The sequence below is a fragment of the Haemaphysalis longicornis genome, unplaced genomic scaffold (assembly GCF_048455015.1).
Source record: "Haemaphysalis longicornis isolate Haplotype H1 unplaced genomic scaffold, Haemaphysalis longicornis Haplotype H1 scaffold_6, whole genome shotgun sequence".
Lineage (NCBI taxonomy): Eukaryota > Metazoa > Arthropoda > Arachnida > Ixodida > Ixodidae > Haemaphysalis > Haemaphysalis longicornis.
Window position 1 is genome coordinate 96,192,201 of NW_027526407.1, and position 72,089 is coordinate 96,264,289.

The window sequence follows — 72,089 nt, forward strand, 5'->3', positions numbered from 1 at the left end:
TCGGGACAACGAACTCCCAACGCGGCGGAGGTGGTGGCGGGGTGTGAGGGCGGCTTTCATTCACGGAGCTCACTAGAGATGCCGCAGCGAATTTAGCCGGCGTCCTCCATCCGGAAGTGCCTGCTCGCCGGCGGCGGCGTCGGCGTTACGGCTTTGTCGTCTGCTTTAGCGACGGTTGTTTTGGGCCTGTTTAGGCGCAGCTTCGCGTCCAGTGCGCAATGCCTTCGCACGGCTAGATTAACTTATTCGACAGCACCTCCAGCGTAACCCGCACCCGAAGAAGGGGTCTAAAGGCAAATATACCTCAAAGATTGATTTGCAGGGCGGGAAAACCATATCTACAAACCACATACAAGACATCTGGCCGTTACAGAAACGCTACCTTTTGGGCACTGCTTGCCACGAATGGGACTCGGATTTCTAAATTAGGGAATACCGATTAGTTCGTATTTTAAGAGGTATTACAAAAGGCAAAAGTAGCAACTGGTTCTGATAAATAGCGATTTTAAAAGTGCCCTCAGCTTTCTCGCACTTCTCAAACTTACTAAACTGCCCAGTTTAAATCGGTATGAATGGGACTCCCTGAGCTCACTCGCCGAATCGTTTCAGTGTCTGCGCTTGTGTCGAGCGGTGGTGTAGCCCAAAGCTTGCACACCAGGATGGCTAGGTTCCGCTGTCTCACCCTTCGAAAAACACTCCTCTGCGTTTTTTTAGATGCAACGCATCTCATGCTCGCCCCTCTGTCCTTCCTGCGTCTGTCCGGCGTTGTCCGCACAGCTGCGCCTCGCCTCCTCTCCTCTCTCCGATAGCGAACACTCTCTCCCAAAAAGGTGCGGGTTGGCGCAGCGCGCTCTCACCCCGTTGCTAGGCGCCAGTGGGCGGCGCTGCGCGCGCTGCGCATGTGCAGTACTCTCTCTCTCCGCGCTCTCCTCTCCTTCGGGCGCTATGAATATAAAGTGGCATCCTGCGCTCCGACGGTCTCAGTCGGCGGTCGTCCGCGTTACGCTTGCACTCTCTCGCAGTACTCGACGATTGCTTTATGCAATCGTCAAGCCCCTAACTGTGGACTTTCTGGACCACAAGGCACTCATTCTCGTCCGCCATAAAAACCGCACCTGAGCATACGTGTACTGCATGTGCATTGCATGGTGGAAATGGAAACTTACACCCACCTCCCCTTCGCGTGAGAATCCGTGCTATAAGCGTAATCAATACGATGGAAAACGCCAATAGAACCCCCCTTGAGATGTGTTGCATCACACCAGGGTTCCCGCGAGGGGATGTGGGTGTAATTTTTTTCTCCTGTTTCACGGCAAGGTTCCAGCGGCAGCGTCCGCCTCTCTAGCTCGGCCGTGGCCGACGCGGCTGCGGCTTTTGGGACGCCGCCCCCGCGAATTCCATCCAGGTAACGGCTGGGATAATCTCTGGTTTCACCGTTTGTAGAGTAGTAGTAGTAGTAAACGTTTATTGGAGCATAAAGGAAAGGGAAAAGGGTGGTGGCGAAGCGTCCCTAGTCCAGGATGCCTCTTATTTTACAATCACGTCATCCTCCACCAGATCGCACCCACTATCTACCCCCGTCATTGCCAACACTGCGACACCCCACTCACCACATTCAACCTCGTATACTCCTGTTTGTGGAGCCACGTGTGCACATTCAAGTGGCGTCGCATGGGCAATTGTTGTGGGTGTCGTTAAAGCTTTGCTTTCTAACCACATTCACAGCGTGGATAGGAGCCACTTTTTTGGTAAGATGACCCGCCATCACCCCGCTACAAAGGGAATACCGCAGCAATCATCAATCACCAGCATCAGCATCCTTATCAATCGCGGCATGATTGGGTTGAGTTGCATAGGTCATGCTGGTGCACTTCGCGGGCACAGGACTGCCCTAAAGCCCGCGTCCGGCCTCGGCAACGCGCCGGGCTAGGACGGAATAGCACTCATTTTTTTCGTACCCGGGCCGGGCTCGGGCTTGACCAAAACGTTTTTCAGCCCGGGCCGGTCTGAGCGGACCCAGGCAGTGCCTTAGGTGCGGCAGTCGCGTGCCACAAATTCTAAATTGTTGCTAATAAATAGTTTGCTCATTGATCTTTAAGGTTCGATGGACGGAAAAATCGAAAGAAAACAAAAGTGAACGTATCCTCAGCGCGGCGGGCTACATCATGCAAGACGGGCCTGTCTGGAGAACTAAACAGCTCTCCATGGCCAACTTTGTCCCCACAAAACATACAGGAAGGAGAGTTTTTGCGTGAAACGAATTGAATGGAATGAAAGGTGCAATATCTGTTCAAGAAATGCATAAATAAATAACTCTTCATTTCTCAAAATCATTTAAAGGATCATCGGTGTATCTGAAGTTGCCTTGAACGAGGAGCTATTTCTCCCAGGTTCTCTAAAATACAAAGCTTGGTCCAAGTAAATAGAAATCTATATCCAATATACTCGCTGTATTCTGACGTTTTCAGTTTAACCACCAAATTTTGGGGCTCATATGTAAAGCTTATGTAAAACATTCTTATGTAAAACATATGTAAAGCTTATGTAAAACATTCTCACGGGCTCATGCTTATTTTATTATATTCGTTAGAGCTCTAGGCAGAGCCTGCCTCATATTGCAGAATTTTGCCGCGCTCAGGCGTTTTTCGAAATATCTTGTCGGGCTTGATTTGGCCGTGTCTCACTGCCGGGCCGGGTCGGGCCCGGCCTACACTTGCGGCCCGTGAAGAGCCCGTGAAGTGAAGTGAAGAAAGACGGTAGTCTTTCTTTGGCTACTTAAAGGGGGCCTGAGATGGATTTCAAAGTGTTTTTGTTTGTGTCAGAAAACTACTCTATAGTTCTGGTAGAAACAAGTCCAAAAATAGTAAGCATATTTGCTCACGCTAACAAAAGTTATTACCCCGACGAGACAGAACTATTCGATGGTTCGGCGGCTTGCGATGACGACATAGTCCGACCTCGTCCGAGGCGAAGCACTCATTTCATGGTTGGCCGCCGGAATGACCGCGATTTTTAACGGCGGCGGTTTGGTTTAGAGCGTCGTCGTTACCATGGTTACTTCAGCGAGTGGGTCTCACATGAGACGACGACGTCCTTTTTTTTTTAAGCTACCTTTTCAGTCCTTACGGACTTTGAGCAGGAGATACTGGTGATTGCGGAAGTCGACCTTGCATAGGCAAGAGGTTCCGTGAACGGTAACTTATTTTTACCGTCGCTACATAGCGATACAGAGGCTATAGAATTTCTACCGACTGTAGTAGCGAGCCCCCTGCGCCGGCGAAATGTACGCTCGCGTTTTGATTAGATTACCGGAAAGTTCCGAGTGAACGCCCTTTCCCGAAACATCGCCCACCCCCTTTTAGGGTGAAATATTCAATTTACTGAAAGACGCGCGCCCACCCCGTAAAATCCATGGCTTTAGCGCCGCGCGATGAGTGAACAAAACAAACCCGAATCATCTCTTCACGTGTAGATGCGGTCACTTATTCGTCCTTTCCGCGCTTGACCCGAAATTTCGCCCATCTCGTATTTTTCACTTGATATCACTGTACTTAAATTTGGGTGGGCGTTCTTCCGGAACTTTACGGCACAGCAAATGCGCTGTGCTCGGCGCTTCATGCAAGCAATCTTAGTTGATGTAGTTTACTACATTCTTGCTAAATGATGATCAGGAGCACGATAAATGACGATTTTTTTTAGAATGAGCGAGCAAACTTTCCGCCCCTACTCCAGCTTCCCACGCTTCCAATGGTTCAGATGCCTTTATGAACTAGCACAGCTCTTTTATGCTTTCAAAATCGTCTTGGGCAAGGTAATATAGGCAACTGCGGAATCATTACACTATATCTTACTCATTTTATATCAAATATTTAGCGTTGGCGTGAATTCTTGTAATGCAATACTTGGTCCTAATTGTTCCCACTAGATGGCGGCGTCAACGTCATGTTTTCGATTTTTTAAGCTCTACAGTAGAAGTATACGGCTCTTTAAAAAAAAATGATTGTATTGTGAGAGTTCAATCTAAGACGTCCAAGATTCAAGCCATTTCAAGCGCAAGCGAACAGTTCTGGGCAACAAACGTTCGTGTCATTTGCTTTGAGACAAATACGCCAGATGTCGCTACTCGGCAGAGCCGGTAAGCCGGAATGCAGAAACCGCAGAGTGCAATCCTTTCGTTTTCAGCGGCAAACGGCTACTCTTGCTTCATTTAACATGGTAAACAGGAAAGCGCGCTAAGGACACTAGGCAACAGGTTCATTCAGAAGGCCGGTGCAGCAAACCACCCTTTCCTGCGATCATGACTTAATGGGAAGCAATGAAATGAAACTCTCTGGCAGTTGTTGTTACGGGATGAGCATGCTGTTGCCCTTGTCGCGACCGCCGCAGAGAATCAGCTGCGACAGCGTTTGGGCTTGAACTGATTTTATTCAGCCCGCGTGAGCGCACTTGAGCGTGCGCCTCGTGATCACGAGCAGTGCCCGGTGTCGTCCAAGCGCTGCGTGCTGAGCTCCGCCTTCGTCGTCGGCGCTGCGCTCCGTTCGTTACCACCTCGTAACTGAAACAACGTCTAGGCTACGCTCGAAACACAATGGCGCAAAGAATCATTTCGGGTACAGCGTCCAAGAAAGCAAATGCAAAGAAAACTGATGATACTCTAACACCAGACACGGAGCGCTGAGCGATCACGCTGGCTGCAAGCGTCGTTGCTCCTGCGCTCACTGTATCCTTCCTCCGAGAACGGAGGAGCGTCAAGCCCGGTTTGGCCCGGTGTGTAAGTGCTTTATACTCCGGTATAAAACAAATATGTGCGACTATGTAAAAGCACACACACACAAAAGATGTTTTTTGTAGCTTTCTGATGTTTTTACGCTCGTAAAAAATTGATTAAATCAAGAGCGCACAAACACGTCACGATTAGTTCATGAAATAGCCGTTGCGCTCCGATACCATCGACCCCCCAAAAACCCCCATCTCAGGGGCCCTTTAAACCCAGAAAGTTTGGTCTGTCTGTTAGTATTCCTGTCTGTCTGTCGGTGACTCGATTCAGCCACCCGGCCAAAGTAAAATTGACATTGCGCAATAGTCTTATATAATCAAAGCCAAGTGCAAACGTCTAAGCTCGGTTTATATGTTCATATTCGTCAACTTTGTTGAACAAGAACAAGACATTACGCAAATATAAGACAGGAAATTAGTACACAAGGGATATTTACAGTGTTCCTTTATTAAAAATTGACGGATGCTTGGTTTTTCGATAGCAAATGTTATTCTACATCTACTGCAGAAAACCGCCTCCTCATGGCAGTATATCAAAAATCACGCGGCAACAACAACGAAACCTTCCACTAGCTAGGTTCCACGTTCTGCTTGGAACGCACGTGGAGCACGGCCGCGCGGTTCTATAAACCTTGTAGTCAGCCATCTTCATTCACGCGCGTCTCCGCCGTACTGCAGCGCTGGCATCGAGGAACCCGGCCTGTAGTAGTGGAACGCGGTAAATTGACATCGCCTTGCGCAAACCTTTACTGAGTTTACCTTGGGATGAGAGAGATAGAGAGAATAGTCTTTAATGATACTGGTGAGGTTAGCCTGGCCAAGGCGCCTAGCTTGCTACACCAGAAGTATAAAAAAAAGAAGTAATCGATGAAGAGATGATGATAATGACTGTGATGAAGATGACGCGCTCATTAAGAGAGTCCTGTTTAAAGAGTCTGATCAAGTCCTGTGCTTCGCAGGAAAGGCAGTAGAGCTTTTGTCGCTCGAGATGCTCGTTTAAAGTTCGTCCAAGGGCCTAGCACGTAACTGAGAGTTAGGCCTCTAGACAGCGGAAGACCCAAGGACACTAAAAGGGACGTTCTGGCGGCTCTATAGCGCGTACACTCACATAGCACGTGGTTCAAGTCCTCGCGCACGTCACAAAGAGTGCGCAAGGGGGAAGCGGCCTGTTTCGTCTTGAATCGAAAGTAATTGGTGTAAGCGACATTTAGCCGCACACGGTTAAGAACCGCTTCGTCATGCTTGGAAAGTCCTTCAGGCATTCGAAAGGTCCCGTGCGGGTCTATGGAGTGAAGCGGCGCGTAATTATGAGGCGCAACAGCCCACATGGATCGCTGAAATCTCCAGGCAGCCTTGGACGCAAGGGCAGAAGCATCTTTTCTGGAGAACGGTATCGGTATCACTGGCCCGTGCAGATCATGCGCTATCGATGCCGCAGTGTCCGCCTTGACGTTTCCAGTTATACCGCAGTGGACAGGAATCAACTGAAGCTCTACATGATGGTGTGCATTTAGAGCTTGTAAGTGCAATGCATGGATGTCTAAAACAAGCTGTTCTTTCGGGTACGATTTTAAGCACTGAAGGGCCGCCCGAGAATCCGTGAAGACTGCCCACTGACGTGCTGGTTGCTCGATGATGTAGGCGAAAGCAGCCCGCAGAGCGGCAAGTTCGGTGACCATGGATGTCGTTCTGTGGCTAAGCGTTGCGCTGAGGCGGTACAGGAGGACGGGAACGAGATTCCTATAGCCGATGAGCTAGATGTCACAGACCCATCCATGTATAGATGGGTGTGGGTCCTGTATTTTTGGAAGAGCAGCTCCAAGGCGAAGAACTTTAAGGCAGGGGTGGCGATATCCTGTTCGCGGGTAATGCCGGGCACTCCAGTTGTAATTTTCAGACGCGGGTACATCCAAGGCGGTTGTAGCGACGGAGAAGGGTGCTGGAAATGCAGAAATGTTCAATGTTCAATGATTATTTTCAATGTTCAATGTTCAATGATTATTTTGGGATCCCAATAAGGAGGAAAAGATTTTATGTTCCTAATCTCACAACACTTCCTCTCTCATTCTTGATTTTCGTGTTACTTGGGCTATGCTGCACCTTTCGGCTTCCTAAAAGCAGAAAAAATGTCTGAATTTGTGTTAGTCATGTTCTTTTATTTAAGCAGAAAAAGCGCATACATAGTTCTATCGCATTTCTCACCATAGTAGCATTGTGGTGAAGTAGTAAATCACATCAGCATTTTGTAATCTAATGTCAGGGTAGGAAAGATGTCCTCAGTCTAACTGAACTGATCTTCGCCAGAAGTCTCGCTTTTCATCATTGTGTTTGTTACAAGAATACGTTGTAAAAAGGATTTTTGGTGTTTTTTTGCATTTCCAAAAGTTGAAAAAAAAGTGATATTCCTAGTCTAACAGCACTTCTGTCACTGAAAGTCTCCTTTTTGTTAACTGTGCCACAATATTATGAAATGTGATTTTTTACTCATAGATCCTCATATTTGATTGATATTGTTCATACGTTGCTTGAGACTGACTTGTTCATTCGTCGTAGCAAAGACCCTAAGTTAGGAATCAAAATAAACAATCTCATTCATACTTTCATTCTGCCCTCTGGTGTGCCTGAGTGGTGAATTTATACTACGCACTGTACACCAGTAGCTGTGTTGGAAGCTGCAAACAATATGATACAGGGTGTTGTTTTCATTTCAAGGCATAATTATTCCCACCCATGAAGCATATAAAGTCAACCGCAGTATTCCAAGATGTGATAATGTAACAGGAAACATATTTTTTGAAGGAGCATTGTCGATATTGTGTCAAGGGGGTGAATACTTTTACACCTTCGGAAATAGAGCGAAAAACGTGGACAGAGAGAGGGCAGACACGCGAGCTGAGTCATGTGTACTCAACTGTGTCCTGTGTACCCAACTGGCCCAAAGTCAAACCGGAGTACTTTTGCTTTGGCTTACTTTGAGAGAGATAGGTGTTTCAAACTCAAACCTTGTTAAATAGGCGAAACAATTTTACCATAAACGCGAAAGAGGAACCTATATTCTCGGTAAGAACCAAAAGATGTATGCACAACACAAATAGTCTGTAAGAAAGCTGACAATGCAAAAGAGAAGGTTACCATGCTTTCTGCGGAGGAAAACAGAACCTTCCATAACATAACAATTTTTGTTTAAAAAGCTTACACTAAAAACTGAAAACAGGGAATTGACAAATGTTCTGTCGTGAAAAACAGAGAATGCGTATAGAATAACAGAAACATGAAAACAGAAAACAACTTTACAGAAAATTTCTGTCAGGACAGCCGCCAGAAAGTTACAACTTTTTCTAGGAAACATTTTTAGAGTGCAATACAGGCACTGAAAGGACTAGCACCTTGAAGGAAAAACTCTGCGCCTCCTTGTCGTTTTCAATAACGCTGCTACTAAGCAAATATGCAAACACTACGTACAGCAGGCGTGTAGTATTTGAATCATTCCCAGTATGTCCGAATTGTCGAAATTGCTGCTTTTTCTACTCTCTTCCAACTGCATTTTTAATTCTATGCCATTCTTTTGGTTATATTCCGCGTACGTAAGCCCTTCTGTCATCGCCAGCTATGACGACAACGACTGTGGTCCGACCCTCGCCGAGTTACATAATTAGGCGCCAAGAAGGGGGCGTTCAACCTTGCTCTGAGTATTCAGACTGCAAGCCCTGGAAGCATGGGAATCCCCGTGAAGGTTCCGTACATTAGTTTAAGTCGGTGTAATGTGGCATTAGACGCAGTTGCCTTTTTATCCCGCGCAATCTTTCGGCCTTCAAAAGTGTCTGGGGCCCACGTTCATTTACACGTTCTGCTTCCTCGAGCTTTCTGCTAGCGCCCAGGAGAGGAATACTAGAATAGTCGAGGCGGAGACAAGACGGGCGAAGGACCGCTCTTGCTGCTTCTAAACCCGAAACAGGTCTGTCACATCCGGAAATCCGTAATATTAGCAGCTCCCAGATGCTAGTGAAACGGAAACACACACAGCCGATACCCTCGGGCGGCATCGCGACCGCCTTGGGTTAAGGGGCAAAAGTAAACAGGGGGCCTTATTGTTATATTTTTTCGTGCACTCCCCCTAATGATTTATGGTTGCGTTGGTTTTCGTTGTTATTACGTTTCCTTTTTTGCCCCTGATATTTGAAATCCAAGTCTTGATCTCGATAGACGGACTGCCACGTGCGTAGGCTATAGCGCCCGCATTCGTGAGTTGTGAACAACTATAAAAAATTATAATGGCGCTACACATATATAACCACAAAGCAAGCGGCGAGTTTAAGATCGGTCACATTCAGCGTGAATAGAAGACCCTCGTCAGCGTCGCTGTTGGCTTTAATTCAATTCGTTGTTCTTCTAAGAGCTATTTTTGGTTGTCACCTGAAAGCACCGTTATTACAAAGAAGTAAAGGTATTTGGAGTGTATTATAAGGCCAGCCCAGAAGCATTAATTACGGCGTCCCTCTTCGCGGCACGGCTACCGAATTCGACAGGACGTTTGTCGTTGGATTTGTGTGGTTACCTGTTATTATGGTGCTTGCCTCTCAAATCTTAAAAATATTACAGTTTCAATTATTCGCGTACACTGTCCTAAAACGTATGGTGCATTGCTTCATCACTTCTTATCTATTTCGGGTGGCCACGGCTGTTTACATTCTCGTACAAACATTGGAATTGCCAATATTTAGGGGACATCCCCAAGGTGGATTAAGTTGCTGCGAAGACAAATTTGACATCCACCTGATGGTGTCCGTACGGCAACAAAGGAAAGTTGTATACCTTTCTCAGAAACTTCGCAGTTGAAGAAAAAATTGGCAGAATTTCTACTCCGAGGGTTATGGCCAGGGTGCGGAGTGCGGAGACTCGAAATAGCATCCAAGTTGTGCCCCGAGTTACATCCGATTTGCGTCCCGACCGTCATTCGATTTGAGGCGTGAGTTGCACGTTGATTATTCCCTAAATGAAACTGCAACTCACGGCTCAAATCGAACGTCGCTTGAGTGTGATGTGCGCACGGATGGACGCGGCAGAACATTGGGAGGTCCTAAGGTGCTCCGCATCTTTACAGGCGAGGCAGTAAACCGTTTGACTCTCGCGTACCAAGTCGCGCTCGTAGCCCAATGGGTAAGACGACTGACGCTAACTCTCTCTGTTCTACCAGACACGGGCTCGAATCCTGCCGGTGCCTGCGTGATTTTTTGCGATTGCAAATGCTATGCGCACGGACGCGGACGGGCATTGTGTGGTCCTAATGTGCTCCGTACCGAAACCTCGTCCTGGTTTCGTATTCGAACTCTGGACCAACGCTTATCTCAATTAACCCCTGTCCTTCACTTCGAGTTGTTGAACAACTCGCTCTCGCGCTATACGCAACTAGCCTTCGGGTTAGCTCAGTTGGGAGAGCGCCTGCCTTGCATGCGCGGTTGTTTCGGGTTCATCTTCTTCAGCTTCTTCAATTTTTCTTCAACTGCAAAGTTTGTGACATAGCTGTAAAGCTTTCCTTTGTTTCCGTGCGGATGCAGTGAAATGGATGTCAAATTTGTCTTCGCAGAAACCTTTGAATTCAACAAACATCTATAGAAACTCTTCTCCCAGTGCCTTTGATGAATGCGGGCTAGGTACAGTCTTTGTCAAAATTTTGTGGGCCACGGCGACCGTGGCCGGAGCAGGCGGGCGGCCACGCAGTGGCGCTCCGGCTGCCGCTATCGGCTGGTAGCGCGGCTAAAGAGAGCGAGGGGAACTTTACTCTTGCCTTCGTTTTACGGCTAGCGGGAGAAAAGCATTGCAAGGCACTTCGCATCAGCACAAGCACTTCGCGCCGGGCACAATGAAGGCAAGAGCGTTTCACGAGCTCATTCTGAAGCTTGCTGGCCGGCACGTGTCCAATGCGTATGTCATAATCCACAAAAATACGGGCCAAAGCTGCGCCTATACCACGTGCACGCAATCCAGCGGCTGTGCCATTGATGTACATGCGGTCATTGCGTCACAAACTTCACCTTTAAATTCGACAACACGTACGGGTTCCGAATCGCGTTTGTATTACTTTTTTTACTTGTTGAGTGACTGCATTGCACTTTCTTTACACAATTCTTGAGAGTCCAACTTTCGTCGAACGCTTCACTACATTCGCTATGCTCTTTGATTTTTCGGAGGAGATATGTTATGACTTTCCCAGTAGTGCGAATAAGCACAGGCCTTGTACAGGAGTTCAGCAACTCAAAACAAGTTAAAGGAAAGTTAGTTTTATAAAACAAAAAACAATCTCTAAATTCCACCTAAATACGTATTTATAAAGACCGAATTAATGCTCTATGTTCACTACCTGCTCAGCTTCAAGACTCTAGTACTATCACACACTTTGAAAACGTTATAATGATATAACTGTTTAAACCATTCAAAATGCAGCAGCTCAGAAACCATTTTGGCCCGTTCACGCCTATTAAAGCTAGATAAAAACATCCAAACGGCAACAGAACTATTGAGTTTTTCGATAAAAAATGGGATGACAAGTTTCCTTCGTTTTTTTTCCTTATTAAAAGCAGTAGCATATTTCTACTCTCTTATTCAGTCCCCACTTACGTCAACCTGTCGGCAACCACTTCTGTCTCATTCTGGAAAAGTTACGTAATTAAGCGCCAGGAAGCCTTCTTCACCGAGCGTTCAACCTTGCCGTGTGCGATCAAGCTTGCCAGTGCGGGAAACTTGAGACGTTAAGTGAAGGTTCCGTGCTCTAGTCGACAACGTTGCAAAGTAGCATTTAGCGCAGCTATCTTGTTTCCACTTGCACATTTCGGCCTTAAACAGTGCGACCTTAGACCACACGTGTTTACGCATTCTTGTTTCTCGAGCTTTAGGCGGCCGCATCTAGAAGCGCAACACCGCAATTGTTAGGGCGGAGATGAAGATTGCGACGGGCCGGCCTTCCTCCTTCTAAACGAGAGACACGTCATTCGTTTGCAGTGTTTGCCTAGAAACTTGCGTCATGAACCCCGCCGATACGACCAGCGCAAACAAAATGTAAGAACACCGTGTCCTTGGGCGGCTTCGTAAGCAAAAGCGAGCGCGGGGTTTATTTGCTCTCCTTGCGTAAAACCGTTTAAAATGGAGTCATTATAACACCGACTACTTCTTTCTTGTGCACGCATTTTACATACAGCACGGTTGCGTTCATTTTAGGTTTCTCTCAATTTCATTTTGAAGGATTAGAGATTCTTGAGCTAGGCCTAACGCGAAAATTTCTTACTGTCTGTTTGTCTGTCTGTCTGTCGGTCGGTTTGTATGCACGTATGTCTGCCCGTCCGTCAATCTGTCCGTCAGTTTGTATGCCTGTGTGCATGTATGTATGCTTGTGCGTATGTATGTATGTATGTATGTATGTATGTATGTATGTATGTATGTATGTATGTATGTATGTATGTATGTATGTATGTATGTATGTATGTATGTACGTATGCATGCATGCATGTATATATGTATGTATGCATGCATGTAGGCAAGTATGCATGCATGCATGTATGTATGTATGTATGTATGTATGTATGTATGTATTTATGTATGTATGTATGTATGTATGCATGTATGTATGTATGTATGTATGTATGTATAAATGTATGTTTGTATGCATGCATGTATGTACGTACGTCTGTCTGTCACTTGATAAAACTTTCTTTAGGTCTCCTCCAGAATTGGGCTGCCTATCTGCTTGCTTAACGGCAAATTTATTTCTTCAATACCTCATGCATACCTAATTGTTCAGTGCGAAGGAAACCTCCGGCATACCTGAAATAAAAGAAATAGGTGCATAATAGGGAACTCCAGTATTCTTTTTATTAAAAAAGCACGTCTGATAACTTTTTACAATGGCTAATGAAGAAAACACATTTTTTAAAACGGTTTCGGTCGCAAGCAGACCAAAGCACGTTCTACAAACACATGGCGTGTGAGCAGTGCAAACGCGGGGAACCTAATTGAATGCAAAAAACCTTTACTCCATCTATCAACACAAACGCCAGAATGGAGGAGAGAGGCGTGTGAGGTTGAAGGGGAAGACAGGAGAGGTTGCTACGTGGCAGACGCGGCCGAAATACATGGACTTTTGAAAATATTCCGAGTGAAGCTGGGACTTATGAGATGCAATTTTGTATTCCTTGTATAAAGGAAGAGGTCAGCTACAACGACTCGGTGGTCATTGCGTAGGAGGATGCACCCTTTCCGTAAGGTGGCTCCGCGGGGCGCTAAAAAAAAAATATTACAGCGGCAGACCTTTCTTAAAAACTACGGAAGGGACAGAAACGACCCGCAGGGACCTGCCAATCAAATGGTAAAATACTTTCCGCGCTGGCTTTTTAACTAACACGTGAGTTGGGGTATAAACGTTTCTTTTAATTCGCTGCCTGGTAACTATTATTTCGGAAACGTGGATGGCAGCATGAGAATTTAAACGACGAGCTTCAGTCGTTTTGTACCGGCGAATTTTATTAGCGGGATAAATAAAATTTAATCATCATCATCAAGAGACAACCGGGTCTTCTGCAGGACGAAGGCCTTTCCCATCTAATTCCATCCACTCCTTCCCTGTGTGGCTCGACTCAATGAATTCCCTCCGAATTTAACCTTATTTCTTCCCTCCGTGGAGTTACCGCCTTCCTTTTCTTCTAAACCCGCTTCTCGGTATTCTCTCTGCTACCCTGTTTGCCCACCGGTGCTAATTTCGTCTAACTAGACGTCCCGCCCAAGTTTTTTTCGTTACTTCAACTATGATATCCTATACTCAAGTGTGTTCCCTTAATATGTCTCAATATCGCAACTGATATTAAAAATGCCAAACTGCTCTCGCAATTTGGTATTTTTAATTATCGTCTGAATATGGTTAGAACCAGAAATTGCGCAGTAGCTGTACAACACGGATGAATAATAACGAAACATTCGGAAATATTACATGAGGTACATCACAAACATAGTACCTAACGCAGGTAACCAGGTAAAGCGCATTTAAGCAGATCTGAAAACCCTTGAAATAATATGGGGAATATGCTTAAAGTGGCAACGAACAGAGACAAAACCGAGTCATAAGTATAGATCGTAATCAAACACATGCAAACATGCAAGCAAACAAACTATGGCTCAATTAAGGGGATTGTAGTTACCGGTACTTAGCCACCGTGGCATGTAGCAATGTAGAAGGAAAAGTACTCAAGTTTTATCTGCATTCCCACGCGCACACTAGTCACACGCGTACACGCATCCATTCACACACGCAATCACGCAAACTCACGTGTACACGCGGACGCACGCACGCACGCACACACACACACACACACACACACACACACACACACACACACACACACACACACACACACACACACACACACACACACACACACACACACACACACACACACACACACACACACAATATGCATACGTACTGTGTATATGACTTTCTGCGCTGCTGCTTTTCCTTTGTGTTCCTTCAACAACTTCCCGACTCTCAATAATGATTTTCTGCGTTAATACAAATGGCATCAGTACTCTAAACCTTGTCTAAAGGGAGGAGGTTTTACGGTGAGTCGATGGTGCGGGACTGGGGAATGGTCTGATAGCACGGTGACGCAAAAAGCATAGCGCTACTAATCTCGCGCGTTAAGACTTGCCCTGGGGACAACAGGCTGACATGACCTAAATTACACTCAAAAGTAGAGAGAAATACAGGCACCTCGTAGCCGATTTTGAAAAGCATGGGACCGATACAACCCGTTACAGTTGCTGTTCTCTGGTTTCTTTTTATTTAAACCCTTTTCAGTTTTTTTTACACAACTGCATACGCACGCACTAATACGCAAAAGACAAATCGCTTGCTCTACCCTCAATTCTGTGACGTTCTCGAATGCGGGGTTTTTGGTTTCTGATCATTTAACAATCCTTTCAATCACAATTGTAGATGGTTATATCTTTGTCTTTCGTGGTATGTGTCTGCGCACGTGAAGGCACCTGCTCCTATCTACAAATGTACCAACGCATTTAAACACGTATCCAGGCATTTTAAACACACATACACGTTATTGGCCGTAGCGGGGGAGAAAGTTAATAAGGTGTATTTGTTATGAATGGGTCATCAAGGCGCACTTCAGGCCACAATCCACACGAACGCGAGCATAGTGGTTTTTGCACAGGCATATTGTTGGTCGAATTTATTTTTAAGGGAAAGGGGAAGTGGAAAGGAGAGTCGGTGGTGGCCTCAGTCCAGGCCGCCTTCAGGTCCTCCGGCAGCCCGCGCCCGGAAGGTCAGGTACTCCTGATCCTCGAGCTCTGAGTTAAACGAAACAGCCAATGCAGGCTATTTGATATTTGATCACAAGTTTGAGGTTAGGCGTCTGGTGTCTCTTGGGGGGAAAAAAGGCAGGACCGAAGAGCTCGGTTCTGCCTAGAGGTCTTTCTACCCAGTTGTACCTGGTGTTAAAGCCTAATTCTGCCTCCAACTTGAATGTTAGAATGTGCACGTGGAGGGAACCAGTCAGTCAAATGAGGATTTTGACACAGCATGTATAATGTCAGGGCGATTCGCATTTTCAACGTAACCAATGAGACAAAAAGGGCTCGCGTTTGGGCTCATTGGTGTACGTCCATAAAGTTCATTTTAATTTCACAAAAAAAGCGGGCCAGGACATGGCGCCTGTCTTTGACTTCGTTTTTCTGTTTTTTTTTTTTTTTTTTTTTTTGGGGGGGGGGGCTTAAGGTCTACGTCAATTACACAGATTGTTGTACAGGGGGATTAAAGAAATACGAACAACGGAGCGCGCAGCCTACGACGCATGCTGCACCGTCGGGCTGCACTGTCAGTAGACTGCGCATGAGCAGTTCTTTACCAGCGTTTGAGAGTGGGGCCTACTGTTAGGGAAATGTATGATGAAGCGACGCCGGTCATTTATTTTGACGCGTCTTTTTATACTCTTTCCCCACACAGCATCTTGTTATCTAATACAATCGGGAGCCCAGCGCGCTGCAGGCTCATTGCCGCTAGCATGATGCCCTTCAACGATCCTCCCCCTCAGTGGCGACGCAGAGTAAAAAGGTGCCGCAAAATAAACTATCGGCGTCGCTTCTTCATCAAGCATTTCCCTAAAATGTAGGCCACACTCTCACATGCTCTTCAAGAAGTACGCATGCTTGCAGTTTACTGACTTTGCAGCCAGATGGTGGCGCATACATCGGAGGCTGTGCGTTCCGTTGTTCGCATTTCTTTTAACCCCCCCCCCCTCTAGTAACATACAAATTACTTCAAAAATGTAATTTTCGTAAACACTTTCTCTGAAGTCTTCAGGAACAACGCACGTGAGGGCTGTCTAGAAAGTACTCGGCGGGCGCATTATTTCTTGCATGTAGCAAAATGGGTTTAAGCAGTCTCTATTGTTGCATTTATCAATTGATGTTATCGTATATGAACTACAGTGCGTAGGGCTCTTCCGAAGACACCGCGATATTGACGCGCTACAACACCTGTAACCACTCTGCCATCCACAGTGTTGGTCTTGCCATTTTTTTTATAATTCAATATTCTGCTGTGTATACTATGGTAGGCACGCAACTACCAACGATAAGTAGAACGTTGGATTCTCACAACCGAATGTTAGCATAACCTACCACCTTCCTCAAAAAAGATTCTGTTGAACACCATTCTCACTTTGCCGTCTTTGGTCGATCAGTTTATCGCTCGAATGGCGCACATGTCTCGGGTTTATTCCGCACTACCCGGTGTATCATCATTTCTGGGAACCAGCAGTGTATTTTTATCCTTCTAATTTTGAATAATGTTTTATGTTACCAGCAATGCTAAACCCAGAATACATGTTCGGTAAAAAAACACCGGCTTTATATGAGTGCCTATTAAGGAGTAAAATAGGAATTGTGCATTTAAAAATAAAAAAAATGATGCTGTAAAAAACAGTTTTCTCTAAACTTCACACAAAACAGGCGAAATGAGTGTTCGGAGATGAACACGCACTATACATATCTAATAATTGTTCTGTTTGCTTCTCCTTTTTATAATCCATAGTAGAAAATATTTTGCGTGGTTTGGAAGGGATTTTACATTTCTTTTAAGGTTTGCAACTCATTGCAGGTTTTTTTTTTTAACCAAAAGTTACTATGGTTCCTTTCAGAAGCTGCGTGCAGAAATGCGGAACATACCATAGAACAAACCGCACACCGTATATGCCTAACTTGCAGGGAGGGGTGACATTTCCGTCTCCCCTCGGGGCAGGTTGTATGGCGAGGACCCGGCGCCTATCGTCGTTTTCCTGACTGACAATGAACAGACTGTTGAAAAATGCAGACTCAACAGTGCTGCATGCGGCTTCTGAAACAACTATAGCTGCTATTCAAATCAAATTTAGGGAAAGTGTGATATTTTCCCCTCCAATATTGTTTTGATTGCATAGTGTACTGGAGCATGACAGCATCACATGACGTGCCAGATTGCCTTGAGATAAAATAACCTATTTCAATCATGGGAATTCGCTCAAGCACTGAGCTAAATCTGAAAACCCACGGGAATTTCGAAATAGCTTGAAAATTAACATACTTATATGATACAAGCACTAACTTTTTTCTACATGAGGACGGGAGCAGGGAAGATGTGTATTAGGGCGATTCTAATGTGCAGTTTCTGTCACTCGGCACTCTTTTAACTCTCAGCGCATCACGGTAGGAGAGACGGCCATGCTTGCTAGAAAACGTACATACTACAGCGCGTATTGCTGGTAATCAGCCGCAACTCTCTAAAATGGAGTTGTTGCCTCAATTGGATATCTTTCTTTTTCAGGCAATCCAAAGCAGATGCTGCGGGATGCTTTAGGTGGTGCAGGAGAGGAGCAGTGCCCCTTTATGGTAAAATCAAATATATTTTTTCATCCACCAACTGCATTCAATAATGCTGAAGCCAAGCGCTGCAGTTTAACTCGGCATGCAGGAAGTATTCAGGTGTGTTGGTCGACTGCGCTAAGGTTACAATGAACACGTTTTTTAAAGAAGGCAAATGGGCGAAGTAGACAGCACGGTTTGTCTACTTTCCGATTTGTCCGTTTGCCTGTGTCCGGTGTAACAGAAAACGCAGTTCATCAACATCCAAAACCAACTAGCCCAATTCCTTACCTTACTGCTATTTATTCCGGAATAAAAGATTGCCTTTATATTAAACCTAATGAGGCAAGTTTGTCTAGTCCGGCTAGCCTTTCTAGTGAGGCTGGTCTCGCTAGTGATGCTAGCTTCTCTTGTGAGGCTGGGGTTAGTAATTTTAGTGTTGCAATGGTCCGGAAATACGTTATGATGTTTGGCACCAGGCCCCGTGCCACTGGTTTCTACAACAGGGTTATATCAGAATCAAGTATGTCATGGCGAGTGAAAAGCGAGGGCAATTGTCTTCAAAGTGACAATAAATATTGTGGGGGTGGACTCATGGCGGGGATACGATACCCAACACGTCCGGCAGTATTTGGCTAGGTTGCCTGCACACCTGAAAATAAAACAGATTATCTTATCAACCGGGGGGCCTGCATTCCCCAAATGGCCGGTGTGAAAACTGCATGGGAGCATCGATTTCCTTCCGGTGAGAAAAGAATGGCGGTATTTGCGTGTCCGATACATCACTCACGGAGCGAATGGACGGCAGTACCAAGTTGGAAATCTCGTGCCTCACAACGGCTTGTATCAGCGAGAGAGTAGGCAGATTAAGTTCTCACGCTTGTGGTGGATAGGAAGCTGTAGTAATGGCCTCCATCTCACGGCGTGTAATTGTGGTTGGGTTTTCTAGAGGGGTCGCTTGAAGCGGCTGGAAGGGAACGTCCTCGCATGACGATGTCGTAGACGTGTTGGTATCTGAGCCAGCTGATGCGCAATACGACGACTTTTCGCTTCTTCAAACCATCGACATTCCTTAACGATAGAGTCGACTGTGACACAGTGTTTGTAGACAACCAGACGCAAGGCGTCGTCCGATATTCCTGGGAGTACATGGGAAACCTAGTTCACCTCCGTTATGTTGGGGTGGACTCTTTGGCAAAACGGAAGCACGTCCTGCATGTATGAAACGTAAGTTCAGTGATGTCTAATGTCTGCGTACGTGATGCGAGTGCTTGTTCAGCTGCGAGCTTGTGGCCGGGGGTTTACCAGTAGTTCGTGGAGCGTTTCTTCGCACTGGACCCAAATGGCACTTCGTGCTCACGAGTCTCGAATCATACTCTAGATGTTCCCTTGATATAAAATACAACATTCGGCAGCATCAGCGCAGGGGCCCATCGCTTATGCGCAATTAATCGCTCGTAGATGTGGAACCGATTATCGATGTTGATCCAATTCCCACCATCCCTGCAGCAAAAGGTCCCGGGGTAGCGAGGCTGGGACGCACTGGCGACGGGCGTGGTGGTTCTGTTGTTTTCACAGCCAGCCATCACGCCTTAGTGAGTGGGGCGTTCACTACGGAGATCTGTGCTAGATCCTGTTACATCCTCCGTAGGGTGAAACTGCTTGCACCAGCGAAGTCAAGGTTACCAGGCTTGTGGGCGAGAGGCTACGAAGTTACGCGAACGGGATGCATTATCTTCGCCAGCACAATGTCAGAAAGAATAGAAGACGTACTTGCAGTATTTATATGGTGTAACCAACGCAGATAGCACCACAGCGATAACGAGCAGACTGTCCTCAAGCCTACCAAAGAACATCCTCTTTCCTTTCTTCGATCCAAGCATCAATCAGTACGCACAGTTGTCACAACTTCGTTATCTTTTGCCAATCGGTGCGCTAGCGTTGCATAACAATATTACCACCGTTAATGACCAATCCGCTTCTTAACTCCGTACTCGGTGATATCCTCTCCTGGAGCCACGAACGAGGCCTCGTGTTAAACCCGTAAAAACCGTCTTCTTTCGCATCGCCAAAACACAAAATCCACCCCGATTTTTGTACTCTCTCTCTCTCTCAGGAAATGCCCAAAAGGAGTTACCGGAATACAAATATTTCGGCATTACTTCAAATAATAACCTCAGCTGAAATTCGCACGTCGCTAATGTTTCTTCGTCTGCCTTTCGCCTATTATGTTTACTTCAGCGTGAGCTCTGAGACACCCTACCTCAAGTTAAAATACTTTCATGCAGTAGGCCTAAACTGGAGTACGCTTGCGCTATTTTGAACTCCAACACAGCAAATATTATGAACCGTTACTAAAAATATTCCAAGAAAAGCTTTCAGGTTTCTTTCTTCTAAATATGTCGCATAAATTCCGTTTCTAGCTGATGCGAAACAAAGTTATTCGAACACTGGAGTCCAGGGTACAGCGTCTCCGCCTTATGTTCCTGTATTTATTATATCATTGCAAACTCGCTTTAGACTCTATTTCCTTTACGAAACCCCTTGTACTCTTCACTCCCATTCCCTGTCTTTGACTCCACTGTTCTCGTCGACCAGTCTGTTTGAATGTTCTTTTTCCCCGAATTATGAACGATTACAACAACACACCCGAGCAGTTCCTCAACTATCTCTATTTATTAGAAACTTTTGTTCATTTTGATTCTGGCAACTAGTGCAAATACTTTTTACAGGCAAATCCTCTTAGGGGCTGGGACGGTTGGCGTCTCCTAGCTGTCATCGTCAAAAACACCGTCTCATGTAGTCACGGTACTAAAACACCTGCAAACTCGTTTATGCCTCGCGCTAGAACGTAACGCGTACTAGAAAAACAACGGGACACTCGTTTAGGCCTCGCGTAGGTGTGCTTCGTAACGCGTGCTAAAAACCCATCGGGACACTCGTTGACGCCTCGCGCTAGAGAGCTTTGTGCTTCAAAGACAAGAAACTTTTAAACGTTTTCACCTCCATTGGCAAAAACGCCAAGGCGCCAAGGATGCACTTATACACTGCGGGCTTCGCCCCTCCCCAGGTTACACATTTCTGGAGAGGGCCCGGCATTTTAATGGCGAAGACCCTTAAGGGCTAGGGCTGCTGGCGTCTCCAGCCGTCATCGTCATTCTAGTCGTCGTCTCATGTAGTCACAGCACAGGGAATCTCGTTTACGTCTCACGCTAGAACATAACGCGTACTAAAAAACACCGGGACACTCGTTCACGCCTCGCGCTAGAGAGCTTCGTGCTTCAAAGACAAGAGACTAACAGCAAAGCTGTATACCTATACCCCCAAAGGGTTCATCTCCGTTGGCAAAAACGCCATGGCGCCAAGAGTACCCTTACACACTTCATGCTTAGCCCCTCCCCAAGTTTCGTGTTAGTGGAGAGGGCCCGGAATTTTTTTCACTCCGACAATTTATTGCTAGGGCCTTTTTTGGATGTTTCCACCTGTGCTGTATTTTCGATTATTATTGTACCTTACGCCCCTGTGTTCTTAAATAAATAAAATAAAAGCAACTATGTTAGCCACGAAATTCAGGTGACAGAAGATATAGTGAAACGTGAAATAATAATTTGATTTTCTAGAGCATTGATGGCGGACGTCCGTAAGACAGACGCACACATATGCGCACATCCTTCTGTTTCGCTGTACTGATGGTGCCTATTACCAATGGTGCCTATTAATGACAACTATTCACACCAAATGCTCAGTCTAAGAAGTACCAGTATGGCTTCTTCAGCACGATGGTCCACAATAACCAATGAAAGTGGCCTAGTGTACAAATTTGACAAATAGCTCGGCTGAGCGTTCAATTTGAATGAAAAGGGGAATATTCGCAGCGACTAGCGCAATGCATAACGCCATTCACGCCTGGCGGGTTGTCTCTGCGCACATGCACTATTTTAGTCATATCATATGTCGGGCTTCGTCAGTCGCTGATTTGCACACTTGGTCACTTAAATTGGTTAACCCGGGGCGCTGTAGTGAAGACGACCTACGGGGACTTCGTAGAGTGCATACCTGCGGGATGAGACGTAAAATTTTAAGGTCCAAGTCAAAATCTGAACGCCGTGGAACTTTGATGTTGACCGTGTTCTCATAACCCACACAACCAGACGTTTGTTTTCCAACGTCGCATGCATGGTTACCTTATTAGGCGCACTCCGCGTGATGCGTACCTCATACATTTCGTGCACCCATAGCTCCTACGGGAGCAATGACCTGCCTTTGCTTTGGCTCTCTGCGTTTGCTTTAGTTGCTGGCACTTTCGCTTCCACTTGGCTCTTTCACTTTCCTCTTTCATAGGCCACTTTCCGCTTCGACGTGAGTGGCGATATGCGTTTGCTTTGGTGATAAGCATTGTCGTTTTAGGATGGCTTCCTGACATTCCGGTTTGTCCCACGGGAGCGCATGCCATAAAATCCCGATTCTTAGCCATCGAAGCTTCGCCAAAAAGTCTGCTAGACCATGCTCTTTAAATTGAAAATAGACTTGTGTTTGATATTTGCGATAGCAAATAAGAAATTTGCATTGAACAGAGAGGTACGACCCAAAATACAAAGAGCGCTCTTGCCTGGGCGTAGATTTCGCGGTGGAATTTGAAGTCCAACAGTAACGAATTGTTCGAGTAGATGGCACGCAAGCAGTGGAACGCGGTTAAATTGATTTGCCTTGAGCAAATCGCTATCGTGTTTAGGCTGGGAGGAGTGGGACGTAAGGGGAAAAGCGTGAGAGGTGAGAGTAGAGAGAAGAAAGACGTGGCAGGAGCGGCAGAACAACATCGTATTGCCACGACATTTGTTGCAGAGTCAGCAGACGTATTGCGATTGTTAATCACGCTCTGACTCTTCAGGCCCTCAGTGCATAACATCGAGGTCTGCGGGCAAGTAATAGTGGCATTCGTTTTTTTTTTTCTGTGCTCGGCATCAGGTTTGTGAACTTGTTTTTGAGAACAAAAAGGGCACTTAACATAGACGTTGTTGTTCCTTGGTATTGTTCGAGTTCTTTCACCGTCCAAAAAATCTATTTCGTTTTTTTCGGCAATTTTTTGTTCTTTGGTGTCCTGAATGAGCGAGGTTCATTGGCACGAGGTTTCCAGAAGCTAGCTTATTCAACAATTCAATGGCAGAAAATAGTTAAATCATTTCTGACGTCACTAAAACCTGCTCCAGAAGCCTGTACCCTGAGCGCGATTTCGTGGATGTTCGGTCCGTTCTTTGGTCTTTGTAGCAAGTGTAGGTGTTAATGCTTAGCACTTGTAGGCACGCTTATTGATTGAGCCTGGCTAGGCACAACCAAACAACTGCGTCGAAGGTGAGAGGTAAATTGGTGCAAAGGCAGCTCTCAACAGTCCGCTAAGTGATCCAACAAATTCAAAACAATTGCCCGAAGCGCAGGTGAGGGTTTCAGCAGGAGCGCAATGCTCTGTCGAAGGCATCATGATTGCAAGCAGTGGATTGTGACATTATTTGTGGTGAGTATTGTTGAGGCAAGGACCTGAAGAAGGTCCATGTTACTAACAACGCCATTTTCTCGTCGGCAGTGCCCGTTATGCAGCCCTCTCTCTAAAAATAACAGCAAGGTTTACGCCCAAAAAAGCTCCTTCCGTGTTTCCGCATGCCTACATAACAATTAATGTATCTGGAGGTACATACACCGCGGCAACGTTTATGTAAATATTGGACCGAACAAAGCAAAATACAGGCAAACGTTCCAGATAACCGTTTTTCAGGCTGTGTGCCAGCGCTTCAGATAAAAGAGTTTGCAAATCAACGACGCTAAACAGAGCGATAAGAACCATTTACTCTCGTACCGAAGATGTCTAGGCTGAGCCAACTTCTGTCTCTGCAACTAGGCCATCTGTGTTATCGCTGTATGTGTTGCGAACTGTTGAGTTTGGACCGTGCCAGGCACTTAGGGGCCTTCCCTTGTTGCCAGCCGAGAGCAGAAGCACCGGAAGCTACTGTGCGGACTCTCTTGTGAGCGAGATCGCATGCCACTGTTCATCTCTCTTTGAACAAGGTAAGCGGATTCGTGGAAGTTGGAAACCACGCATTGTGGCTTGAGATGTGGCAGATAAGTTAAAATTCAAAGCTCAAACCTCGCAATAACCTCCTAACGGAATTTATGAATGCCGTCATTTATACCATATTCGGTAAGCCAGTATCAGTATGCCTGCTGATGGTGATAACTTTGATGACAGAAAGTTTGTGTCTGACTACGCGCTTCAAGGAAAGCCTAGGTTTGCTCTAACAGCACTAGAAACTGGTGATGGGAGTAGCACTTGGGGATAGTAAATGGTTGTCCTATGTCATTCAACAAAGTTGGTTGGGAGAAGTGGAATTGGGCTCTGCTCATATTGCTACTAAACACGGCACTACTACTAAACACGGCACTGGAATTGGGGAACGACCGTTAGCTCGACAAAAAACGAAGAAAATCAAATGCCACTTCAATCATAAAAATAATTTTGTTTCTTTTTTGTTACTTTTGTGCTACTTATTATTTACTCTGTTGCTTTTCTCTTGAATTTCCTTTGTGTTACCTCTAGGAGATAAACAAGCAGTGTATTTTGAGTAGACTGCAGGGCAAATACACGTGCGGTTTTGCCTTTGTTGTGCTCGGGTAAAAATGAAGTTTAATCGCTATACGAACATTTTATTTTCGGCGAGTAATATCGAACTTTAAAACTCACTTGCTTACTTCTCTTTCTGAGTTCCGCAAGGCTATTGCCCATGTGTGTACTAAGAGAAAAATGATGTAGAAACACTGATTAATTGCGTTTGTTTTACCTCTAGGACATTGGGTGGAGTATATAAGTATTTGTTCCCTTCTATTTATTTTCTAAAGATCCGTAAACTAAGCAATCTTGTTGTTCTTACTCAAGTCAACATGAAGTGAAGCATTTAAGCCTTATTCGTACTCGAATGATTAAGTTTTTCGCTTGGCTAGTTGGTAAGAAACAATGTAGATGGTTTGGAGAAATTGTCAAACTGCAGCACTTTACATGCTATTCCGTACTTGTGAGGTCTGGCAAATTCATGAAAAATTACTACCAACTGGAACATTTTATGAAAAGATGACGTCAGCAGGATACAGATTAAGCGAGGGAATTCGGAGTGCACCGTCCGTTTCCTACCCCCCGCTCCCTCTCGAAAAAATATGGGAGGGAAAAGAATATAAAAAGAACAAAAAGTAAAAAAAAGCCGAATAGTAACGAAAGCAACGTGAAAATGAAAACGAAAATCACGGGTCATCTCCTCTAACGGGAAAACCGGGAAGGGACGAAGCATGCCGTGTATAAGTATTATTTGCGCCTTGCTGTTTTCGCCCACGGATATGAAAACGTTGTGTGTAGAGGTATGCAGGTTTGCTGTAAAAGTCGCTTGTCCTTTAAACACGAAGCGTTCTAGCTCGAGGCGTTCGAAAATGAGTGTCCCGGTGTTTCATTAGTTTGGCTACAGGAAACGACGACGACGACGACAAGAGACGCTGACCGCCCGAGCCACTAAGGGGCTTCGCACACTAAAACAACTTAAACACTGGCTAGCGTGGACAATGTAACCTTCCGATTGTCTTAGTTATTTATTTTTTCCTTCAGCGTCGTTGCAAAATAGCTGATCCTTTCAGCGAGATGCTGAAGCTGCGAGATGTGTATGAGGGCATAGCTTGCGACACAAACGATTTATGCATAGATGGATAAGAGACACAGCCAGAGGATGCCTTGTTCGCTGCCACCCCCTCTCTCCCCATCGGCTGTGTGCGCCAGTGGCATTTGTGATCTTAGATGGGATACATGCACATCGACGGGAAGCATGACATCTCGCGTGTGCTCTCGTGGGTGATCAATGAGATTTCACACGTTTCTAAGATAGCTCATTATGCTTCCAAGAGACATTGTGTTAGCTAAATATTGATTTTTAATAACATATTTCCTTCACTCTTCATAATTGAGTGAGTTTCAAACATTTAATAATTTCTCATACAAGGTAGGATTTAGTCGCATGACATGACATGAATTCATTAAGAAATAAAAAATGCGCGCAAGCCCACCCTGTGGAGGTGGTTGAAAAGCGAAGTTGTAAGCGACATCCACAACGACTACTAATGCGACATCACTTTATTTCGCGCACGTCGCTCTACAGAAACGAAAACCAGAGACATTTAAAAGCACTTAAACACAACCTTTAGTACATCAAAAAGGTATTCTTTGATAAGGTTATATCAATGCATGATTCGTGAACTTTAGTTGGTTGAGTTGTATTGGTGAGGCACAGAGTGGAAACTTCTTTTGTAATATGAAAAGCTCAAACCCGGTGGTAGAATATCCTTCTTTTCCTCCGTGTGTGCCACAGCCGAAGGAGGCAACGAGATCAGCGGCAGAGACGTAGGATGCGTTGTTGTGAGCTTCCTTTAATTTTTACTTACTCCGAGCGCATGCGTGGCGCGCACACGGCCGCTACCTGTGCCGTGGGTGGAGTGCACAGCGGAGCGAGACGTCGAGTGTCGCTATCGCGTAACATTCAACGGAAACGCAGGGGTAAACACGCAGATATTCTCGGTGAGTGGACCGTCGGCCTCCCCCGTCTGCACGTGTGTTCGTAGCTCAATCAGTAAGAAGGCGGGTTCTCTATCCGTCTGTCTATTCGTTCCAGGTTCGATTCCAGGCGGTGCCAGTAACTTATTCCATTTGTTTGCGGGAGTTTTCTGTTGACACCAATGGTCGCGACAGAACCCTTCTGGAGTAGAGGTGAAAAGCTTCGCTTTAAATAGAAAAGCAATTAAAGGGTATATCATGTAGCTGTAAGACGCTTCAACGTGATAAACGTATGACGATATCTGAGAGCATAAAACATGCACTATCCGACATTTTTTTTTTGCTTATATATGTTCAGAAAAAGACTATTCTACCAAGTCCAGGCGTTGGCCTAAGATTCCATAAAGATGAAAATAACGCCTGTGTTTAGAGTGCCTATAAACGACGTCCACCGCAATTTCATGAAAAAAAACACCCGTCTGCCACTACTCCGCTCTCCCTAACATACGAAAACCTAAGTATAACTTACATATCACAGCCGAGATATAGCAATTTATTAAAACACCAAAAGTTAACCGAAGATATAAAATTTAAATTGAAATCCAAAGAGTAAAACGCCCAGGAATGAAGCCTGGGCCTATGAAAATTGATTGCGAAAACACAACCTCTGCGCCATGGCCGCCGCAGGGACTGGGATGTAACTTGGTTCGATATACTCAAGATTGCATAGCCTCTCTAAGCCTACGTTACAGTAAACTATTTACCTGCGCGAAGACCTGACGCACGTTGTTTTAGGGCGCAGACCTTTAGAGCCTGTTCCTGGGCTGAGCAGCGTCACCGTCGTCGTCGCAACCGTGCGAACGATGACAAGACCGAAGTGTGAAAGAAAGCGAATGAGGTGACTGTCGTGAAATTGAAAGGACAGGGTGGTAAACCGTGGCGTCCCGAGACGCTTCTCCGAAGGCGTGCGGGTGGAAGGGGTAGTATTCTGTGCCCGCACAAGACTGCGGAACGATTGGCGAAAATGTGATAGGGGCGTCGCGTGACGATGATGTGCGTTAGCTTCCTAAGACGCAGTTCGCGGTTCCTTCCTGAGACGCGCTTCGCGCCGCAAACGCATAGCCTCACCAGTGCTGCCATCGAGAGAACTCACGAGTAAGCGTTGCCTTAGCGCACTGCAGCCATCATGAGTGAGTGCTGAGCTGCGAGTGAGGGAACCCGTCCTGTGCTTACTCAGCCACTGCGGCTAAACGAGCTGCCAGAATGGACGCTCAGCACCGTCGCCACCAGAACCCCGAGTGACTGCTGAACAATTAGCGAGGCAACCGCTGCGTGTGCTTCGTCGGCCACTGCACATACAAGCTTTCTGTAAACATAAAAATTGGCCACGGATCTGCTCCTTTCGTTGCAAATGTCGTCAAAAGACGATAGTCTCTGTACACATTTGCCAAGGAAATGCCCCTTTCTGCATTTCCGACCACCTCTCATGCTGTTTCTCTTCCGTCGCGCTCATACCAAGGTAAGCACAGTAAAGGTTACCTCTAGGCGATTTCAACTGACCGCGTTGCACTGCTACACTCCTAGGCAGAAAGGACTAAAAGTTCGTCCTTTCGGGGACTAACGGCCTCTGCTACAATCATTAGACCCTTTGGGGACTAACTGCGAGAGGAGAACGGTTAGTCCCCCACCCGGATGGTCCGTTCTGATACTCCCCAAGGACGAACTGCTTAGAGTGCAGAAAAAAGAAAAAAAAACTCCGACACCGGCAGGGATCGAACCCCTGACGCCCGGAAATATACACAAGGAACGCGACGCGCTATTCTCTGGACCGCGCCGCCAGGTGGTAGGCGAGGCAGATAATATTCAAGTGTACAGCGTGTAGTTCTGTGCATAACACAACAGATTCATTGCAACTGGTGCCCGAATTTATATCTGTGCAAGCGAACGTGACCGCGTTTTGCGCCTTGCACCTAGCGCTTTGCTGGGTTTAGGGACTATTGCTCAGTTCGATTCGAAGTAGAGCCTCACACCCATATATCTTTTCTCGTAAATAACAATCAACTCGTCGTCGCCTAGTTGAGATAGGCAGCTGGGCGATCGGACGACTCATTTGTTTCCCCACAAATTAGCGCAAGCTAAGTGCTTTCTTAGTGTTCGATACATATGTTAAGTGCTCTACGTAACGTATGTGAAAGGTGTCGTCTGTGTGAGTGTCAGAATAAGGAAACATGCCATATTTTCCTGCATCGGCGAAAGCGAATTCGGTGTTGCTTAGCCTGAATTCTTCAAATTCGCGTCGCTAGACAATTGCGACTGGGAAATGCAAGCGGGTTTTACAGCAGTTGCAGCATTGTCATAGCTTTGGTGCCCAAGGCAATTATGTACCGAGTGTAAAAGATAACTTCGAGGCGCTTAGCTGTAGCGAGCATTTTTGTTTTGCAGTTGTCATCAGCAACATGCGTTTTTTTCTCGTCTGTTAAACATATACATATTCATTACGCTCAGGATTCCGCTTTTGCTATTGTCACTAATTTTTGCGTTACTGTTAAGGCGCTTGAAAGCTTTCATTAGCCGTTATTACCTCGCACGAATCGTGTGCAACACAGCGCATCAACATGACCTCGCCGAGAAGCGTATGGCAATCGCGCTTCGCCGCTCCTTGCCATTACCCGCTGCTCTAGTAACCCTAGGCGATTTTCTTATAACTAACATCAATAGTTTCTCCTGTGGCACCATTTAAAGCACCCAGTGACTGCAATGGCTTGTGTTTTGGAAATATAAAACTGTTTGCAGACGGGGCAACGAAGGGGCAACGACGACGGGGCACGAAGGGGCAACGACGACGCCATTAGGGGATTAACGACGCAGCAAAGAGACTAACTGCATGCGTTTCGTCTTCCCGTTACTCCTTATAGATCGTCGGGGACGAACAGTTAGCCCGCATTTATGCACACGGCACGTACGCTGCAGCAGATCCTCCCCTTGAAGATGAACGGTCGCCCGCGAAGACTAACGGCTGTATTTTAGTCCCTAGTTTAGTCCTTTTTGCTTAAGAGTGTACAGGCGGGGTTCCTCAAGGCCAGCGCGGCAGTACTGCGGAGACACACGTGAATCGAGGCGGCCGACTTCAACCGCGTTGCCGTGCTCCACGTGCATTCCAAGAAGAACGTGAAACCTAGCTAGTGGACCCTTTCTTTGCTGTTGCCGGGTGATTTCTTTTATGCCACCAGGAGGTGGCGCGGACAACAGAACAGCAGGTGGAGGCTTTCTGCAGTAGATGTAGAATATCATTTCAGATCGAAAACCAAGCATCCAGGAATTTTAGATGCAGAGCATCTGATTCACCCGCCTTGTCCCTCCGGCGTCGTCGTCGTTGTCGTCGTCTTCGTCGGCGTCGTCGGCGTTGTCCACCCCTCCCCCATTCTCCTCGCCGCGCCAGCTGCGCTCTCCGCAGCTCACCCCCTCTCCTCTCCGATAGCGAACACTCTCTCGCGAGGGGCATTGGATTGGATTGGATTGGATTGGCTTGGCTTGGCTTGGCTTGGCTTGGATTGGATTGGATTTGGATTTGGATTGGATTTGAGTAAAGTGGATTGTGTTGGATTGTGTTGCGTCATAGCCGCGGCACGTTGCGTCATAGCCGTGGTAGACGCGCTAGGGCCGGCGCATGCGGCGCTCTCTTCCGCGGTTTCCTGTCCTTCGGGCGCACTGCGCATATCATCGATGTGCCGTTCTCCGGCGAAGCAACATCCACGCTTGGCTCCAACACCTAGAGTCCACGCCGCTTTACAAGTACACCAACGTCGTCATCGACTGGGACCGGCTTACGCAGTCCCCTCAACGTCATGCGCGTTATAAAAATTCCCCGCATTTCCCCGAGGGGAAGAATGTGAAAGTGCGAATGCACGAGTTGAATTTGCGCGGTTCGGTAATGTTCGCGAAAGAGAGATCACACACACACACACAACTACAAAGAAAGAAAGATGCATTTATTCACAGACACCTATTTGTGTTGTCGTTGTACTTGATTGCTAGAGCGGATCTCAGCTTTGAAATTTCGTGTCAGTACTCCTTTAAGCAGGTGCATTAGCCCTTCTCACGCCCGATTCTTGGCCAATCCCCCACGTGGGTATGTGCCATGTCAGCGGCCAGGCAGCGCGCGCCCATCTCCCCCCGTTGCCAAGGAAGACGAGGAGATTCCTGGCCAATCCCCCACGTGGGTAGGTGCCATGTCAGCGGCCAGGCTGCGCGCGCCCATCTCCACGTGCGCGGACATCGCCGGTGGACGCAGGTTCAGGGTCGCTTAAGAAGTGCATTGCACTTAAAACGGGGTCCCTTCGCCGCTCCGCCTATGCGTCGCATCTACACAGGGGTTCTCGCAAAGGGAAGTGGGAGTTTTTTTTTTAATAAAGGAACACGGCAAATGCCGTATTTACCCGATTCTAACGCACTCCCGATTCTAACGCGCACCCGATTTTCCTGGCAAAAAAAAACGAAAAACTTGCACCTCCGTTTGTAAAGCGCACGGGACTTTGTGACCCAGACAAACGAATGCGAGAGAAACGGGCGATTTATTTCCGGAAGTAATCTCACTCATCTCACTCCTCGTCGCTCTCCGTTGACCACAACATCTCGTCCTCGGTGCCGTCGAGTGCGTTCGCGATGCCACAATTCTGAACGAACGCTCAACCATGGTCAATGGGATCCTGGCCCACGCCTCGCACGCCCATTCCGAGAGCTTCTCCTGAGGTGCACGCTTTAGCCGGCAGCTCGTTTTGAACGCATGGGAGCCGCTGCTGCCATTACTGTTATCAAGTGCGCAAGTGAAACGATTTGACGATTTGTGTGAACGCCGATAGAAAAGCCTAGGCGCCTAGGCTTCCTGCGTCCGAAAAATCGTCGCTAAAAGCTTTGGCGCCATCTTGAGATGGCGATGGCAATGGGGGGGCCGAAATTTCCGCTGTTTCGGCAGTTTCGGTTTCGTATCCGATTCTATCGCGCATGCGATTTTTCGGTCTAATTTTCTGGAAAAAAAGTGCACGTTACAATCGGGTAAATACGGTATCCCTTGTGTACTAATTTTCTGTCTTATATTTGCGTAATGTCATGTTCTTGTTCAACAAAGTTGACACGTATGAACATATAAACCGGACATAGACGTTTACATTTGGCTGTGGGTATACAAGACAATTGCGCAGTAAGCGTTTTACTTTGGAGGGGCGGCTGAATCGAGTTACACACAGACAGACGGACAGACAGACAGACATGCAGACAGACAAAAATTTCTGGGTTTTAGTAGCCCAAGAAAGACTATTACTTTAAAAATCTAGGCCGTGTCTAGAGTGCCGTCCGGCGGTTTTATAAGCACTGCCCTATATCGACGTCCACCGGCGTTTTATGACAAAATTGCCGTGTCCGGCAGTACATCGAACGTAAAGCTAGGCAACCTAACCCGAATATAACATACGCTAACCTAACGCACACAAAGAAATCATTTAAAACACCAAAAATAACCTAAGGCACAAAAATTACACTTCGATTAAATAATGAAAACGAAAAACAACCGAGACGAGACGCGGACTCGAACCACCAACTCTGGGATCAATAAGCCAAGACGGATCCTCTACACTACGACGACAGACTCTTCGGCAGGTGCTAGCCTAGTGTTAAATATTCGAATGTCGTTGGATGTCACTCTAGCCATGCCTGAAACGATCTGCTAGAGTGCCGTAGGACGGCACTCTAGACACTGCGAAAAATCTATCCGCCTGAAATTCTTTTCCTCAACATATTTTGCAGTCAAAGCAAACATTCAGCTGCGCCAAATACCGCAATAGGGACTATCGTAATCGCCAGCCGATGTTTTGTGGGCGTGTGTGTATGTCTGCAGGGAAATATTTTTTTATGCGCCCGTACTGTGCGTGACAAGTGAAGAAGTGAATGCTTGTACGCTCAACTTAACACCAAACAGTCAATCGTAATGTACATGACGATGATAGTAACTTTGTGATTTGGTTTTTATTTGTTTTTTAGTAACGACAACTTATGACACTAAAATGCATTGCTCGCTATAAAGAAAATGCACCGCGAGTGTATATATACTTGCATTTATCAACATTAACAAAATATCATTATGGCGTCTGCCTAGTTTGCGTCAAGGGCGATCATGGACTAGCTGCTATACAGGCAACTTTACTAACAAGCCTAGTATAGTCTAGCATATATACAGTCAGTGCGGTGCGCACGAAAACGTGGCTGGTGCGTTGTTCGGGTTTTGGTGGTTTTAAGTGTGAATGCACTTCTTAAGCGACCCTGAACCTGCGTCCACCGGCGATGTCCGCATAGCATACCCACGTGGGGGATTGGCCAGGAATCTCCTCGTCTTCCTTGGCAACGGGGGGAGATGGGCACGCGCTGCCTGGCCGCTGACATGGGACATACCCACGTGGGGGATTGGCCAGGAATCGGGCGTGAGAAGGGCTAATGCACCCGCTTAAAGGAGTACTGACACGAAATTTCAAAGCTGAGATCCGCACTTCTTAAGCGACCCTGAACCTGCGTCCAACGGCGATGTCCGCATAGCATACCCACGTGGGGGATTGGCCAGGAATCTCCTCGTCTTCCTTGGCAACGGGGGGAGATGGGCGCGCGCTGCCTGGCCGCTGACATGGCACATACCCACGTGGGGGATTGGCCAGGAATCGGGCGTGAGAAGGGCTAATGCACCCGCTTAAAGGAGTACTGACACGAAATTTCAAAGCTGAGATCCGCTCTAGCAATCAAGTATAACGACAACACAAATAGGTGTCTGTGAATAAATGCATATTTCTTTCTTTGTAGTTGTGTGTGTGTGTGTGATCTCTCTTTCGCGAAAATTACCGAACCGCGCAAATTCAACTCGTGCATTCGCACTTTCACATTCTTCCCCTCGGGGAAATGCGGGGAATCGTTTAATTCGGTTTGCTGGGTTTATGTGAATTACTAGGTGCACCTCCTGCCGTAATAGTACCTAATAGTAAGCGCTAGTGCTCTTCTGCCACCCGAAAGGTTCTCAGTGCTCGCAAAGCGCCTGTGTTTTCACCGTGCAGCATTGCCGTAGTAGACGCACATGAAGGTCGCCGTTTGACAAAACACCTTACAGTTTGCATCTCCCTGCGTGAATCAAGAGCCTCTACTACAAGTTCCAGGCTGTTGGCACGACGTGTGAAATATGTCTGGTGTTCTGATGTGAGTTACTGTAGTGATTGTTTGTCGTGGTGGATGCTAAAACTTTCGTCCGCGGTGCCGCAGCGCTGTTTGGTTAGCATTTGTTGCTGGTTATGCGGAAGAAAGAACGTGTTCAATATTTCATTTGGTGTTTTTCACGTCGCGCTCGTTTTGTTTTAAGTGAACGGCTGCGTCGGCGCGCGCATATGAATGGGTTTCTAGAAGTGGCGGCCTATATGCTGTGTAAGTGATTAACCCAAGCGGCGGCCTCCGCTTGAGTTGACTCGACAGCTAAAGCTTGTTGCATGAAAAAAATGAGAGAACTGCGCTAATAAATTTCAAAAAATGCGCCCCTCCACGACGGGTATAATAGGAAAACTGGCAATATTGCCCAAAGGAATGAATGCTCTGGGTGCAAACGTACGCAAAAATGCTTGTGCACTTACAGCATTCGAGCACACGTTAAAGAGTAGTCAGTTTAAATTACTCTCCGCAGTAGCTTGCCTCCCGGCCTTCAGGCATAAACCATGAATGTAAATCTGGTGCTAGTTTTCTGTCGCGTTAATACCAATGACATACCTGAAAATACTTTCAAATTATTCAAGGATCCCCCCCCCCCCTGCAAAACAGCTCTTTGGTGTACATGTGAGCCGGCGTATTGGTACTCCATAACTAAATAAAATGATTGCACAAAATGGGAGACACGGACCAAGTAAAGGCGGACGCGCACGGCGTGTGTGCCCGTCTTCACTTCGCCCGTGTCTCCCATTTTTTGCGCAGATTTTTTATTTATTGCATTTTCTGGTCACCCAAACGAGGAATGTATATTTACACCTAGCAGTAATTATGGAACTCGCTGGAGAAAGGGGGGACACTACCTTATGCCTTATTTCCCCATATTCTGGTCAACCCATTTTTTGAGGACAAGGAAATAGGAACTTATGAGATGACCTAGAGGTTGGTCAGTTTATGGTGACGTACATTTTCTCAACTCCCAACATTTCACTTTTTGACAGGAAACGCAGTCGGAACAAAAAACAAACTGGAAGATGCAAGCACTGGCTCCCAAACGTCAAGTGTTTTAAAACTGCTGCCTTTATAAGTATCCAAAGAACACGTAAACAGTAGCAACTACTCCTGATGAAGACTAATAAATGCCTTGTGTTGGCATGTTGGTGCTATTTTGTGTTACTTGCGCCCCCATTCCGTATTGCTTTTTTCCTACAGTGCAACTGAAATAATCTCAGCTGTCTTATGTTCCCGAGAGCCTGTATGAATGCCCCTCATGAAAAAGCTATGAATCTAAACAGTATTTAGTTCTCGGTTATGTTGCCTGTACATTAGTATTTCATATTTTTGATGTCTATAAGCTTACAAGTTAATTTATTTGCTCTATATTTGGTGGTTAATGTTGTAACCTAGAGGTTGTACCTTGTATTTTAAGATACCTGGTTCGGTTTTGTTTGGGAACACTCACTCAGATCCATCACAATTACCAGCAAAATTTCTATTGAGATGGTCATAAAAAACCTTCATGTGCGATCAATGTGTTTTTCATTTCAGGGTCATGTATGATGGTGTCGATCCCATCTCATGAGGGGTGAAGACGAGGAGCAGACGTGTGGTGTGGCAGATGTATTTAGTAGCACATCTGGATCTGACGTGAATAAAATGCTGAGGTTTGCAGAGCTGCATGTGTTGTATTTGATTTTCTTCAGCTTGCTCTTACAGAAACAACTGCAGCACAAACCAGTGACTGTGGAGCTGCCAGATTTTTCCTACACTCAGCTAGCTGTATGGGGCTGTTATTCGACAGCCGGCAAAGGGCACTCAAAATGTGGCAGCTTGCAGGGCACATAGAGGACGAAAACATGAAGGTCGCTTGGAGGACTCAATGTCGGTAGCCAAATTATAACACAGGGGATGCATATAGGACGAACGCCTTCGGTAGATGCAGGGGACACATAAATAGCGTATGGTATCTGTGGCTTTTGACTGGGCGCACGGAGGACGGAAACACAAAGGATACTTGGAGGAAGCAGAAAGTCGGTAGCCAAATTCTAATAAAGAGGACACGCACAAGGCGTACGCAGTCCATTGCCTTCCGGACATAGACTGTTTTTTGTTGGGCAGATATTTTTTTTATAAAGGAGAAATGAACTCGAGAACCTAAATACAGCAGAAATTCGGAAGTGCCTTTTTCACGTGCAACGGACGCAAACAGGCTGACTAGAAAATTACCATTATAGGCAGCGCTACGTCACCACAAGAGAAACTAACGAATTTCACCGTGAAGTCCCACGTGACAATCAAATGCAGTTTGTTCTGCTCTAGCCTTCGAACAATGCATAGCCAAATACAACTACTCAGCGCCTTCACGATAGTTCCTGGAAAACATTCGATCGTCTGTCAATACATCAATCTAAACACGGATTCTTCACGTATTACAACCATTACTTATTATTTGTTTGTCTTGATGTGCATCTTGCAAAAGTAAACGACCCGGGCGACAAGCAGTAAAATCAGCCAGAAATCGACAGCTTGACAGAGTTGCAAGCCCCCAAGCACTGGAGAGAATTACAGCAACATCAGCACAACTTGTGTCTTGAAAAGCAGAGCGTAATACTAGCTATACAATTAACATACAGAAACCGTTATAGGTTCTATCCATACATGAGTACAAACTGTAATACACTTAAAGACAGGGCTATACAGCTGAAATACAAGGCGGAAAATAGAGCAGAAGCAAATATGATATTTGAAGGTGTACCAAAACAAGCCACTCGCAAGCGCAAAGAAAAGCCTTTTCGACATTCTAGGTTTGGATGTGCAGAAAACAATTATTATATTCAACACTTTGCAAAATATTGTCGTCGTTCTTGGAAATTCATTTAGGGGAATTTAATATCCTGGCGATTGAGTTCATTTAAGCGTCTCGGAAGATTGTTTTGCAGGGTTTGTAGTCCGTATGTTGTTTGTTACATTTCGTAAATGCCTTGTTCTGCGTGTTTTCAGATTTTTTTGTAGGTTTCGTGATTTGGGAAAAATGGGAGTTGTAATTGTAGCCTGATCAACTGCTTTACACAGAAGGCAATAAACTGGTACTCCCATGGTGATCACAACAGTTGTTACGGCCTGAAGGTTTGGTTTCACCGAAAGTTTAATATCTGTTGAAGTCGCTTCCGAAAGCATCAGAAAAATGTATTGTGGTTTGGTTTCCTGCTGATTAGGAGGCCCAGCGCCTGCTTCTGAAGGTTTAGGACCACAGTGCAACATAACAGATACGAACATTTGTTCAATTACAGCCCATTATGAGGAGTTTGTTAAACGTGTCAGGGATAGTAAAATTTTATATCCGCATTCGTCGCGAATTTCCCGCAATTTCACTGTGTTTCTAACCTTCGTCCCAAAACATTTGAAGGAGAGCCGTGGCTCAAAATTTTATGATAGAACTGCGAAGAATCCAGGGGTTCTCAGCGGGAACTCTCAGAACACGGCACGGCGTAGGTGTGAGGACTTTCCGTAAGCGGCGGCGAAGGGATTAGCTCATTACGGAGTGGGCTCGGCAGCATGCACGCGATGCTCCACTCTTACAAGTTCCCGCCACTTTTTCACGCAGGTTGCAGCTTTTGTCCGCTTCACGCATCACTTGGTTGGAGCGACGCGTGCAGTCGGCGAAATCTTGCTTCACTTCCCTGTACTGAACGGATATATCCCACTTGTGGTTTCGGGGCGCAGCGATTCACCTTCCTCGGCACAATGGTTTGAGCAAACCTACTCCATTCCTGGTTCTTTCGACGAGCCTCAACCCACGAAACTTTCTTCGACGTCGGCACCACGTGTGACAGATTCGTTGCCAACATCGGATCAACACTGTATAAAGCAAGCCACGGCGAAGGCACCGTTTAGCGGGCTCGGTAGCACGCACGCTAACCGCAGCTCTTACAAGTTACCACTACTTTTCAGGCAGGTAAGTAATCTCTTTGCCCTATTTTCAACGCGTACTCGCTACCGTGCTTTGTTGGTGCTGCTGAGCATATGCTGCTGTGTTTCTGTTGTCTGTGACTGTTGCCGCGTTATGTCGGAGTTATTGTTGTCAAGAGATATTGAAACGAACCCTGGACCTAACGCCCGCTTTGCCGCTGTGGAGAATTCTGCTGAAATTGTGAAACTTTTTCAACAACGGCAGTCTGAGCAAGCGTCTCTTCTCGCTTAAGTTAAGTCAATTAAAGAGAAGCTGTCCGAAACATACATCATTTTTACTGAAATTAAGCAGGGACTTTTTAAGATTGAGCCCGACTGCTCTACGTTAAACAGCGTTTAATGTGAGGTTCATACCATCCGAACACTGGCAGAGGGTAATGAGTCAGACATTGCCAGGTCAGTGTATAAAATTGATGATTCGGACGACAGGGCATAGCGATCTAACCTCTTGTTCTTTTGTGTTGCGGATAACTCAAACAAAACTTGGCCGCAGATAGGAAGTTATATAATTAATCTTTGCAGTACGAACCTGAAAATTGATCTGACCCCTAAAGATATCGAGCGTGCTCACAGGCTTGGGAAGTTTACTGCCGGTAAGAACAGGCCTAATATTTACTTCCCCCACTTCAAAAATAAAGACGTCATCCTATCCAACTCCAATGACGTAAAAGATGCGGACTTGAGTATTTCTGAGGAATATTCTCCAAACATTCGTTTAGCCTGTAAAAATTTGCTGCTGTTTGCTAAATCCAAAAGAAATCTTTAAAACGTCATTACGACAAGCTTGCAATCGGAGACACAGCTTATGTATTTGACCACAGCTCAAACAGTGTTATTCTGCGCCAAGTATAGCCATCAATCAAGACCAAAAAACTCTCGAATGCTGCTTCCTTGTGTTTCTATGCTGATTTCAAAAGTGTTCTACACAAATGTGATTCGCTTGCTGCAGTCATTGGTACCATAGAATGTGATCTTGTGTCTCTAAAGGAAAGGTGGCTTAATACTGCGTTAAGCGACTCCGGAATTGAATGGGCCTTTCGTAACTTTGACATTTTTCGCTGCCATCGATCTGGTAAAACTGGTGGCGGGGTAGTGATAGCGGCTCAAAGAAGCTTACAGTGCTCCCTCATAAACGTTACTCAAACTCTTAAACTGGTCTTTGTACGCTGCAATTCTTTATATCCCCCATTTGCCATTGGCGTTTGTTACCAGCCGCCCGACGCTCACCATTACTTTATCATTCATCTACATGAAGCGCATCGTTCTCCAATTCCTTCCCATCTCCAGGCTTCCATTCTTTTGTTCAGGCATTTTAACTTCCCGACAATAAACTGGTCAAATCTTGGAGCGACAACAAGGAGGCATAACACGGAAGCCGACTTTGTTAGCATGTGCCTCACTTTTGGTTTAGGAGAGCTCATCACGAATCCGACAAGACAGACGGATCACATTTCAACAATCCTTGACCTTGTGCTTTAATCTGACCCAGATAGCGTTTCATCTATTAGAGATCACACAGGACTATCGAACCACTCTATTATCCACGTTTCAGTTGAAGGTACTGTACCAGTCCAGCCGCGAATTAAAAAGACGATAACCCCATACGGCAAAGGTGGTTACCGTAGTATCAATTCCGACTTTGAAGCTTTTTATAAAGGATTTGTTCTAAACTTTCTTCATCGTTCTGTTGAAAGTAACTGGTTACTCTTCAAAAATGAAATAGAAACTATAATAAAAAGTACCTCCCCACTATTTCTGAGACTGAACGACAGTCTCCTTGGTTTATTAATTCACTCGAATGCCTCAAGAACAAAAAGAGGCGGCAATATAAAACAGCTTAGCTAAAAATATAGCTAGTGCATGAAATATGTATAACAATGTGAGAAACTTTTCGCTTTGCGCTTATGTCAAACGGTCCTTCCTCTTCACGTCCCTGCCCAGCATGCGACAGAATAACCCTAAACAATTCTGGAAAGCAATAAACCCGAACCATTCAAAACCCATCTGCTTGCGTGACGAACATAATTGTCCGATTACTGTGTGTGATGTTGTCCGCAAATTAAATTCAACCTTTTGCTCGGAGTTCCCGAAGGGGCCCGATGCAGAATTACGTAACTTTGCTTGCTACGATCACCCAGTCATTCCCGGCATTACCTTTGAGGCTAACGGTATATTGAAACTGATTGAATCGCTCAAACCCAATCGGTCATCAGGCTTATACATGGCATAAATTCCAAAACCCAAAAAATACTCAACGAATATCCAGTATGATACTTTCGCTCATTTTCCAGCAGTGGGTATCATCTAGAGTTGTGCCACGGAACTCGAAGGAGAGCAAGATCATTCCAGTGCAAAAAAAAAGTAATCCACCGTCGCCAAACAGCTACCGTCCAATTTTGATCACTAGTGTATCGTGTAAATAATTAGAACATGTTATTTATTACCACATCACAAATTCGTAACGTCCCTTAACTTTTTTGAACTCCAATAAACATGTTTTGCTTGAAGGACTAGCATGCGACACCTAGTTAGCTTTAGTCATTAACGACATAGGTACTAGCCTGTACATGAAGGTACCTGTAGGCTCCTTATTTTTAGATTTCGAGAAGGCATTAGATAAAGTCCCACATATCAGGTTATAAATAAAGTTATCTCGTCGAAACCTCGACCCTGCTGTGTTCGCTTGCTTTCAAAAGTTTTTAACTTACCGTAAGCAGTTTGTATTTGCCAGCTCGCAATTTTCTAGCCTATCTTTATTCTCCCAGGAGTGCCTTAAGGAACTGTTTTGGGACCCTTGCTATTCATAATTTACATCGACGACTTGTCAAATATTATCAAATCTAACATATGCGTTTTCGCTGATGATTGCGTCCTATATCGTCCCATCTACAAAAGCAACGATAACATAATGCTCCAGCGTGACTTTAGTAGTATTAAAAATTGGTGACTTGGTAAATGTGACTAAATGTCACTAAACATGAGTATTGTCATTCCATCGCAGGTAGAGTTACATTTCGCATCGCTATTTATTGTTAAATCTATTTCACCTGTAAAAACCTGTAAGTGTCCAGGTGTAACTTTAACCGAGAATCTCACTTGGACAACTAACATTTCGAATGTCACAAAAGATACCAATCGCGTTGATGGGTATTAGTGTGAAATTTACGGCTTTCTCCCACATCCGTCAAATTGCTAGCCTATCAAACACCCGTACGAACGAAGCAAGAATACGCAAGCGCAATAAGGAATCCTAACCTTTCAAACGTGCCTGATACACTTGAATAATACAAAACAGCGCGCAAGGTTTATTTTTGGGTACATTTCCCATCAGATCAGCGTCACTATCTAAAAAGCCAAACTAATCTTCCCACACTTGAAACAGAAGGATTGCGGTGTATGTCACCGGAGGGTGGTCTGGGGATTAGATGCGTGATAGGCCGAAATAGTTGGGTAAAAGGAGAAGGATGGGATGTCGGACGCTGAAGACTGCATGAAGGCCCATGCTAGCGATTTCTTCGCAAACAACGGCCGGGATCACCGAAACAGAAGGTAGTCGGCAGCGCTCATCTATGCACGGCCCTGTGGTTACCGGGCCATTGCTTCTGGTTCACGACACACGATTCTGGTGATATCCGCAGACGGTGCGATAGGGTCCGGCTTATATGGCATGGGAGCGGGGAGATGGAGGTCATCGCAGGAAAACGTCGCAGCTGTGCGAGTGAGCCGAGTAAATTGGTGGGCTATATGGCGTTTCTTCGCGTGCTCTAATCGTCTACACTCCTTGATGATTGAGTCAACCGTGACGCAATCCTTACGAATACGCAGGTGAAATGCGTCATCTGCGATGTCCTTGAGGATGGTGCCAACCTTGTCTTCCTCCAACATTCTTGCGTCAACCTTGTAGTATAGGGCCAAGCCGTCCTGGATATAGGTGACGTAACATTCAGTAGAAGATTGAGCGCGTGTTGAGAGCGCTTCTTTTTCCGCCAGCTAGCGATCCACGAACTTGACGAACACCTTTCGAAGCTCTTCTTTGCAAGCATCCCACCTGGCTAGTCTCTCCCCGTTTGTTACAAACCACCTCCGAGTGGTTTTTTTAGGCAAGAAATAACGTTGGCGATCAGGAGCATTTCGTCCCATCTGTTGTGAGCACCCACACGTTCAAACATGCTGAGCCAATCCTCTACATTAGTGTCCTCCTTAGCAGTGACGTCGATGGGGTCACCAGGGTGGGACAGAACGATGAGCCTTGAGGGCAATCCGGGCTGATTGGTAAGCATCGCATGGCGGCAACCGGTTTGCCCGGTCCGATGTTCCGTGGTGGGATAAAGCCGCGCTGGCGAAAGGTACAGGAAATAGAAAGTCCATCTCTACCGGACATGTCACGTGACAACGCGAGGCAGATTGTCAGAAGGAAGGTGTATTTACAAAAGACACCGTAGTGACCGGCGTAGAGGTAGGTTGATGGCGAAAACCCAGTCTAGCCGAAACTCCAACTTCGTCTCTCTTCTCTTCCTTTGCGTCGGTCCTTCAACAGAAACACATACACAGATGAAGAGAGATTGGATGTAGCTGGATATGCGGCTATAATTACGGTCAGTTTCTGGCGAAGCTGACCAAAGGTCTGCGACAGAGGAGTCGCGGAAACGTATGAACGTGGGAATGGAGGGAGATAGTCGGCCGCACACAAAGGAGCTGCACACCCAGGCCAGATTCGAGGTGCGCAAACAAACCGCACCAAGGCCTACCAGTTCTACTCGGCGGTCAAAAGTCGCGCGTTTCCCGCCGTTATACGAAAACTACCATGAAACACTATAGAGAACGAATTGCAATCCAAATGGGGTGCATCTGTGGAGAAGCGTCGAGAGATCGGTGAGCAGAAGCGAGTGGCCCAACCGGCTCCGCACTCGCACGAAGGGCCAGAGGACATTTAAAGCCCTTCACTGGTGTCGGTATTTCAAGAAAGGTTGCAGCAGGTACCAATTCACGGAGGCGTTCTGCTTATGTTGCCAATTATGTCCATATTATTGATTTTACTATCGTCGACATAGATGCATCACGGGTGCAAGTCTGAGCAGCCGCTTATTCAATCGCAAGTGCCCTCAAAATAGTCATACACACCAATGTTCCTTTCACTAGCTCTCCTCTTTAAAAGACTCTAGAGACCCTCCTAATAATCACTAGTATTCACGAGTGCTCCTGGGCACATCCTAACCACTCGGGATATGCCATATACATTAAATAAATGCAAGCTATCCGCGCCATTCCCAAGGGTAGGATTCCTGAAGAGCTAGAGTATGATCTACGGGACGCCTTAAGAAGACCACATCCCTACGCAGTTTCACTAAGTTGTATTACTGGTCACGCAGCAATCCCAGGCAATAGGGCGGTGCATAGCCTCGCCCGCGAACGTCTGCACCGGGCGCCTGGAATTCTTAGGCCTCATACTCCCACGTGGGACACTACTCTTTACAACAAAGAAGACATAAAGCTTCACTATGAGAACATCAGAGGAACACTCCGTACTCTTTGTATTGCAGACAAATCTCGAACTAGCACGCGATTTCGCATTCTTCAACGCATTAACTTAAATACTCTCCTTACACGTGCTCATTCCTTCTCTACCATATCCGGCACCCCCAACATTTCCTAACTATCCCGAACCGAAAGCTTTTTTAGAACACTGCATTTTCTACTGCCTCATTGGAATTGAGTTCCCACGTTTTTTGCAATCTCCTCCTTCAACATGACGGACTTGGCTGTAGACTCGGAGCAGCTCACGGAGAAGTTGGCGTTGGTGAACCTGACCCGGGATATTTTTTACGCTTAATGTTGGGTATAAATAACGTTTTCTCTTTCTACTCCTTACGTAGTTAGGCCCTAATAGTTCGGGCGATCGTGTAGGGTTCGCAACAGGCTCCGGTTCTTCTAGCGTGGCTACTCGATCTTGATTCGAAAATGCATGTTGGTAATAAATCAGAAATGATACGCACTACCTGGCACTTAACCAGAGTTGTGGTCGTTTTAGTTTCGTCCTCTTGTGCCCAAACTAACAGGTGCGTTATAAAAGAGGTAAAGATAGGTTTTCGCAGCCTAAACAGCAAAACACATAAACGGAAAACGACGCGTCTGCGAACGCGTGTCTGGCTCCATGAACGGTGCACCGGTACCGTGTCTGTGTACCGCTTTGTCTGGCGCAAGACCTCCGTATTGGCGGCTACCGAACGCGTATACGCCGTTAGATGTTTTGGCGCCATACGTCGTCAACCGGTTCGTTCGGAAGCATATGTGTCGACTGCTCAGCAGGGATTCTGAATCCTGGAACACGCACTGCTCCACACTAATGCTTTAATTTCAATGCTCTTTTTTATCGAACAGTGGTGGCGATGTGGTCCATCCGGCCGCTTCTCGTGCTGCCGGTGCTGGCCGCGGTAGCTGGCGGAGCCTACGACGTGGTGAAGAGAACGCGGCAGGGCTACGTCGGAGGCAACAAGTTGCTCGTGCTTGGAGTCGAGGTGGAGGAGTTCCGTGGGATACCATTTGCGCAGCCACCAGTGGGTCCCCTCCGCTTCTTGCCGCCCCGTCCCGCAAGCCCGTGGGAAGGAACGCTCAACGCTACAAGCCGCAAAACGGCCTGCCCACAGGTACAGTCGGCAACGGCGCGCCGCCGGCAGCAAATCGCGGAGGCCACGACTGCAGAGCCTTGTTTACAGCCAGTCCCCCTAGATGGTACCACCATACTGCCCCAGGCCCTTTTTTGCCTTTGCTTTGTGTGTGACGGTATTTGCACCTTACTTGTTTTTTAAGGCAGCGAATAATCGTTTCGGAAAACATGCTGTTCGCTCGACATATATGGTCACGCAAGACACCGTCGCTAACGCCAATCGGCCAGTGTCGTCTGAAACAACCCCAATGCGCCGCACTCCTCTGCAGCTAAAACAAGCATAGTGCGCAGTGCCAACAGCTGTACCCACCGGTACTTCTGTGTTTACGTGTCGCTTCGTAGCTTCCACTGTCTACCCCACTATTGCTACTGCTATTAAAATAATGTACCCTAAATTCAAGCGCAAATAGTTCGTCCTGCAAGCTTGTAAGCCCTCCCAATTTGCGTTTGCTTTTGCCGGCCTCAGGCAATATGACAGCTTCGCATGACATTTCAGGTTCTGTTGCGGCAAATTAGCTAGTGGGTAGCTTGGCCATTGCTTTTGTTCCCCTAATTATATAGCTTATTTGAACGGAGTTTACGTTAAAAGTAGGCTTGGTACGATTCCAATGAGGCAATCTTTCGAGTTAACCAAACTTTTGTTTTGTCTGCATGCCCCCTATAAGGCACCGTTTCGCTTGGCCTACGTAAAATTTTCTACATTTCAGGGTAAGGCGATGAAACAACGTCTTCAACACATTTACCTTACTCATTTCGATGCTTGATGCTGCACTGCTTCTTATGTTTTTAGTGTAGGCCGGTTAGCACGCATACCCTTGACAACTTTTGAGGCGCAGACAAGACGACATCCGAACCTACCCTGCTTCCTATTTTCTTTAAGTTGTGTGCAATTCTGTGGTTATATTGTACAGCGGCAACCTTGCCCCTTCGTCTGTTACCCTCCCCCAGCTGCTGTGAATATGGAGCGTCTTTCTTAATTTTTGTGAATGGTTGCTGCCAATGACGTACGCAACTCAGCTGGATAACCAGCTGACCAGAACCACGCTGTTTGGTGGTTAAATCTATCATTCATTGAATGAGCACACGATTTGGCAAAAGAGTTCAACAGACAACCCTGTGCAATCGCTCTCTTTGCCACCTTTGATTATGCCGAAGCAAGCGGCAGCAGCGACATTTTGCTACGTGGCTCATACTTTCAATGAAGACGGCTCTCTCTGAGCAAAAGTCGGAAGTAAAGAAACCTGGGGCGGTGTTCTCGTAACTGTCCCTTTTGAAAACGCCCCTTTTGAGTCTCTTTCACCGTGACGTACTTCCGGTTAAGCAGTGGACGTTGGCAGTAGGCTTGCCGCGCTTGCGTTACGTCACTTCCGGTTGTTTGCTTTTAGCCAATCAGGGCTCGCCAAAAGGGACAATTTTTAAAGCAACGCAAAAGGGACAAAACTCGAGAATTCCGCCCCTGCTCTCATATAGTGCTCAGGGACCTTGTGGGTGTACACCAGTGGAGCCAAAAATTTTCGGAATGTAGTCAGAGTGTGGTCGACGTGATGCAAGAACCTCACTTGCGCATTGCAGCACAACAAGGTAGTCGTTCACGAACCTGAAGGTTCTTGCAACCCTACAATAAGACCGCTCGGCAGCCACCAGACGGCTAGGATGCGCGAAAAACAGCTCAGTTACAACAGGAGCATTACAAGAACCAATACAGACGCCTTGTTTTTAACAGCGAAGCTGTTTAACAAATCGTAATTTTTCGTGTCCGCGTTTAAAAATACCAAGAAATAGCCGAGCACCCGCATGTGAGCGGAGGCCTCACGGCAAGCGCCCTGCAGTTAACAAAATCAAGCCCAAGCAATCATTTGTGCGTGCCTCGTGACGAGTGCCCAGCGTCCCCTGTGCACTTTTGTCAAGCCAAGCATACCCACTTGGGGAGACGGGCCAGGATTGGCCAAATAAAATCTCCAGCGGTCGCTGTAGTCGTTGCAACACTTGCACGGAACAAGACACGTAATAGAGCACGCACCTCAAAGGTGATGTCCAATGATTATCACTTCCACAAAAATAAATGGAGCCTTCACTTATAGCCTCAATGATGTAGTAAAGCGGCAACGAAGTAGCAAACTGACTACAATCGTGGGCTTAAACCTTCGTGATGGTCATGGAGATTGCATACAGCTTGGCTACCTTGAAGTCTTATGCGTTTGACTGAACTCCTTTCATTTTTGAATAAGTACCAGTATGTTCCATCCATCTGCAGAGGAGGTTAGGTACAAGCGAATAAGTTCCAAAAACTGGAAATGCTGACACCAGCCTTGGTAGCTGTGCCGGGGGGTGTCTCACTTGGTTTTTGGCTTCCTTCGGGAGACATAACTGCGGACGGTGACCAGAACACTGACTCTTTAGGTTGCGCTAGGTCAGAGAAACTGCCGCCACATCTTTCCAGACCAACAAAACAACCAACCATCCAACGTGGGCTAACAATGCCAGCTTTTGGGTTTTGCTGCTGATAATTGTGGACGTCTGTCTTTGTAATTTATGTCCTGGTATTAATAGCATGCAATTTGAGTATGGCTCTTTCTTAGGCAGGGCAAAAGCGTCCTGCTTCGCATGTAAATTGTTATCGGCGGCGTCATTATAAGCATCACTCTTATCACTTTTTATTCCCACTAATGGGGCAACACATTTCCGAGATTCTGTTCACTCCCCCTAAATTATTTACAGTTTGCCTAGCACCACCAGCCCCTCGTTCGTTGTCAGCAGTCTTGCGCGTAATCGTAAGCGAAAAAGTTGCTCCGGATGCCATCATTTGCCTACAAGTGGCAAAAATAATTCGGCCATAGTTTCCCTGTTTCCTTTAAGGCAGTGGCATAACACGAAATTCATTGATTTGTGGGGTTTTACGCGTCGAAATGATATCGCTATTACGTGCGCCGTAGTGGAGGGTTCTAAATTAATTTCGAACGCTTGAGGAACTTTATCCTGCGCCCAAATTCGACGTAACAGCACTCTCGCTTTTAACTTCCACATAAACCGCGGTGACCGCAGCTCAGATCTATACGGCAGAGGTCTGGCTTCCGCAATGGCCGGAGCAGCATTGAGAACGTCCTACTTGGAACACTTTTGAAGTACGCGGAAAGATCCGATGGTACAATACCATTTCAGTCATTTTTGACACCAAAACGGTTATTCATGACGATTTCCGGGCAGCAATTAGGTCTGCAGGCATCGCGAGACGCATGTAGCATGTACGACTGAATATCTGATTACTTTTCTGATCGCAGCATTTATTTATGTAGTAGCAGATGGGGAGACATCCCCCCTAACATGCCCCGTGCTATCCATGAGGGTAGAGTATTGAGCCCGACACCTTTTGCTGTCTTGCTGATTGGCGTTGAGAGATGTCGGCCGACCTCAGTTAAAATCTCCGTGCACGCAGATGATATCTGCTTATGCCGCTTGGGACACAACAGGCGTGTTCTCCGGTCGAAGCTGCGGCGTGTACTAAGCTCAATTGAAAGACATTTACTGTATTCCTCTGCCATAGCATTGGGTAAAACACGAAAGTGAAATTCTCAGCGAAATATGCAGCAAAAGGAGCATAATTTGCGGGTCGATGGCTGCCTTTTTGGGTGTTCTCGGCAAGCCACGTCCTGCTGGCGGGTCGCTTCATCAAGGTGCAACCATTTTTGGCTCCGCGGCGTGTATGGTACACGGTTGCGTTGCGATGAGCTCAGCTTGTGGAACGCGAGGGGCACAGTTCATGGTTTCGACCGCGAACTCGTGAACGCGTTCCGCTTCCCGCTGGGGTGTCACCCATCGCACCAAGGCAGTCACGAACGCGACATTTCGCCCGTCAGAATCATTGCCTTTCAGCGGAGCCTGATGCAAGTTTTCATACAAGGAGCCATCACACCCAAAGCTGTCAGCAGTAAAGGGTGCCTCAATTCACGCTCGTTACAAGTACACAAAGGTGGTGGCAACGAGCCGCCAACTGTCCGCGCTCATTAGCGTGATGATGTGTTACTTCGCTCCGCCTCTCCCAAACAGCAGCACCATCTGAATGAGCCATAGGGTAGGGTATAAAGCGCGTTCGGAGAGCTGTTAACGTCCCAGTTCATAGCCAGTTGAAAGAGATGGCTGAGACTGGTCTATATAGCATTCTATAGTGCATGAAGCTGCTTGCATCCCGTCACTTCCGTTTTTTTATCTTTCTATTCCTTTGATGCCATGTGGCAGAATATCGCAATACAAAAGAGCGTCTCGTACCGCCTGTTACGGCGAGAGAGTTCATGGGCTCGAATCCGGGTGCCGCTGCGTTAATGGCCCTTTTTCTGGCGACGTCATTTTCGTGAAGGATAGGACGTCAGTAAGATCTTGAGGTACACGGGCATACAACACTTTCGTGTTATAATTTCTTGCTACACGTGGCCTTGATATATCATCGACCAAGTGCTCCCCAATTGTGTTCACAAATCGGGGCGTCACCAACTACCAGATAACGGCCGCAGGTGTGCCAATAGCTTAGGTCAACTATCACAGGTTCTTCGGTGTTACCTTCAACCACCATCTGGCATGGGCGCAGCTAACAGCAGGCTCATCTGCCAACATCGTCTTCATACAAGCGCTACCGATGCCATTCACAAGAAAGGATTCGGCAATATTCACGTCATTAGGGACATGAAAAGCGTAGATGTCTGTCTAATCTGGCGCAAGGCAAGAATACGCACATCTTCACCTTAATGATCCCAAGTGCCCTTGAGGATGCCACCAAGGATTAGCAAGCGCGAAGAAGCCATTTTGCATAGGCTGCCCTTGAATTTGGCCTACAAAGGACATTATCTACAAAATCGAGCAGGCATCTTCCCATTTTGCTGCAAATATGGCGCATTAGAAGCATCCATCATGTGATATGCATGTGTTCAATTTACACAGTGCACAGGCAGAAATTTACATTATCTGTGTGTAGTCTTGAGCTGAGGGCTGAATTACGGCCTTGGTCGGGTTCCAGTCAGGTTGCCCTAGCAACCAAAGCTCTCCTGCTCTTTCTTCAAAGCACGGAACTGGGCAGAGTTTTGCGGAAAACTTTTTGTATCTGACTGAGAAATCTGTGCCTATCACCCGACATCTTTTTCTTGTTTATAATTTTTTTTCTTTTTCTTCTATCCTCTGGCGTAGCAAGCCAGCGCGACGACTCGGCCAGCATCTCCGTTTTCTGTTAAATTTATGATCTTTCTCACGCGGAGAGCATGACGTCTATTGCGATTTTGTGACACCCTTCTTTATATGGAGATTAAGTAGAAATAATGGGCGCAATTACAGTTATTTTCAGTTTGGGAAAGCCAGCGGAAATTTTGACGTAGACATGACGCAAAGAAAAAACAACACATACGCTGGACTAGTCCATCGTGTTTTGTTTTTACGTTGCCTTGTGTCTACATTTTAAATTTCCCTGGTTTTCTTAAACTCCACCATGAGGAAGCTACATTTCTACAGTGTATAAAGTTCAAACGCACAAGTGACCGTTTTTCGTAGAACAAAAGCGAAAATTCCGGAGATGTTTAGAACTTTCTAAAAATGTGAAGGAGGCGAAAGCTCAGTTGAACCTCAAGTTGGTCTGGTGTTTAACTTTATTTTTAAATTTCATGCTTATGTCGACAGCAGGTTCATCAAAGCCGCTTCCCCCCGACGGCGGTTCCGACGTGAGGCATTGCGAGCTAACCTGTCCTCTTGCGGCGGGGCGTACTTCCTCAGACTTCTCCCCCACGACTATCGCTTGGACGTCTTCACCGCGAGAGATGTGGAATGAAACACTGGACTTACGTGTGGACTTATACAAGGGGCGTCGAGAACGTCTTATGGGTCGACACCCTTTCTCCAAAGCCTTCTCTGGCTTTGCCTTTTTGTTGCCCGCACGTGCTCTCCCACTCGGGCTCCGATTTTTGGGCTACCCAATGTTTTCACGCTATTAACAGCAAAGCTGTTTAAGCTTGAGATTGGTCCTTTATTGCTCGCTAAAAAATTCACAGAAAAACTGGCCGTGCATCTGCTCCTTTCGTTGCAAATGTCCACAAAAGACGATAGTCTTTCGTCCACGTTCGCCAAGTGAATGCCTCTTTTCGCTTTACCGCTCACCTCTCATGATGTTCCTCTTCCGTCGCCCTCCTCCCAAGGTAAACACACAAAAGGTTTCCTTAAGTTTAAATTTACAGCGATCCACTGCTCTTGGCAGGCTGCCCCGCTGCCAGCGCTGCCGTACGGCGGAATGCGCGTGAGTCGAGGCGCCCTACTTCAACATTTATAAAATCACGTTGCCCTACTCCGCATGCTTTCCGAGTAGAGCATGGAACCTATCTAGTGGAGGCTTTTGTAACTGCTCCGGATTCATTTCTTAAAGTGCCACCAGAAGCTATAGTGGCGCGGGCGGCAGCAGGCGGCGGAGTGAATTTTTTTGCTGGAGTGGATATAGTATTTCTGTTCGGAAAAATGAAGCATCCATGAATTTTCTTACAAATTAACATTGTAAATATCACTGATGTATTGATTTTCTGCCTTGTATTTGAGTACCGTATAAACCGGATTATAGGTCGACCCGTTATATAGGTCGACCCCCTGCCTTGAGGTGGGAAAAGTTGACAAAAAAAATAATTCGGCACAGAAGCGCACTCACAATGTCTATATTTATTTTCGACGCCCGTCCGCCACTGCCACTCACTATGCCTGCCGAAGTCACTCGTCCGAGCTCTCAGAGTCGTCCAAGGATGACTGCTTCGCACTGTCATCTTCCATGCCATCAGGCGTGTTGCTGATGGAGCACTTCCTGAACGCTCGTGTAACCATGTCGTCGAACAGCGACTGCCCAGAGAAGGACACCCAGCTTGACACGGTCGCAACCGGCCCGTATAGGTCTTTTTGTTGTCGCCGGCTATCCACTCATTGTACAGTTCGCGGAGCCGGTCCGCGCATGGCCTCCGGAGCGATCGTGAGCGAAGTTCCCGGACGAAGTCCGCCACTTTGTTCTCCAACTCGGGTTGCAGCGCTTGGCGTCCACGGAACGATCGGTTTCGGGGGTTGCATGCGCACAGCTTAGCTTTCTGGCTCCGCCAGTACCGCACACTTTTCTCCGAAACGCCTAACTGGCGTTGCGCCGCCATATTCCCACTCTGCTCGGTGACTCAATCGCCATCAGCTTAAACACCGCGGTAAAATGGCGTCGACTGCCGCCACTCATCTCGGAACAGATACGTACAGAAATGTACGTACGCGCGCACAATAAACGAGTAAAATACGAAAAACTAGAGAAAAGCGAAATCAAATAAAGGCCTGATAGTGCGAGAGAGCAGTCCGACACGAATGGCGATGGCGACGGACTGCGCTTGCACATTGTTGCCAGACAACGAATTACATTCTGCCAATGACCGCTATATAAGACGACGGGTGACTTTTGTGCGGATTTTTTTGGAAAAAAACTCGAGCTATATTCCGGTTTATACGGTAATGTCTATTTCTTGTTCAACAGCGTTGACAAGTATGGAAAATGACACCGGATTGTAGACGTTTAGATTTTGCTGTGGCTATATAAGACTGTTACCCAGATTTTGTTTCACTTCGGACGGGTAGCTGAATTGAGAGAAAGACAGACAGACATACAGACAGACAGACAGACAGACAGACATACAGACACATTAAAATTTCTGCGTTGAAATAACAACAAAAAATTGGCCACGTATCTGCTTCTTTCGTGTCAAATGTCGTCAAAATGCGGTAGTATTTATCAACATTTGCAAAGTAAATGCCTCCTTTCGCTTTCCCGCTCCCCTCTTATGTTGTTCCTCTTGCGTCGCACTCCTCCCAAGGTAATGGCGCCAAAGGTTTGCTTAAATCATTTTAAAGTTCCCGCGTTCCACTGCTCCAAACCGGGTGTCTCGATGCCAGCGCTGCCGTACGGCGAAGACGCGAGTGAATCGAGCCGCCCTACTTCAACGTTTATAGAACCGCGTTTCCCTACTCCCCGTGAGTGGCAATCAGTACGTGGAAGCTATCTAGCGGAACCTTTCGAAACTGTTGCAGGTTGATTTCTTAAAATGGCGCCAGAAGCTATAGTGGCGCGGGCGACAGCAGGCGACGGCAGAGTGAATTTTCTTTCTGCAGTTGATGAAGTATTTAATTTCGCAAAAGTCAAGCATGTATGATTTTTTATAAAGGAACACTGCAAATATCACTTTTGTATTAATTTGTTGTCTTATATTTGCGTAATGTCTTGTTCTTCTTCAACAATGTTGACAAGTATGAACATTACACCGGACTTGGACGGGTAGATTTGGCTTTGACTATATAAGACTATTGCGCTGGCATTATTTTACTCTGGCCGGGTGGCTGAGTCGAGTCACAGACAGACAGACAGACCAAAATTTCTGGGTTTAAGTAGCCCAAGAAAGACTATCGTCATTAAAAGATTATCGTCTTTAAAAAACTGCTCCAGTGCGAGGGGCGGTTAATCTTTGCGGAGCCGCGTAGGCGAAGCTAAGCCTTGCCTAGCTATGAAGTCAACGCGCGCCGGCACCGCTCGACCTTCGAGAACACCCTGCCCAGCGTAAGCGCCTTTATCTTTCGCGTCCTGTTCTTTCGCCATTTGACGGGCGTTCTCTCTTAAGTGGGAGCACAGAACAGCTCGCGCTACAGACGCCGAGTTCGCGAAGCCGGTTATCACCAGTTCCAGCGCGTGCTAACGCGGTTCACTTCGGGAGAGCCTGCGTACAAAACGGTCCGCGCCTGTCAGACATGGAGAACTTTCAGTGACCCGCCGCGGTGGCTCAGTGGCTAAGGCATTGCGCTGCTGAGGACGGGGTTGCGGGTTCGATACCCGGCCGCGGCGGCCGCTTTTGTGGTGGAGGCGAAAAGCAAAAACCCCAGTCTGTACGAGATTTGGGCGCACGTTAAATATCCCCAGATGGTCAAAATAATCCGTAGCCCTCCACGACGGCGCGCCTCATCATCTGCGCTGCGTCGGCGCGTTAAACCACACAATCAGTAAACCGAGAACTTTCAGCGGCAAGTGAGGAAATCTATGTGTGAGGTGCAACAACCGGGTCTCCAAAGAAGGGAGAGGGGCGCCCGCTTGCACACCTTGCACACATTGTGCAAGCTGCGCCAATTCCTTTGTGCCTCCACTGTTCCATGAAACAGAGGACTTAGACTCTCGCCTTACGAAGCTGTTTAAATAAACACACGAAGTTAGATCGTGATTCTTCGCCTTTGAGGGCTCGTCACTGGCACATGTAGCAGGTGTTTCCCCCAATGACGAGGGTTTCGCTACGTGCGTATGAAGTTACATACGTCTTTTCGTTCCACTAAATTGAGGTAGTGATTACATTTTTTTCAAAAAATTATGGGCATTGCGGGTTCCTTTCTGTCTACACCTAATGTAACGCATGTGCTTTCAATCCTGTTTTTTTCTTTGTTCACGCGCAGGAACTTATTACCGGGGCTTTGAAAGACGTCATTGAATTCACGGAAGACTGCCTCCACCTCAATGTGTGGACTCCCGTTTCCCGCGAAGAAGAAACTCCAGTGCTCGTGTGGATCTATGGGGGCGGCTTCAAGTATGGTTCCGCAAGCTACGACCTCTACACCGGGGCCGTCATGGCGGCCAACACGGGACTCGTGGTCGTCTCGGTCAACTACAGGCTCGGTGCCTTGGGTTTCCTAAATGCTTACTCCCCGCAATCGCCCGGCAACATGGGTCTCCTTGACCAAAACCTCGCCCTTGTGTGGGTACAAGAAAACATTCATCAGTTTGGTGGCGACCGTTCTAGGGTAACGATCTTCGGCGAGAGTGCTGGGGGTATGAGCGTCCACGCTCACGTCCTCTCACCATCAAGCAGGGGTCTCTTCAAGAGAGCCGTCATGATGAGTGGAAACTTGCTCACCCGTCTCTACTTGGACTCCGTTCCCGAGAGCATCATTAAAGGAGTCGCGTTAGCCTCAGCGTTAGGCTGTGGCTCTGACAACAAAACCTTGATTTCCCACCCTAAAGAAGTGATTGAGTGCCTCAGAAGCAAGAGTGCCGAAGATATCCTGCTCGCTACGAGCGAGACGCTTTCCGCGAGGGAATTGCGCTTTCTGCCCACCTTCGGGGACCGGTTTCTTCCCATGGAGCCGAAAGTGGCCGCCGTGAACGGGCTCTTCGACCCCGTGGACCTCCTCGTTGGCGTCACAGAAGATGAGGGAGCCATTGCACTTATGCTTCCACTGAGGAAAGAGTTGATGTCGGACAATTTGGGACACCTCGGTGGACGTGCGCTACAGCGCTCTCTGCACACCGCTTTTTCTCCCTGGCTGGAGAACGGACCCCAGGGCATGTTATCGGAGTACACCACCCACGCAAGAGATGGTCCCTCGCTCAGGCGCCAGTACGTCGATTACATTTCGGACTCGGTCTTCGTGTGTCCCATGCACTTCGCTGCCGAGCGACACTCGAAAAGGGGCCAGTCCATATACTCCTACGTGTTCGGCCACCGGCCAACTGTCAACTTGTTCGGTCAACGGGACCAGCCGCTTCCGTCTTGGATGCGGACACCGCACTCTTTCGACCTGATGTACCTTTTCGGCGCTCCTCTGGTCGACCAAGAAACGTTCGACGCCGAAGACGCTTCCGTGTCAAGCATGCTGCTTCGCATACTGGCCACGTTCGCAACGACGGGGTAAGCATCGACGAAGGTGTCAGTTTTGAAACACAATCCCTTCATGGGGAACGATGCTGAAGCTTTTGTAGCCTTACCGGCTCTACTGTCCACTGTCATTCAAATGCTAAAAACAAAAAAAAAATACTGAAAGATAAGATGAACCTGTAAAAGGCCCGAAACGAGTCCCCGCGTCTTGGGATGGCCACTAAAACGCAACCGGACACAAGGCACATGTATCTGAATAAAAAGTTCAGCTTGGAGTGCTTGTCCGCAAGCTTAGCCTAGAACAGGGAAGTCGTGCTGCCCATTACTGATGAGGCAAAAGAGCTGGAACGCATAACCGCAGTTCTGGGTTTCCAAATCATTTTTAGGGCGTTATCTTAACCTAATCACATTTTCCAAAAAAAAAGAACTAAGAACTAGTATGTGGCCTGCCTATCCTACCCGCACGGACGTTCCAAACATGTGCAGCTTTCCCGCTCATGGCAGTCCTTTCAACAGTGATTACTCTGCATTTGTTTAGCGAAATGAAAAGTTCTTTTGCACAGCTAATATTTGGGGTGAATACTTGCTTTGTGCACAGTTTCAAGTCGTGCACTTTCCGCGACTGGGTTCCTGGGCCATGGGACCTGTCTCATAGAAATGCATGGGGAGTTAGATTTGACAGCGAATTACACAACAAAATATTCAGAAACCTGAAATGTTCTTTTAGCGTTTTAATCTACACGTTGACATCTAGCTTTCTGCCAAATATCAGTTTCCTAAAGTGGTTTTTCTAGGTTCCCGAGAGGTTGTAATTTTGAGCGAGAAAGCTGGGTATGAGAAAGTTTTTTTTTTCATTCTCCAGTGCTTATACCGACGCACTCTCATTTATACAAAAAATTTGGGCATTTTCTTTTCTGATTAAATATGCTCCGCAAGTCCCAGACTGGCGACTCGAAGTTAATAATCAAATAGAATACGCGGAATAAATGTTTAGCCACAGGTATAGCAGACCCAAACTTTTATTGGTGAGACGGTTCAAGCGCTAAAAAAGGTGGACACATGAAAGGCGACAGAACAAGCCCTAACTATTACCTGGTGTAATTTCAATGAAGTAAAACTACTACAGAGGAGAATAAGATCCGCAAGTGAGCTTGGCGCAGTACTCCACTAGAGCATTTAGAAGGATAACTTTCCTTCAACCGCAAATTTTGCGGGACATAGTATTTTCATTCACTTCTTTCTCTCTTTTCCTCATGTCTTAGCAGCGTACTCACAATAGGGAAATTAAACGCATTGGTTTCATCCAGAATTTGTCGCGCACGTGATTTTGTAGGGAATGAAATATTGGTGTTATGAAGAATCTAGTCTTACGTAGCTTTGATTCAAAAACTTGTCCCGCCGTCTTCGAACGCAGGGTTCCCGAGTTGCCAGGGAACCAGCTGTGGCCCAAATACAGCGCCGAGTGCCCCATTTCTGCCTACCTCTGCGGCGGCAACGTCACAGACCTTGTGTATTTCCGCACACAGCACTGTGATGCCTGGAGGCGTTACCTTTAACTGACGTCTCAGCGCTTTGTTGTCTGAATTCGTTGGTCGGACATACTTTGGTCTCTTTTTATGCAGCCGTCCTTTCCGAATGTCCTTCGATTCAACTGCACGGACAAATGGTACAGCAATTCTTGATTGAGGTGGTTATATACGCAAAACATTTCGTAACTATTAACTGAAGTACTATACGCTATATTTGACAACCTAGTTCGGCATAAAGAACCCATCCGGTTATCTTCAGGCAAAACATAAACAAGCAAGTAACAGTGCAACATTGCTTTTTTTAAACTAAAGACGGGGGCGTAATTTTGCTTCAGCGAAAAACGAGTTAATAACATTATTTTAACCAAAAAATACCAAAAGGGCTCGAGCTACAAGCCCGATCCTAACAAAACGTCTCACGTGATGGCTGAACAGCAGTGCGAATGCAGGAGAATTGACTTGAACTTCCAATTTCCGCAGCAAGGGAAGTCTGATAGAGAAGGAGAATATCGTGAGAGGAGGACAGTAGTGAGGAGAGGAGTTTCCGTGGCAGGGGAGAAGGCTGTCGTGTTTCGACAACTTTTGCGGTGAAGCAAGCAGGCGCGTTGTCACTTTTATACTCGCTTTTTTTTTATCGCAGCAACTTTCATGGCTATCTAAACTTTCTATTATTTCTTACGCTCATGCTCAAGCAGAGGGTTCTTCATGATTAGTGATGTTGCATGTTTTCGCTGTACGCTGCATGAAACTTGGACGTGTCGTGTTGTATTTTATTCCTGGGGCGGGCAATGGCAAGTAAAGCTGTTCACGCAGCTTATTTTTCATTCCCTGCTTCATGTCATAGTATAGAGAATAAAGTAATTATGATTATTGAATGTCGTTCTTCAGGCTATGATAGGCAGCGCAAAATGACGGTGGTCACCAGAAAGAAGACGACGTAGAGATAGGATGTATTTCGCGTGTCCCATGGTGTTGTTACGGTGTTTTAAAGAGGGCAGACTTCCGCGCGCTACTTAAATCTGAAAATTTTGGTTTGTCTGTCTGTCTGTCTGTCTCTCTGTCTGTCTGTCTGTCTGTCTGTCTGTCTGTCTGTCTGTCTGTCTGTCTGTCTGTCTGTCTGTCTGTCTGTCTGTCTGTCTGTCTGTCTGTTTGTCTGTCTCTCTAGCCCTACATTCTGCCACCCACCTAAAGCTTAACGAAATCCCGTAAAGAGAAGTTTCTACAGGCACAATATTGTCAAACCAGTATATTTGGAAGCGCTGAGCGTACTTGCCAACATTATAAAGGAACAATGAAACATTAAAAATGGCGTATTTGGGGAGAAACACCCATACATCAGTGAAACTTGCAGTGTTTTAATTAAAATACATAGCTGCTTTATTCTTGCTGTACAAAAAATACGCATTGCAGACAATAATTTGACCCAAAATTCCAGCCTTTATAACAATGAACCTTCTTTGTGATTTCGTTGTGTTTACTTTGTGCTTGTGAATGTCCCTTCAGTTGAATTTTCCATTTAACTGAATAGAGGAAATAAAAGTGTACAGCATCTGTATAGACTGCGGGAAAAGGGAATGAATAAATTACCTCTTCCACTTTATTACCAGGAATGCTGTAAAAAACAAAAAACTAGCACCAACATTCCGCCTGTTTTTCGTGAGAAGCTGCATTTGAAGTCTCCTGGAAATGTGGAAAGGAAAGGAACCTTTGAAATATTGTAAATAGACCACGAATCCTTCTTAAACATGGCTCATCTCATCTGTTCTGCTATCCCGTAACAGTATTTTAGTGCTTTTTCTAATAAAAGAAACTTTTTTGTCGCTGCCAACGTTGTTCTGATTTATTCGAGAATCGTTTTCGATGAATAGCAACCTTGCTCTAAAAGCACGTAGAGCAAATGAAATATTTTTCGGTGGAGTTATAGACACCACGGCCGTCCAACAAACTATGGGCGACGTTTAATCATGAATCCTACATTCTACACAGCAAAACAAAGTTAAAATAAATTCCCCTGAACAAATCTTCAAAAATAATAAATAGAAAATGTTATTGGTAATTATTCTTAAATATTTCAAACAATACTGGTGCCCAAAAATTATTGCCTTTTCTAATATGGCTTTATAAAATGTGTGTAACCCACGTCGAATAGCTTTGAACTGTTCCGAATGTTTTTTTTGAGACATTGGTTTCTCATTGACATGTTTCAAGCAGTTTTTTTACCGTTCAGTCTATGCACAAAACAGCAGCATATCGTAACTCTTATGAACGAAAGCGGACGTGCCCAGAAAGGTCCGTGCGCCGAGAACACGAGACTGTTCAGTCAGTGACGAAAAAGCTTTTCCGTGGTTTCTGTTCTCTTAACCATACTAATTAATTGATTTGAGCAAGGTTAGGATGGCTTTGACTATAGAACTGGTTTCGGCAGCACCGCTGTAGATGTGCGACTTCCGAAGCGCTGAGGCTAAACAAGGGGAACACCCAGAACACTAGAGTTGCCACCCTGGATAACTTCACCTGCAAGTAGAAACATGCCAAAACATTAACCGAAAACTTTGAACCTGCATAAATATAATAGACCTAAACCTCGATGTAACGAACCTCTAAGTAACGAGTTCCTGGATTGAACGAAGTTTTTCAATTCCCCATTACCAGCCCCATTAAAATCCATGTTTTTGCGACCTCTATGCAACGAAGGCGCTGCATCGGTGAACCTTGATATAACGAACTCGTTACGCGGATGTGCCGTTGTTTTTTCCCACTGTTTCTGAAAAATGGACTGGAGAAACGCATTAATTTATCGAACTTCGCCCACACCGTAAACTACCGCGCGTTTCCAGTGCCAGTGCGGTGTCCATTAGGTTCTAGGCCTGCCTGTCGGCGTGTACTTACGCGTCTCCAGTGCCATCTGTGGTGTCAGTTGGTCGGCGATGAGTTCTACTGCCTGATAACGAAAAGTTTTGTTTTTCGGAGACAACTCGCAAATTTAAAGGCTGTCTCTGCTGGCCAGAAAGAAGAACGTCCAGCCCGGTACAGTACCCCAGCAAGCACCTTGTCTCCAATTTTGGGGCAGAAAAGAGCTCCAATTTCGCGACGAGGCGTCTTTTCGGCATACGTTCGGTGCTTTAAGCGCGTTAAGGCTCCGAAAAGTGTCAAAACCAAAATTGATACTTAGTTACATTTGCGAATAGGAGTGTAAGTCACCTTAGTCACCACACGGAACTTTGGAGTGCCGCCAAGTGACTAACCTCGTGGGAAAGCAGCAGGCGTAAATCACGCAGTTTATCACAGCGCACCAAATCCTTGAAGGGTGAGTTCACCGCCACTGATGCCTGGCGTTTCGGTTTCGTTTCAAGATATTTCATGGTTGCCTTATCTGGAAACCTCCATGTAACGAACACCTGCATGTAACGACAAATTTTCAATTTTTGCCAACTTTGTTATATCCTGGTTTAACTGTACTTCCTTTTTTTGTGTGCTCAGTAATACCTGCCTACACCAGTTTTCTGTCCCCATTGTATTTACAATCAACCTCACCTCTGTAGCCCAAAAGGTTAGTGCATTGGCCTCTGCTCCGCCTCCGTGGAGCGGCCATGCCGCCAGGTAAGAAAGCAAAGGAGAAATATTTGAATAACTTGACTATACGTAACCTCAAACGCAAGACACCACCTTCATGACTGCTGATTTAGGTAACGCCGTTACCATCCAATCCCATAAAGGCTACGTGTAGCAGGAGTGTGGTATTCAATGATTTTGGGTTTGTGCAAATTAACAAACAAAATGTTGCTGTCTTCTTTTTTCTTTGTACTGCAGTTGAAATTCTATACCATTGTTTTATTTATATGCCACGTACGTGAGCTCTTCCGTCATCGCCAGCTGTGACGACAGCGCCTGCTATCCTACCCTCGCCGAGTTACGTAATTAGGTGCCAGGAAGCCTCTCCCACAGAGCTTTCAACCTTGCTCTGAGCCTTCACACGGCGAGCGCAGGAAATTTAAGAAACTGCGTGAAGGTTTCGTACACTAGTTTAGGTCGGTGTAGTGCGGCATTAGGCGCAGTTACCTTGCGTTCCCACGCAAACTTTCGGCCTTCAAGAGGTCTAGGGCCCACATGGGCTTACATGTTTTGCTTTTTCGAGGTTTCTACTAGCGCCCAGGGCCGGAAGGCTAGAATAGTCGATGCGGAGACAAGACGAGCGAAGGGCCGCTCTTGCTGCTTCTAATCCTGAAACAGGTCCGTCGCATCCGGAAACCCGTATTAACATCTCCCAAGTGCCAACGAAAAGGAAACGCACACAACCAATGCCCACGGGCGGCATCGCGACTGCCTTGAGGAAGCGGGCAAAAGTAAACAGGAGGTTGCCTGTCAGGTGATTGCGTTGGCTTTTATTGCTTTTACACTCTCTGTTTGCCTCTCGTATTTGGAATCCTCTTGATCTCCAGAGAATGGCTAGCGCGTGAGTAGGTTCCGGCGGTCGCACTCGTGAGGTGGGAACGAATATGAATAAAAAAATGGTCTCGTCATAATGAAAGTACCTACATATTGACCAAAAGGCAAGCAGTTAGTTGACGGGTGGCTGGATTCAAGAAGAAGGGAAGACACACGTCAACATCGCTGGTGACTTTATTACTATTCAGTGTTTTTAAAACGGATTTTTACCTCTGTTTTACTGCGAGCATTCTTTTCCGAGCGCCCCCAAAGCAAGCAACATGTAACACGCTACATTTCGCAAAAATAGGGATTTGGCGAAAATAACACCTTCAATCACTATAACAGTGTACATGAAGATGACGGCCCAACAAAATTTAGAACAAAAAAATTTTAAATTCTTCATAATTGATGTGACAAAATAAAAAAAATGGCTTTTCTACAAATCTCTCTAAAACCAAAACATAAAGAAAATTAAGAAAAACGACTTTGAAAATACGAACGAAAAATAGCGAGAATGAGTGAACCGCGTAACGTAGTGCATTTTCTCAAAAATGCAGATTTGCGGTATCAACACTTTTAATAGTTAAATAGCGTAAATGAAGATATTTGGCCAAAGAGAATTCTGGGCAAGGGGAAATACCAGGAATAGAAAAAATAAAATCTGCCCCTGCAAAGTGGGAGGCACTGCTCGTTGACAAGGATCTGGAGAGCTAGAAGAATCTGGTGAATCGGGCGAAGACGGCAGCCACCTGCAGAGGTTTCGTGGACTGAGGAGACTTACCATCTCTGACCAAGGAGGACCAAGTCCTAGCCAGTCCTTTGAGGAAAGAAACGTTTATTTTTCTCACACACAAAACAAAAATATGCAACAAAATAAAAATATGCATCTAACACATGTTCCCGAAAGACAGCGCAATACAATTTATAAATACGGAAAACGAATAAAGTCTCCGCTACGTCGTGCATCTTTGGAGGGGTGGGGGAGTAATAAGTGTAGCAAACGCACTTATTCACTGTAATGGTATAGATTTGCATCAGTGGCGAAAAGAAACAAAATTAAACATAAAAGAATAATATAATCCAACTTCTTCCGTTACTTATACTCAGATTTGTCTATAAAGGCTCCACACTCTGAACAAGCTGCATACAAATGTTAGGTATTACTCAAAAAATTCTCTGAATTTCTGCATATTTATTTCCATGGGGGTGAGAATTTCCACTGGATTATGAGGGCAGCGCAGAGGCATGAATTACTGCGTAACTGTTTGTCGCACGGCTACCGAATTCGACAGTACGCTTGTCGTAGGATTTGGCGTAGGATTTGGTTGCATGCTATGGTGCTTGACTTACAAGTGTCAGAAATGTGACTTTATCAATTATCTGTATAAACTGCTCAGGGGCGTATGGTGCATTGCTGCATGAGTTGTTTCTATTTACTTCGGATGGCTGTGGCCAGTTACGTCCTACTACAAACGTTGTGATACACCAAAAACCACTGAACCTTTCTCCACGTACAATCGGTGAATGCAGATTAGCTACATGCATAATATCGACAATTGCAGTTCAGGCTTGAATTCGCCTGTTATATGCGGAGCGTAATATATCTGTTTACTGAAGCATGGAACCTCTTCGCTTATATTTACTAGATTTAGGTGGAATTGAAGTGACCCTCCTTACAGAAATATTTGCCTAAAAAGTAAATCATTCGCTAAAATGACAACTGCTTGCTGCTTAGGGTGCACCGCCGTAAAAGATTTGGAGCCACCGGAGTGCAAAATACTTGCAGACGGTAATTTGCGATGCTCTTTGCTATTACGGAGATGCTGTAATGAATACTCCAAAAGTGCAAATGTGCACAGGCTCTTTACAGTACTTAAGCAACACGAAACCGGTAAAAAAATGGAAGTGTTATAAAAAAAACAATTGGAAAAGACCACTGAAATACCACCGCAAATATTGGGGAATACTCTATGGGCGATATAAATCTAGAGATACAAGGCTTAAACAGTAGCAAATAACGTAAAAGAAGGTATTATATAATTTTTTTAGATATCAGAAATCCAAGGAACCACGCGTCGCTGTTCAGCCCTTGAGCCTCACTAAAAACCTCAAAATTCAAACACATATATTTTTGTTCAACTAGTCATTAAGAACAGGTATGCCAAGCCAGCAGTTGTTTAGTGATTCCGTATTCGAGCAAATGGGATAAAAGGCGTATGATTTTTTATCCTTTTAAACTGCTGTAGAAATAGTAGAGTTTTATTTACATTCCGCTTACGTCAGACTGAACAAGACCACTTCTATCTCATACAGGCCAAATTATGGCATTAAACACCCGGTGAAGGCTTCTTCACTGTGCGTTCGACCTTGCCGTGCGCGTTCAGCCTTGAAAGTCAAGGAAACTCTAGGCGTCAAGCGGAGGTTTCCTGCACTTGTCGAAAACGTTGCGAAGTAGCATTTAGCGCAGTTATGTTGATTTCCCTCGCAATGTTTCGGCCTTAAACAGTGTGGCCTCAAAACACGGGGGTTTGCGCATACTTCTCGAGCTTTATACGAACACCCAGAAGCGGAACACGACAATTGTAAGGGCGGAGACGAAAATGGCGATGGACCGGTCTCCCTTCTTGTAAAGCAAAAACAGGCCACTCGTTTCCAGTGTTTGCCTAGAAAGTTGCGCAATGAACCGTGGCAATACGTCTAGCGCGAAGAAAACATGTGAAACCAGTTTGCTTCGGCGGCTTCGACAGCGATAGCGACCGCGGCTTATTCGCTCTGCTTGAGGAAAAGCGCATAAAATTGGGTCATCATATCATCATAGCAAGACGACTTCTTGCTCGTGCACTCACTTGACATACTGCACGGCGTCACTCGTTTCTGATTCGTCACAATCCCTGCCTTAAAGACGGCAGTCTCTCCTGAGCTACCTAAACGCAAAAAGGTCCGTCTGTCCGCCCATCCGTCTCTTTCTATCGGTCTGTCTGTCTGTTTGTCTGTCTGTCTGTGTGTCCCTCCGTCCGTCCGTTTCTCTGTGTCTACTTGTCTGCCCTTCCGCCTCTCTGTGTCTGCCCGTCCGTCCTTCCGTCCGTCGGTTCGTCCATCGCTGTCTACCTGTCTGTCTGCCCGTCCGTCTCTCTGTATGTCGGTCCGTTCGTCCATTCGTCCGTCCATCTCCTTGTGTTTACCCGTCTGTCTATCCATCCGTTCATCTCTCTGTGTCTGTCTGTCTGCCCGTTAGTCTCCCTGTGTCTACCTGCCCGCTTATCTGTCCGTCCGTCCGTCTGTCCGTGTATCTCTGTCTGCCTGTGTGTCCGCCCATCCCTCCACCCGTCCGTCTGTCCGTCCGCCCATCCGTCCGCCTCTCTGTGTCTGGGTGTCTGTCTGCCTGTCTGTCTGTCTGTCTGTCTGTCTGTCTGTCTGTCTGTCTGTCTGTCTGTCTGTCTGTATGTATGTATGTCTGTCTGTCTGTCACTCACTCCATATAAGTATTTTGAGCCCTCCCCCGAAATTATCCGCCCGCCTGTTTGTTTCTCTGCAAATTTACTTACGGAATATCTGAGACATACGACATTGTTCAGCACAAATAAAATCTCAGGAATACCGGAAATAAATTATTAGGGACCTAACTTAGAGTACCAGCATTCTTTTGACTAAAAAACACACGTTGGATTAGTTTTTTGACGTTATACGAAAGAACCGATTTGTTAAAACGGTGTCCAACTAAGGCAGATAAAAGCGCTCTGTTCCAGCCGAAGGCACGTAAGCCGTGCGAACGGGGTACAACTTAACTGAGTTCAGAGTACCTGAGTCCACAGAATGGAGGGCGGCATGAGAATAAAAAACACGAGCAGCAGAGGTTCTGTCCAGTGACCGTTTGTTAATTAGCCGGAAAAATATGTATGTTCTCAACGTAATATCCAAACTGAAGCTCCAAAGTGCAAAACTCCCGAGACGGTCATTTGGTTATCGATTAAAGAAAAAAACAGGCGCAGCTGCTCTAAAACGCAAATGAATAAAAGCAAGACATTCCGATATCCCAAAAGACGTACAGCACCAGGATTTACCATAAATAACCAGGTAACGCTAATTGAAACTGACTTGAACAACCTTCGAAGTAACATGAGTAAAACACTCCAAGTGGCAATGAAGAGAGACAAGTTTAGAAATGCGTTTAAGGTCGTAAACAAACCTACGCAAACACACTTAAACGAGCATAACATACAAACGAACATAAACTATGATACAATTATTTGAGAGTGCAGTAACAGGTACGTCTCCGTTTTGACATGTAGCAATGTAGAAGGAAAAGTACTTGTGTTTTATCCGCACTCCCACGAGCACACTCCGCACGCACGCACACACGCCTACACTCACTTACGCACTCAGAATCACACAAACACACACGCACGCCGGTGTTCACCACAGAAACACACACCAGGACGCATAAATATACATGCGTAGTCTATATATGAGTTTCCTTGCCGCTGTTTTTTCATTACATGTTAATCCAACAAACTCGTGATCCTCAATAAGGATTGTCTACATAGATACAAAGGGCATCTGTTCTGGAAGTCTTGCTCCTAACGGTATCATAAGATGTGCTTTTACGGGGAGTCGACGATGCTTGACAGTCGACAGGGCTCATGTGACGGAGAATGGCAAAGTAGCACACTACCTAATCTTGCGTATTAAGACTTGCACTGGCGGACACTGGTAACTGTTAATATAGGAAAGGCTGACATAAACTAAAATACACTGGAAAGTTGAGAAAAATGCAGCCACCCTGTAGAGCATTTGTCAAAGCATAAGACTTGTTATCCAGCCATTATAACAGCGTGGTAAAAGCGGTCAACAGTTCTATGTTAACTATCTCCTACCCTTTCAAGGAGATTGGCCATCCTACAGTAAGAAAAAGGAAGATGAAGAACCTGTGAACCGTACAGGGATCATCATCATCGTGGACCACGAGAAGAGCGCGAGAGTGCTTTGGACTGCCTTCGCTGAGCATCCTGCTGCATTTTCCTCGGAAATAAACCCATCTTACAATAGGTTGAATACAACCCGTTACGCTTGCATATCTCTAGTCTTTATTTTATTCAAAACATTTCAAAATTATTATTTCCACTCACATAAATACACACTTACTCATACGTACAAGACAAATCACTTGTTAATGCCTTCCTTGGCGTTCTTCATTGCGGGATTTGCAGTTTGTGATTATTGAACAAGTCCATCAATCCAAACTATTATACGGCGTGTGTCGGGAAGACTAAGTTATTTTAAAAAATAGGCTGTAGGGGGGAATATTGTTTTTCCGCGAAGTGATCATGGGTAGGGGGGGCGATCAAACGAGATCCAATTGCTATTTATGGCAACTGTTAACTGGTCCTCGTCAATGTGTTTATTCACCACAGTACCCCCAGCGGCTTTCCAAAGCATTAAAATCGGGGGAGTAGCAATTATTACATAAAAACAGGCGAGAAATGTGATTCAATGTATAATGTCAAGCCACAACCAGGAGGGCCAACAAAAATTCATCAAGAAAATACATCATTAGGCATAATTGATACATCATTTGGCAGCTTATTCCATTCGCTAGGTTTTGCACTCTTTATAGTTTTTCTCTATATCAGATTTCGTACGTGTATCCCATACCATACAGGCAAACTTGAGCATTGAACAAACGTCGGTCTTATACAGAAACTCTTTAGTCTCCACTGAAAAACGATTCGCATTACCACATAGGAAGCCGAAACACGACAAGCTGCCGCACACACATAACTTACGTGATGGGTACAAGATAACTGAGAGGTAAGATACGGACCGAGATATTTGTGTTCAATGCTTTGATGAAGAGATGTGCAGTTAATGGTATAGGTATAAACATCAGGTTTTTCTTTTTTGTGAAGCACAGGTACGCAGATTTTTGCAGGTTTAACTTTATACCCCAAGTTTAGCACCAATCAAATAACCTGATAAGATGACGTTGAAGCACGGTGCCGTAATACAGGTGATTAATAATGATATAATAAACAATCTTCTGCAAACCATTCTTATTGTAGAGAAAATACCGGTACAAATATATTCCTAAAAATTAGAAATAATAGTTGGTCCAGAACAGAACCCTGAGGTACTCCAGCACTGACATTGACATCTTCGGACTGCTGATCATTTACAACAGGCTGTTTTCGGCAGTTCAAGTACTCTTGTATCGAACGGACAACTTCAGGCCTTATGTTATACCACGGCAATTTGTCTAAGAGAAGTGAATGAGAAACAACGTCAAACGCTTTTTCAAAACCCAGACATATACAGTTCACTGAGACACAGTTGCGGGGATAAATTGGTCGCAGTTAGCACAGGACCTGGGTAATTGGAGATTAATGGGAGAGGCCTTTGCCCTGCAGTGGGCGTAAATAGGCTGGTGATGATGATGATAATGACCTTATTGTCGTTCCAAATAGCAACTCGTACTCGTTTAATTGCGTCCACCACGGCTCCTCATCACTTCGCGCAGCAAAAACAATTTTACCTCCGAATGCAGATTGTTTTTTAAACTTATGTAAAATCTTCCACGAAACACTCTGTAGGTATGCCTATAGCGGCATATCCATGCACACGCAAATGCACGTGCTCCTATCCAGGTCTGTACCCACACATACACACACGTATCCAATTATTCAAAACACACGTATACAGATCTACCGCATCTACACTTCCTTTAAGCTATCTTCCGTAGGAGCGGATAAGGTAAATATCGTTTCTTCTTTACGAAACGGCTATCAAGGCGTACTGCAGGCCGCATTCCACACCAAAGCGAGCGTAGGGGTTTCGCCTCATGTATTTATTTGGTGAATGACATGTAGCTGCTATCAATTAAACGAAAACATCGGGATAGGCTAGATGATACTTCATCGTAATGGTTTAGGTTGTATTCCCAAGGGAACTTGGGGAAAAAGGGAGGACGGCCGAGCTCAGTTCTAACCCGTTTTTTTTTCCACTGTGCTGCTCCTGTTGTTTAAATTATGTTTACCACGATGGAAAGTAGGGTGAGTTGGTGTTGACTAATCGTGAAAACATGGGCAGAAAAGATGTTTACCAAGATAACATCGCCAAATTTTATTACAGAATGTGGACGCGTCGGTCAGCATGGGGAAGAATGGAACGTGGGGGGGGGGGGATTTAAAGGTTACATTCGGCGGTCGACGCCTAAGGAGCGTGCGAACTTCCACAGGGAAAGCAGCGTCTGCCGTGCGGTGGCGGGTTGCAGCGGGGTTGTCCACTCCACAAATCGTTGGACGCCGAGCGGAAGACACTTTGAACGGAGCGTTTGAAGGCCGGGACACTCCAACAACCAAGGTACGAAGCGCACAAAACGACGCGCTCGTACTCAGTATTTCGTTTCTTGGTCAAGGCGTTTTCCGCGCCTGTTTTCGCGATGAGTTAAAATCATAATTCTACCTCAAACTAGAGACTGCATGAGGCGCGGACCAGGCGGGCAAATGAGGCTCTTGATAGAAGAATTAGTATCAAGTATATATACTGTGCTGGCGCTTCGCATTTTGAACCAAGTTATTCACACGTAGATTTTTGTGCTAACCAGCAAATTACTGCATAAATATTCATTTTCTGCCATACTTTCGCTGGAGTCTTCAGGTCAAAACGGAGGTGGGGGAACACAAGAAGGTACGCGGTAGATGCAATATTTCTCGTACGTGCCAAACCTGGTGCTGATGCTGGCTATATTGCTGCATTTGACAATTATTGTTACCGTATTCGAACTGCACTGCGGATGGTCCAATTACGAGATCGCAGTATTGGCGCACCATAAATCCAGCAACCACTTTACCATCCACATTGTTTTTTTTTTTTTTCAAAATCTTATAATTTAGTATTCTGCGGTGTACATATCGATAGTGACGTCAGCCTCACAATTAACTACGGCGATGGATTCTCACAAGCGCCTGTTAAATTTACAGCCCTTTTTACACCCGAAGTTTTTCTGCTGAGCGCTATCCTTATTGTCTGTCTTCTAGGTCTATCTGTAATTCGTTCAATTGACCCTCCTGTCACGGTTCAATCTTAACCACAGTGTAAGAGATCTTTACTTACAATTCTCAGTTGTGGCCGCTTCAAAAATGTCAGTTTCGCCTCCGCCTCAACCTCTTGGGTACTCTCTCTTGCTGGTCTAAACCATAAACCAAGCAACCAAGTTGGAATACTGGATGGTTAAGATCTAAGAAGTGTGAGCTGTCGCGGGACCACTGAGTCTTCGACTCTTGTTGGATTTGTTGACGCGTTAATGGCCCTCAATTGCCATCAATGTCATCACGCTTTTGGCACCATTCTGATGGATCTCTTTCATAGAGAACGCTTGCATACTTTTTCAGTAGGCTTCAGGCCGACCTGGTGGTTACGGTCACCATGGAGTTGTCCGGAAATTCACTAAGAGCGCGTTCAGGCAATACATCATTGAAGTTATGCCTTCGTGCTTAAAGGGGCCATTCAGACAAAATACAGTTGTGTTTTATTCGAAAGAGTTAGGGTTTTATAGGGCCCTAAGCGCTTATTCGGCAGAAAAAGTTGCTGTATTCACTGATTTCAAATCTCCCGATCCAAATTTCAGTCAAAATTTCAAATCTCCCGATAAATCGCGTGTTTTCATGACGTCGACAATGACGTATTAAGAGAAGTACCCTAAAACTGAGGTAATTAAGGCAGAAGGCCTTAAAACTAAGGTAAGATGCCTTATACCGGGCATCTTGCCATCTCACGGGCACCCGTTTCATTATCTTGTTGATCACCCACCTTCATACGTGTGGCTGCAATACTGCCGAAATGCCATTGTTTGGCTATCGTGTTTAGCGCCCGCTTTCATAGTTGGCGCAGCAGTACAACTTAATTGTGTTCGCACTGCTTCTTGCCGGACTTCTACACTTGCCGTATTTTTATTAGGGTCCATACTAATTTTTTCTTAAAAGTTAACCTATGACGGGACAAACATGGTCACAAAAGCGACCGTGCCGCTTGTGTGAGTTAGTCAGTGTCGTTTCAGTCAAGTCCAGCGCGTCTGACGGCTGTGTTAGCGGTGTCAGCCTGCGAAGTGCCGCACTAACTTCTTCAGTGTTGACGTGTTTGTTCGTAATTTCAATTGTTCACACCACAATTATTACTGCTATAAAAAAATGTGCCCTACGTTTAAGCGCGAACAGCTCGTTTGGCAAGGTTATAAGCCCTGACTAATTTGCATTTGCTTTGGCCGGCCTCAGCCAATCGTACAGCCGGCCTTATGACATCATAGGTTCTAACATCATAGGTTATGACATCATGGCCATGAGAGAGTAGGTCGCATGTCCGTTCCTGTTTACCTAATTATCTAGCTTATTTGAGTGAAGTTTACGTTAAAACTGGTTTCATTATGGTTTTAACGAAGAAAAAAAAATCTTTCGAAGGAACCGAACTTGTCTTTTGTCTAAATGACCAATTTAAGCTGGGCACCTTTGTTTTCTCGTGTTGCAGGAAAATGGTTTCGCTCATTACTTCGCGCCTTTTTTCTCACAATGGTTACGTCCCCGTGTTTAGTCTCGTGCCGCGCACACTCGTCACAGCCACGCCTCTCAGATATACTTGATGACCCCGTGTATTCCGGTGCAGTTTCTCGACTCTTCCGCGTGGTGAACCATCATCTAGGGCCCTATTTTTCCCTTCGTTGAGGTGGTTTCGTAGGCCGTCTGCAGGATGCTTCACGGCCAAGAGCCGGAATGCGAGGTCGCGCTTCATGCTTTCAGACACGTAGACTTCGCTGGTCTTAAGGGCTGAAGCTAACCAATAATTTAGGAAATTACAGCCCATGTAGACGGGGCGGGGGCGAGAGGGGGGCAGTTTTCGCCTTGCACTCTGTTGCTGATATGGTAATCCCGTTTATGTGGTTGGAGCTGTGACGTCAGAGTTTGAGGTGGATTTCTTCACATCTTGAAGGAGTACAATTTGAAATATGTACACGCGTAGCCGTTGCACGTAGTATAGCCATGTTTTAAGGAAGTCCTTTTGGCCGACAACTTAATACTATAATTTCTGTCGACGTCATAGAAGTCATTTGTTTTTACTGACACTCTTTTTTTAGGTTCTTCAGTTTTACTTTTGTTTTGTTCCATTAGCAATTTTTTTCATCTTGCCATTGCCCTTTTTTTGCGACACATTCATGCGGTTATACGACTTCCTACAAATCAGCTGTAGCGCTGTGCAAGTTTTTTAGACTCCACAATATAATCGCGATGATGCCTGCAAATCACTCGGCGCTGCGCTACAGCCTGGAAACAAAAACAGTGTCCTCACAGTTTTTAAAGCAAAAGCTTTCTCACTGGGACGCATGGTGCCCTGTAAAAACAAACTGATGCACTTCCCCATAGACCGGTTGGTTACATAAAAGCTCTGACAACATCTCTGGACTCATTGCCCGTGCGTGAGTCCAGCCTTCCACTGTGTCAAAACGGTCACTTGAAAAATTCGGAAAAGGGGGGATTTTACATACAAGCATCGTTCATGAAGACGGACTCTAAAAGAATACTTTCAGATAATAATCCAAGTATCGGTATACATTTACATTGTTCGTAGATGTGTTTACTTCGTGCGCGAAAAATCGCCGCGTAGGTTCGTTCTTCGCTTGCGGTTTGGGTCTGTGAATGTTTAAAGGTCCATTGGACGAGCTTTCAGCAAAGATTAGACGTACCTTTAGCAAACGTTTTGACGCACTTCTGGCGCAGCTTTGATGTCAGAACGCTTTCACGCTCCTTTCAACTTTTTTAGGAAGGTATGATAGCGTATGAACCGCTTCTTTTGTTCCTTTATTCCGTGGTCGTCCTGCAAACTTAGCACTCTACGCTCTCTCGTGTCTCGATACCAACTATCCGAACACCAAGACTTACTGGTGGTAGCGTTTGTTTTGTTTTCATTTTCGCCAGAGGGGGCATTATTCCGGCGGTAAGCTTCCGTATATATGCGAGGAAGCTTTTTTCAACAAACTACAGCCGATTCATTGCTTCGGGAACTTCTCTTTTTGGGTGAGAAATGCGGGCGAAGAACTGGCTTTTCCTTCATGGGTCACCTGGTCGTGCCGCTTGACGCCCTCCGTTTTGGCACCAAGTTTTTGTAATCTAGACGCTGGAACAAGAACCTTCAGGCAGACCGCGGTGATTGTATATATTTCTGACCAGCTGTTATAGTGAGAAAAAAGAAGTTGAAATAGCTCGAGCTCCACCAAACCAAAAATAATTTCATCAGGGCTTCAACGATGATTACCCTTAACATGTACCCCAATGTTACCCCGACCTTGGATATAACACCCTGCAAAAAGCACAGGGAATAGCGGAAAA

General features: G+C 46.0%; 1 protein-coding gene across 1 annotated transcript; it reads left to right on the forward strand.

Annotated features, from left to right (window-relative positions):
• The first annotated feature begins 23,565 nt into the window (after positions 1–23,565).
• Positions 23,566–58,110, forward strand: LOC144141064 (acetylcholinesterase-like). Its single transcript, XM_077672573.1, has 4 exons — positions 23,566–23,730; positions 43,814–44,079; positions 53,565–54,796; positions 56,178–58,110. Exons 2-4 carry the CDS (start codon positions 43,822–43,824, stop codon positions 56,317–56,319), a joined length of 1,632 nt encoding a protein of 543 aa, XP_077528699.1. The 5' UTR covers positions 23,566–23,730; positions 43,814–43,821; the 3' UTR covers positions 56,320–58,110.
• Positions 58,111–72,089: the final 13,979 nt, after the last annotated feature.

What these genes read in the sequence shown, in the direction of transcription:
- LOC144141064 (XM_077672573.1), top strand. Translation starts at nt 43,822, where the DNA reads ATGTGGTCCATCCGGCCGCTTCTCGTGCTGCCGGTGCTGGCCGCGGTA. An exon ending in GCAAAACGGCCTGCCCACAG is followed by an intron (nt 44,080 to 53,564) that starts GTACAGTCGGCA and finishes GTTCACGCGCAG; the next exon opens with GAACTTATTACCGGGGCTTT. An exon ending in GCCACGTTCGCAACGACGGG is followed by an intron (nt 54,797 to 56,177) that starts GTAAGCATCGAC and finishes CTTCGAACGCAG; the next exon opens with GGTTCCCGAGTTGCCAGGGA.